The 60538-nt window shown below is 34.5% G+C and overlaps 5 protein-coding genes and 1 pseudogene across 5 annotated transcripts; 4 read left to right on the forward strand and 2 right to left on the reverse strand.

The window, feature by feature from the left end:
- Positions 1–12690: 12690 nt before the first annotated feature.
- On the reverse strand, positions 12691–14870 carry LOC110658405 (60S ribosomal protein L24). The gene is made up of 5 exons (XM_021815994.2): positions 14789–14870; positions 13617–13692; positions 13411–13512; positions 13159–13307; positions 12691–13051 (listed from the first exon to the last, which is right to left on the reverse strand). The coding sequence occupies exons 1-5, from the start codon at positions 14797–14799 to the stop codon at positions 12895–12897; spliced, it is 495 nt and encodes a 164-aa protein (XP_021671686.2). The 5' UTR covers positions 14800–14870; the 3' UTR covers positions 12691–12894.
- A 4726-nt stretch (positions 14871–19596) lies between these two features.
- On the forward strand, positions 19597–24962 carry LOC131171973 (homeobox-leucine zipper protein ANTHOCYANINLESS 2-like). Its single transcript, XM_058132712.1, has 9 exons — positions 19597–20418; positions 20563–20780; positions 20894–21011; positions 21103–21777; positions 22119–22220; positions 22290–22502; positions 23795–23969; positions 24064–24431; positions 24531–24962. Exons 1-9 carry the CDS (start codon positions 20338–20340, stop codon positions 24921–24923), a joined length of 2343 nt encoding a protein of 780 aa, XP_057988695.1. The 5' UTR covers positions 19597–20337; the 3' UTR covers positions 24924–24962.
- A 139-nt stretch (positions 24963–25101) lies between these two features.
- Positions 25102–26745, forward strand: LOC131172225 (homeobox-leucine zipper protein HDG1-like). Its single transcript, XM_058133181.1, has 3 exons — positions 25102–25282; positions 25376–25743; positions 25843–26745. The coding sequence occupies exons 1-3, from the start codon at positions 25102–25104 to the stop codon at positions 26233–26235; spliced, it is 942 nt and encodes a 313-aa protein (XP_057989164.1). The 3' UTR covers positions 26236–26745.
- Positions 26746–34210: 7465 nt separating this feature from the next.
- LOC110658402 (E3 ubiquitin-protein ligase XBAT33) lies at positions 34211–45555 on the forward strand. Its single transcript, XM_021815989.2, has 10 exons — positions 34211–34521; positions 34617–34676; positions 35056–35127; positions 35341–35525; positions 35754–35914; positions 36002–36060; positions 36144–36190; positions 36295–36438; positions 43438–43529; positions 44717–45555. The coding sequence occupies exons 1-10, from the start codon at positions 34345–34347 to the stop codon at positions 45259–45261; spliced, it is 1542 nt and encodes a 513-aa protein (XP_021671681.2). The 5' UTR covers positions 34211–34344; the 3' UTR covers positions 45262–45555.
- An 852-nt stretch (positions 45556–46407) lies between these two features.
- Positions 46408–48521, reverse strand: LOC110658403 (CEN-like protein 1; annotated as a pseudogene).
- Positions 48522–54716: 6195 nt separating this feature from the next.
- On the forward strand, positions 54717–59009 carry LOC110658401 (leucine-rich repeat receptor protein kinase EMS1). Its single transcript, XM_058132713.1, has one exon. The coding sequence runs from the start codon at positions 54871–54873 to the stop codon at positions 58810–58812; it is 3942 nt and encodes a 1313-aa protein (XP_057988696.1). The 5' UTR covers positions 54717–54870; the 3' UTR covers positions 58813–59009.
- Positions 59010–60538: the final 1529 nt, after the last annotated feature.

Below are 60538 nucleotides of genomic sequence, written 5' to 3' on the forward strand. Positions count from 1 at the left end.
ATATGATTGAACGTTGATATATGGATTGTGAATATAGAAGTGCGTTTTTAGCCCTATTGCAGTTGGGTAGGTCCTAGGTATAGGGAGACTCACGATTTTCGCACGACTTAGGACGTAATTGGTCTTTTCTTTGTTTGTATTGAGTCGATTGTATTAAATAAATGTAATATGATTGTCGTGTGAGCAGATACCTTCTTCCTCCGCCACCGCCACAATGATTGTCGTCAAGTCCTGAGTAGAATATTAATTTTAATTATAATTTCGATATTATTATATGTTCAGCATGCCCATGCATCACTTATATGCATATATTTATGTAGTTAAACTCTAGGCACGATTTTTGATGCATTGATAAATGTTAAAGTGCCATGTATGTTGTTGTGGTAATTTGGAGCAGTGTGCGTGCGTTGGCGTGCGTGTGATGTGGTGTGGACTATGGATAGGACGGGTAGACACGGCTTGAGTTCTTCGCTGGGACCCGGTCCTTCGGGGTAGACACGGCTTGAGTTCTTCGCTGGGACCCCGATTTGGTATTTAAGTGGAAGTCCGAGCTGAGTTCTTCGCTGGCACCAGGTTGGATTTAAGAGAGCTGTATAGGGGATCAGCTCCCATATATTATGATTGATGTTACAGGGTGCGTGAGTGCTCCAAATTACCTTTTTGATGTTATGATGTGAAAATGATGTGGATGTTGCATTTCACTCTACAGGGTGCATTAGATTTAGATAGTTATAGAGATTATGGTTAAAATTGATATTTTACTCTCTGAGTCGAACGCTCACTCCTGTTCAATATTTTTTCAGGTTACAGGAGGATTTTATTTTGGTTAACCTGCTTTTCTCCCTCGCAGGTTGTTTATCAATGTTTGTGTAATTTTATTAACTCCTAGAATTTCCGCATGTGTTAGAAGTATTTATTTGATTATGGTCTGTAATATTATTATCATGTTGGACCTGTAAACGTATAATGATATGCATGTTTGATGGATTGGATGAGGGAGCTGAGCTCCCATTTATTATTATGTTGATGAGTATGTGGAGGGTGAGCTGAGCTCCCCAATTGACTATATATTGTGTTTACAGGTCGGGTGAGTCGAAAACTCCCCGTTGGAAAGTCCATTTTATGGCCGGACTCTGTCCGTTTGTTTTCTTGATATTGGGCCCAAATGGGCCTTAGAGTTGGGTTAATGAACAGTTAGGCTTACTACGGGCCTCGGGGGCTTTAAGTCGCCTGTGTCCTAGTCTTGGGTCCGGCCCATAGGTTGGGTCGTGACAAATGTGGTATCAGAGCTTAGGCTCCAGATTCTTAGGGAATGTTGTCTAAAGTGTTGGGAAAAGTCCAATAGGAGTCACATGCGGAAATATAGGGTCCACATTCGTCTTGCATTGTCATCTTTGCTTCTAGTTTCTGCTTCATATATTGTGTGTAAATATGAGTCTATAGAGCTGTGCAATGTGCAGTTTTGAATTTTGTGGGCTAATGCTGCTGAATTTCAGGAAAATGCGTAGAAGCAGGAGAGCTGCCACTGCACCAGAACCAGATGTGCCTGACGAGGTGTCGGCACAGGATGAGGCGCCTGCCCCGAGGAGGCGGGGTAGGAGGCCTAGAGCTGCTCAAGTAGAAGAGCAGCTACCCACAGTTCAGGAACAGTCTTTCATGGCACAGGGTCCCATGGACCCCATGGCAGCTACTCTAGCTGGTTTGCAGAGGACCATCGATATGATGGCGCAGTATATGGTCCACCCTCCACAGCAGCAGCAGTCCACCGCACCAAGAGGAGAACCTTACAAACAGATCATAAATTTTAAGAAGTTGGTGCCTGGTACTTATGATGTGTCAGACGATGCATATCGGTTTTTGGATTCCTGCAGACAGGCAGGAACAGAATTACAGTTGACTGATGGTAGACTGATAGAATGTATGCAGCACGTCATGGGGCCTATGCCTAGACAATGGATGAATGACTACGTGTTACCCCGGATGGAGGGTTTGACATGGGCTCAGTTTGTGGAACTATTCATCAATCGGTTTGTGCCAGAAAGCTTCAGAGATCAGAAACAGTGGGCTTTTGAGGCCCTAAGACAGAATGGCAGGTCTGTAGATGAATATGCTACAGAATTTCTGGAATTGAGCAGATATGCCCCTACAGCAGTAGCTACAGAGACTATGAAGGTGAAGAGGTTCCTAAAGGGGCTTGACAGGAGGTATGCGAACCTGGCCATGATGTCGGATCAGTCTTTTGATGTGGTGGTTGATCGAGCCAGACAGATTGAGATTAGCTATACTGCGGATGACAGTGGGAGAGCAAAGAAAAACAGAGCAGAGGGTTCGTCAGGTGTTCCCCACATGGGTACTACGGATAGTGGTGGCCAAACTACTTACAGAGGAAGAAGCAGGAATAAGAGGAGTGGTTTTAGACACAAATCGAGGGGTTCACTGTGGTACGGATCCAAAGATGGTAATTCGAGAATGCAGCGATTCGCTGGTTCAGGATCCTCTTTGGCACCGTGTGCACAGTGTGGAAGAGCACATTCAGGACCTTGTTTGATGGGGTCAGGAGTATGCTTCAGGTGTGGCCAACCAGGTCACTTTGCTAGAGAATGCCCCGTTTTCAGTGAGCCACAGATGGGGTCACAGGGTTCTGTTGCTAATGTTCCTCGCCAGTTGTATCCGGGTACTTCCAACATGGCAGCGATCGATCATGCCAACAGGCTGAGGACAAGGGAGACGTGGATTTGGAGGCGATCGAGGTAGAAGTCGATGTCGTGGTTCCGCCATTGGGGTAGGGGTCAAGCTCGGGTTTTCACCGACCCACCAGATGCTCAAAGCTTCCAATGCGCTTGTGGCGGTATTCTTCCGTCCGTTTCTTATGAGGCTCGTGTTTTGATAGATCCGGGTGCTACGCACTCATTTGTCTCCCCTGTGTTTGCCATGAGGTTAGGTAGAAACCCCACAACTTTAGAGTGCCATTTGTCAGTAGCTACCCCACTTAGTGACAACATAGATGTAGATATGGTTTTTCCGGGTAGCCCAGTGGTAGTGGATGGAAAGATCCTCCCAGCAGACTTGGTTCCTCTACCAGTAATGGATTTCGATGTAATCCTGGGGATGGATTGGTTGGCAACTCATTATGCCACCTTAGACTGCAGGAACAAAAAGGTGTATTTCCACATACCTGGTGTGGAAGAATTTAGCTTTGATGGTGACAGGAGCGTGGCTCCATATAATTTGGTGTCAGCAATTAGTGCTAGAAAAATGTTGAGGCGTGGATGCCAAGGGTATTTGGCATTGGTGAGAGATACATCTGTAGAAGGTGTCAGCATGGAAAACGTTCCTGTTGTCAGAGAATTCATGGATGTCTTCCCTGAGGAGCTTCCAGGGTTGCCACGTGAAGGAAATAGAGTTTTGCATTGATGTTGTGCCGTACAAACCCCATATCGATGCCACCTTACGGGATGGCACCAGCAGAATTGAAAGAGTCAAGGAACAACTACAGGAGCTTTTGGACAAGGGTTTTATACGCCCAAGCACTTCACCTTGGGGCGCTCTGTTTTATTTGTGAGAAAGAAGGATGGGTCATTGAGGTTGTGTATCGACTACGCATACCGAACAAGGTGATGAAGAACAAGTATCCACTTCCTCGGATCGATGATCTGCTTGATCACCTCAAGGAGCTAGATTCTTTCCAAGGTAGACTTGCGATCGGCTACCATCGGTTGAGAATCAGAATGAGGACGTGTCCAAAACGGCTTTCGTGACAAGATATGGTCATTATGAGTTCTTGGTGATGTCTTTTGGACTCACTAATGCACCAAAGACCTTCATGGACTTGATGAACAGGTGTTCAAGCCATTTTTGGACCGCTTTGTCATCGTATTCATAGACGACATTACGGTATACTCTCGGACCGAGGAAGAACACGTGTGGCACTTGAGGATGGTGTTGCAGACGTTGAGGGAGCACCAGCTATATGCCAAATTTTCAAAATGTGAATTTTGGCTAGAAAGCATCTCATTCTTGGGACACGTGGTTTCTAGTGACGGCATTCAAGTGGATCCCAAGAAAATTGAAGTCAGAATCGATTGGCTTAGGCCTACAAATCACCGAGGTGCGAAGTTTTCTGGGTTTAGCTGGCTACTATAGGCGTTTTGTACAAGATTTCTCCAGGATAGCGGCTCCCCTAACTAAGTTGACCAGGAAGAATGTTCCATTCATTTGGACAGATGACTGTGAGGTGAGTTTCCAGAAGCTTAAGGAGTGTCTAACCACTGCCCCTGTGTTGACACTACCTGTGAGTGGTGAAGGATACACCGTGTATTGTGACGCCTCCAGAGTTGGCCTAGGGTGTGTTTTGATGCAGAGTGGGAAGGTAGTGGCTTATGCTTCAAGGCACCAAGAGGCATGAGCAGAACTACCCCACCCATGATTTGGAAATGGCGGCTGTAATCTTTGCACTTAAAATCTGGAGACACTACCTGTATGGTGAAGTGTGCGAGATATACACCGACCACAAGAGTTTAAAGTACATCTTCCAACAGAGGGATTTAAACTTGAGACAGAGGAGATGGATGGAGCTTACGAAGACTATGATTGCACCATCCAAGACCACCTGGGAAGGCGAATTTTGTGGCTTATGCTTTGATCAGAAACTCTTCTGGTAGTTTGGCGCACTTTTCAGCAGATAAGAGACCGTCGATTCAGGAAGTACATGAGTTGATTGATCAAGGTTTAATCGTAGTTCTGTAAGATGAGGGGGTATTGTTGGCTCACTTTTCAGGTGAGGCGGACTTGAGGGACAGAGTTAGAGTTTCCCAAAGACAGAGACCAACAATTGATGAAGATCATAGAAAGAGTACAGCAAGGCGAAGGTGGTGAGTTTGGATTTGCCAATGATGGCACCCTAGTGCAAGGTTCTAGGATATGTGTGCTCGATGTGGACAATCTCAGAAATGAAATCATGCAAGAGGCACACTACACACTGTACAGTGTCCCTCCATGTTCCACCAAGATGTACCATGATGTGAAAGATAGCTATTGGTGGAATGGCAAGAAGAGAGACATCGCAGACTTTGTGTCCAAGTGCTTGACTTGTCGGAAGGTGAAGTTTGAACACTGAGACCGCCGTGGAAGCTGCAAGAGCTCCCTATCCCGAATGGAAGTGGGAAATGATCACTATGGATTTTGTGGATAGGTTGCCTCGTACCACGCGAGGATATGATTCGATATGGGTAATTGTAGACCACTTGACCAAATCACTCACTTCTTACCGTAAGGACTACATACTGCGGGCACAAGATGCCCTCTACATTCGAGAAATAGTCGATTGCATGGAGTTCCTGCTTCCATAATATCCGATGTAGGGCCCCAGATTCACTTCGGTTTTGGAGAAAGTTGCAGGAGGCACTTGGCACACGCTGAACTTCAGACGGCTTTCCACCCTCGCATGCACTGACAGTCGAAAGGACAATCCAAACATCGAAGACATGCTTCGCATGAGTGTCTTGGATTTTGGAGGTCAATGGGATGAGCAATAGCTTTGGTGGAGTTCGCCTATAACAACAAGCATTACCACTCCAAAGATAGGGATGGCACCCTATGAGGCATTATATGGAAGAAAGTGTAGGTCTCCTCTGTGTTGGACAGAAATGGGGGAAGCGAAGGTGCATGATGTAGACCTAGTGCAGTACACTTCAGAGGTAGTTCCTTTAATCAGGGAACGACTGAAGACAGCTTCCAGTAGACAGAAGAGTTATGTAGACCCCAGACGGAGGGATGTGGAGTTTGCAGTGGGCGACTATGTATTCCTGAAGGTTTCTCCAATGAAGGGAGTCATGAGATTTGGAAAGAAGGGCAAGTTAGCACCTCGGTATATTGGACCTTTTGAGGTCACGGATAGAGTTGGAGCAGTTGCTTACCGGTTGGAGCTACCACCCAACCTTTCTCACGTTCATCCCGTGTTTCACATCTCCATGCTCAGGAAATACATTCCTGATCCTTCTCATGTACTGCAGCCGGATGTGATAGAGCTAAAAGAGAACTTGACATTTGAGGAGCAGCCTGTAGCCATAGTGGACTACCAAGTGAGACAGCTGAGATCAAAACAGATCCCTATGGTTAAGGTTTTGTGGAGGAGTCAGTGGAAGAATGCACCTGGGAGTCAGAACGGGACATGCGTAGCAAGTACCCTTATCTGTTCAATGTATAATCATGTGCTTTATTCTGCCTTGTGTAAAAATTCGAGGACGAATTTTCTGTAAGGGGGGAAGAATGTAACACCCCAAGATTTTAAATTTTATTATTTATGAGTATTTTTGGTATTTTAATTTTATTTAAATTTTAGGAATTTTTTTGAGATTTTTCGGATTTTAAAAATCGGGTTCGATTTTCCGAAAATATAAACTTTGATGATTTTTAAAAAATTAATTTAAAGACCACGTGGCAAAACTAAAAATATATTTGGAGTCTACGTATTTTTCTGAGTTTTATGGAATTTTTTCGGAATTTTTGGACCTCGTTTTCGGACCCGAGGCAGAGTAAAAATTCAAAATTTTGTATTTCGAATCGAACCGGCCTAATCGAATCGGATCGGTCGAATCGGACCGGTCTCTTCTCTTTTTCTTCCTCCCGCGCGCGACGTTCCCTCCCCTCTTTCTCTCTGCTTTCTCTCCTCCCTCCGCCACGGCCACCGCTCAGCCCAACCAGCGCCGCCACACCCACACTACCAGCCGCCGACGGCCAAGAAAACGCGCGCGAAACGCCTCGCGCGGCCGCTCCGGCTTCCCGGCCAAATCCGCCGATCCGCCACCAATTGGACCGGGTCTTGTGTCCAAAATCATCTACTCGGCGAGCTTTCCATAGACACCAAGAACGCCAAATCCATCGAGGATTGTCCGATTTTTGCTCGGGAAGATTTTAGCCCATTTCGACTTTTGGGCTAGATTTCTCAAAACCGTGAATCCCACGAGAAAACCGAGGCCACCAGACGCTCCATTCGTCGAGCTTCGCAACGACATAAATTTTGAATTTTTCCGACACCGCTTTTCGGTGGGTCCCACGAACTTCGCAGGTGTATTTTCGAGCATTAAATGAGCTTAGAAAATTCTGAAAAATTTATGTACTAACCCCGTGTTATGGGCTTCGTAGGTATCCTCGATTCGCGAAATTCGGCAGCTGACCGGTTCGCAAATTTCGCCGCATGCACTGCATCGAAAAGTCCCTGAATTGGATCGAGGTTTTGGCTAGCCCCCCATTGTCAGACGTCCCGAGCGCGTTCCCGAAGTCGGAATCGGCAAAGGTAAACCCGAACCTTGCTTTTTCGTAATTTTCTAGTGTTTAAATAGGATTAAAAATCCATAAAATATTCGTGGTAGCTTAGAAAATTACGATTCTTTTTGCAATAGCTTAGTAATATTGCTAAGGACCGCGGGGCAAAGTTTTATAATTTTTAGAGCTTGTTTGGGCAATTTTTGCAAAAATGATCAATAATAAGGACTAAATTGAAATTTTGCGTATTGTGATGGGTGATTGATTTGATGGGCCCAGGAGGGGCTGTGTGATATGATTGAACTGTTGATATATGGATTGTGAATATATAACTGCAATTTTAGCCCTTTGCAGTTGGGTAGGTCCTAGGTATAGGAGACTCACGGATTTTCGCACGACTTAGGACGTAATTGGTCTTTTCTTTGTTTGTATTGAGTCGATTGTATTAAATAAATGTAATATGATTGTCGTGAGCGATGCCTTCTTCCTCCGCCCAGCCGCCACAGTGATCGTCAAGTCTGTGAGTAGAATATTAATTTTAATTGTAATTTCGATATTATTATATGTTCAGCATGCCCATGCATCACTTATATGCATATATTTATGTAGTTAAACTCTAGGCACGATTTTTGATGCATTGATAAATGTTAAAGTGCCATGTATGTTGTTGTGGTAATTTGGAGCAGCAGCGTGCGTTGACGCGTGCGTGTGATGTGGTGTGGACTATGGATAGGACGGTAGACACGGCTTGAGTTCTTCGGGACCCGGCCTTCGGGTAGACACGGCTTGAGTTCTTCACTGGGACCCCGATTTGGTATTTAAGTGGAAGTCCGAAATGAGTTCTTCACGCACGAGTTGGATTTAAGAGAGTCAGATAGGGATCACCCATATATTATGATTGATGTTACAGGGTGCGTGAGTGCTCCAAATTACCTTTGTGATGTTATGATGTGAAAATGATGTGGATGTTGCATTTCACTCTACAGGGTGCATTAGATTTAGATAGTTATAGAGATTATGGTTAAAATTGATATTTTACTCTCTGAGTCGAACGCTCACTCCTGTTCAATATTTTTTTCAGGTTACAGGAGGATTTTATTTTGGTTAACCTGCTTTTCTCCCTCGCAGGTTGTTTATCAATGTTTGTGTAATTTTATTAACTCCTAGAATTTCCGCATGTGTTAGAAGTATTTATTTGATTATGGTCTGTAATATTATTATCATGTTGGACCTGTAAACGTATAATGATATGCATGTTTGATGGATTGGATGAGGGAGCTGAGCTCCCATTTATTATTATGTTGATGAGTATGTGGAGGGTGAGCTGAGCTCCCCAATTGACTATATATTGTGTTTACAGGTCGGGTGAGTCGAAAACTCCCCGTTGGAAAGTCCATTTTATGGCTGGACTCTGTCCGTTTGTTTTCTTGATATTGGGCCCAAATGGGCCTTAGAGTTGGGTTAATGAACAGTTAGGCTTACTACGGGCCTCGGGGGCTTTAAGCTGGCCCAGGTCCTGGTGCCAGTCCGGCCCATAGGTTGGGTCATGACATAGAAAATCAAATTATACAAATCAATCAAAATCCACGAAAAAATTCCAGATAAAAAATGATAATTGATAGTGCAATTCTAACAGTTTATTTCAATAATTTCAGAGAATCAATAAGATCAAATCAATCTCAAATAAATTCAGTGTAATATATCGATAAATTTTATATTCAGATATCAATTAATATAAAGACATTAAAGGCCTGTTCCCGGAATCCTAATTGCTCTAATGCTGAGATAATTGATAAAATTAATTATTTAATCAAAATTGGAATAAAATTTAATAATAAAATAAAACTCTAAAAAATCACATGTAAAATAATTATGAAAATATTGATTTAAAATTTTATTTAATAACAATTTTAATGCTAAGAAATTTTAAAAGGGACTAAAACGGTATCATATACTATAATTATCACTCACCTGGAACCTCCAAGATAATGGTTATTTTCAATGGACGAGAGACAATTTCAACTGATAGATTGAATATTCGAATCTCTTACACACCCAAAATAAAGAAGAAAAATATCAAATAACAATAAAATAAAATGATTTTAATATATATATATACACACACACGCAACAATCTAGACGAAGAAACCCAGCTCTCCTTTTTTTTTTGTTACATATATATATATCTCTAAATTTTAGTTTATTATCACATAGTAATTATGATCAATCCAATTCAATACTAATAGTCAAAGAGAAGAAAAATAAATTTTTAGAGTAGTTGTAATGATTTAAGGAGAGAAAATAAAATCAGGCTCACCCATTATTGAACAAAGAATGAAAATTTTTAAATTGAAACAGAATCGAAGGTGATGAATAGAGAAGTAAAAATTTAGGGATTCTCTGCGCACATCAGATTATAAATCGTAAATTTTTATATATATATATATATATATAACAATAAATAAAAGATGATGAAAAATACCTGTTGAGAGTATGTGATACACAAGGAGATGATAAACAGGCTTTGAGAGCAAAGTTTAGCAGAAAGAGATGATTAGGGTATATATATTTCAAGAGTTTTATTATGTGTAAAATGGGTTAAGAGTTATTATTGAACTGGGTTATTCAGATTATAGATATATATTTAATTTTAAAAATAATATATATATATATATATATAAGCAGGTCATCTAATAAAATATATATTTTTTTATAAACATAATAAATTATTATTAGCTACTTAAAACAAGTAAATAATTAAATAGATAAAATATTGGGCTTCCATAAATATAAATGTAATTTTTTATTTAGTTAAATAGTTAATGTTTTAATAATAATTTTATAATTATATTAATTAAATAATTAATTTATAATAATAATTTTATAATTATGTTAAAGATATTTTTGTGATTTTTTTGTTTATCCTATTTTTTTTTCCTCTTTCCATATATATATAATTAAAATAAATTTTATTTATTTTATATTATAAATTTGTAAATATTTAAAATAATTAATAAAATAAAGTAATAGAAGTAAGATTTGGTGTTTAAAGTTTTTATTAATTTATTATAATAAATAAATATGATTAAAATTATGAAATTATTATATTAAAAATTACAATAGAATTTTTTATAAAAGTAGGAATATAATTAAAACTTTAACTTATATTAAATATAATAATATTTGTCAAATCCAATATTCCCTTCCGATTATAAATTTGAATTTTTAATTTGTTTACTATATAATGTATGTACACAAAAAGCTGATGTTTATTGATATTTTAAATGGGAGAAAATTAAGTGTGTGCGTGTGTTCGGGAGAAGGATTAATTGCCACCATTATTTTCATTTTATTAATTCCACTGTAAAAGAAAGCAACTTTAAAAAGAAAACACGCTTTCCTTTTTTTTTTTTTTTAATGAGAAAACGCGCTTTCCTTGTCTTTATCTTATATTTATTTTCTCATTGAATATCCAATATGATCTTTATTTTATTTTTAAATCAATTAATGGAAAAAAGAGTTCTATCACTTATCATCATGAGGTTGATGAGTTGTTTTCTTAAAAAAAATATATATTTTAAAAAAATCCCTAAAATATGTGAAAAGTTTTTTTATTCTAATAATATGGTGATATTATAGGTTAATTTTGGTAAATTATATTATATTTAGATTTATAATTTTATATAAAAAAAAACTATCCTTATGATGTGAAATTTTGTTTTTAATGCGATGAAATTATTATTATTATTATTATTTTCCATTAATAAAGGCAGCCTTTGGAAGAAAATTAGTGAAAGAGGATAGAATAACCTTTGAATCAAACTTTTATAGCCATTCATTCTAGCTTGTAACCTGTTACTCCCAATTCTTTGACAAGAACCACTCATCTTCGTCTTTTTGTGATTGGGTTGATTAATAATACAGTCATGAAGATTTGTAAAGTTGGTAAACCTTTATTCACGTGTGAAGAAATTTATGTTTATTTAAACATAAGAAATATTAGAAAATACATCAATAATTTTAATTTACTAATGTATTCTTATTTAATGTATATTATAGGCTCCTTTTTTATATTAAATGGTAATTTATTTATTAATTTATTAATATTTAATATATATATATATATTAACAAATTAAATTTCATTAATTTAAAAATTATTTAACGATGAGATATTTAATTTTTAATAAAATAATATAAATTAAACAAATATTAAATAAAATTTATTACTTTAAATATATGAAATTATATTTTATTAAATTATATAAAAATCGAAGTAAGTTTATCTTTAAATGCGTGTTTTCCATATTCACATACATATAAAATCTCTCACAAAGTTATATAAATGTGCATATTATAATTTTTCTGTAGCCATTTGGACTTGTGGAGACCATGGAGCATCTAAAACTATGGTTTTGGTGTGACAGAGGAAATGGGGAACGAATAAAGTGGAAGGAATCGAAACATGTAGAAATCATTCTCTCTCCGCGTTGAGGTGGCCTGCCTCTGTTGCTTCCAAGCTACTCCTTTATCTGCCTGCATGGCTATCATCACTGCTTCTTGCCTATATCAAGGTTAGTTCCCACGGTCCCACCATTTTGGTACAATAGTTTCCTGCCTCCTGTACAAAAATAGTTTCCGGTGATTCTTCCATTCGGATAATGACAAATAATGGTTGCTCTTATTCCTTTTCATGGGACAACGACGTCCATGTTAATGTGTTATACCTGAACTTATCTCTTTACATTCATCCACTAACATCGATTCTATAAGCTTCCCAAAAAAAAATCTTCTGTAAGACCAACCTAAAAACGGAAAACTGAACAAACCCAGCTGCGCCTACATTGTTCGATGGCAATGAACCGTCATTTATGACGAGCCAACGGCATAGTGCCCTCAATAACTGTGATTTGTAGATTTTAAGACCCGACCCATTTCTCACTTCTACACAAACATCATCTCGGTGACCCCCTAACATAAATGTCAGTGGATATCCCTTGGACATGCCAGCAGGACCATATTTACTGTCTGTGATTCAATGCTACCTATCAAAGACCATAGTTTCATGCCTACCGCTCTCTCAGCGTTGAAATCAGTCCCCCTGTCCCACATATATTAACTCTTTTAAACACGTACACAGATCCCAAATACTAAAGCCTATAGAAGCAAATATTCCCATTTAGTTGACTGCAAAAATCGTATATCCCACTGTAAATGAGGTACTGCCCTATGATTCCGTAAGTTTAACTTTGCTTGTGATAACGTGAGGTCCATCTCAGCCTTGAAAGGGGCAAAAAATAGTATGGGATACAACAGTCAAAACAGAGGTATTACATGCTCAAGAGACCACTTCCCTAGTTTCATTTTGGATAATGATACAGCGTGCACAGCAGTCTGATGCATTTAATCATATTTTACTTTTGATCCAATAGCTGATAACTCTCATTCCAGTTCATTCATCCAGGCAGAATTGCAATTGATAAATCATCATTCAATTTATACAGTCAAATCCAAGAAAAAACAAAATTCGCTGAACTCTTAGAAGACAAAAATCTAAGAAAAACTGATTGATGCAAGTAAGATCTCTAATCCAAAACTTTTTTATCAACTAATATTATGAGGACATAAGGATCTCAGCGCTTCCCTCCACCACCCCCAAGCTTGGGGCCCTTTGGTGCAGCACCTTTGGGCAAGCTACCTTTGCTCTGGGTCTTTTGTGTCTTTGCCATTACCTCAGCCTTCTTGGCCTTCTTTTCATCCTTCGTTTTCTTAATTCTCTCCTTAATTTCACAGCACAAAGGATCACACAATTCAACAAATGAAAACATAAAATCAAAGTGCCAACAGTAACAAAATAATCTACACATATTGATCCTCATAACAACAAGAAAGCATACCGGAGTGCAGCCTCTCTTGCAGCATCACGTACTTCAGGCTTCTCAGTTCGCCTCTTCTGTATGACTTCCAAAGTAGCACCAACTATAGACCTAGAGTAAGGCATTTTTGTAGCGCGACGTCTCTTCTTAACGGTTTCAGCAGCAATATCCTGTGAACGTTAACATGCAATGCATTATTTGTTCCTTTATAAACAGAAATATATCCCTGATATAAAAATAACAACCAGAAAAAGCAAGGAAAAGAAAAATCACCTTCTTATGTTGCTTCCTGTACATGGCTGTCCAAGTTAGCTTTGAGGGCTTCAATCGGTTGTGGAAGTACCTCTTGCATTTTGAATTGGCAAAGAGGAATACCTTAATTGATCATAATCACAGAGATTATTAAGTTTTGTCAACTAAAAAAAAGGAACGTATGCCAGATAAAACAATCTACATTCAACAACAACACTGACAATTACCTGGGAATCTGAGCGAACAAATCTGATGCCCTTACCAGGGTATATCTTTGCCCCGCTAAAGCGACAAAGTTCAGTCCTGAAATTACGAATATTAGCAATTACTCCAAGATTCACATCTTAAATGCATTCACTTCATAGGAGACATGCTATTCAACTTTCTCTCAAAAGATTAGAAGTTATAATCCCAGAAAGAAACAGATAAAAAGCCACAAGGTGACAATCTATCATCAATAGGGATATCCCAAAACAGAACATGCATGTTCGACCGCTATCATGATAACGAATCTAAGACCACCAATGACCACATTGTCATGATTATGATAGATCCTGGTTCACAAAGTCCAAAAAACCTCCAAATGGTACCCAATAATTACCTATATTCTCTGATGCTATTTCATAAACTAACAGTAACAAATTCTACAAACTTTCAATTTAATTAATCTTAAAGACACGTTAATGTTTTTGCACCATCTTGAATCAAACCCGGGAAAAAAAACAAAGCATAATAGGACAAGTATAAAAGATTTCCAGGTGTCGCATACAATACGCTACAAACAGAATTACTTAGGAGATGATGATCATCAGAGTATAACTACATAGGACTATGGAATTTTTCGGTTGAAATCCTGTTATCTATTGACTACAAGAAATTTAATTCCTACTTACAATATCAAAATTTCTGTTGTCATCTTAACATATTAACAACAGTTTTACTGGGAACACCTATTAGCATCAAACATTCTACAAACATATATATATATATATATATATATATATATATATATATATATATATATATATATATATATATATAATTCCTTCAGCCACAAACAAGAAATTTCACATAGCAATGCCATTTCCTTGTAACAAAACCGTGATTTCTCAAATTATCCTAAATCCTAAACCAGAAAGAAAATTCCTTTGCCAACAATAAGAAAGCCAACCAAAAGCTATTTGCAGCTATCGCTAACCCAAAAATTTAGAAAATCGCATACACAGGTCAGGGATAAGAAAATGCACAAACCCACAATTTCTATAGTTTGGTTAATCACTAGGAGAGTGAAAAATGAAGGGAATAAAATTTTCGTTTCTTCTCCATTTATGCATCTTACAGGCACTGAAATGCAATCAACGGTAACTGAAATTTCTTTTGGGAGAAAAGAAAAACGTACTTGAGAACCATGGCAGCGGCAGCAGCAAATGTACCTGAGACACAGAATTCGGCTGAAGAGAAATAATAAAATAAAATAAAATAAAAAAACCTAAAATAAGTAAGTCAGGCCCACGAGTCATGACATTTTGGGCTTGAGAGGGCGCTGTATGGCCGCCTGGCAAGCTTGTGCAGTTGTGTGAGCTTCGTGTTTGGAAATAGAGACTCCGAAATCAAATGCAAATTAAACCTCAAATTTACCGTTTAGGTCATTAATGGTAAAGCATTGGGTGCACCCAGTAGTAAATAAATCAATTGTTTCTTGAATTCTATTAATTAACTTTTATATTATATTAAATTTATTTTTCAATCTAAGCAAAATTATAATACGAGAATATTAAATTTGTAAAAAAAATTGTTTTTCGTAATTTGATTTTAAATTTTGAATTTTTAATATTTATAATTAAAATTATTTGTAAATTAATTTTTACACACTCAAATTTTATTTATTTTTAAATAATTTTAAAAACACAATTTCCTAAATAACATTAGCTAAGTGAGTTAATTCATGCGCTACTGTGGAAAGCTAATTCACTCGTTATCTAATTAGCTCTTGAACTGATGTGAGCAAAGTTAGTAAGCGATTTGGAGTAGGGGAGGTGTAGGCCTTCCCATCGGTCAGATCCAAATTGATTTGACGCTGGAATCGATTTGTTTAAGACTTTATTGGAATGAATTATATTTATTCATGGTTATGGTTAATTTTGATTTAAACTCAGTTTCAATTTTGAAATTTTGATATTTTTATTTTGATTTGAAAATGATATCGTATGGCATTGTTTAAAATTAACGGTGAAAATTAAGGGTGTGGTGGGTTGACTTTTTGGTTTAGGTTTAGATTTGACCTGTTGTGCTCAATTTTTTGTTGAAATTTTAATAAAAATTATTACTATTTAAAAAAATTGCCTTTTTGTTTTAAAAAAAAATCTAATTTAGGCTCTGTTTATTTAAAGAAATATATATTTTTTAAATATTTTTATATTTTCTAATATTTAAGGGTGTTTAAGAAATTTGATAAAAAAAATAAGTTATTTGTCAAAGTAAAATAACATAAAAATAAGAAAAAATGACTTTTCATTTTTAAAGTCAAAAGTCATTTTCTTAATTCAACTCTGCCAACTTTCATAATACTTTACTTAATAAATTTTGTGAATAATAATATAAAATACTAAACATTGGTCAAATAACAAAAAAATATTTGTATGTAAAATATATTTTAAAAAATAATTTATTAAAATTATTTTTTACATATAAATTATTTTCTGTGAAATATACAAAAACTTGAATGCAATTAAAATCTTTAAATAGATGATTTTAATCTAATTATGGTTCAAGATTTAAAAAATAGGGAAAACTCAATCTATCCCCTCACAGCTAATTCGATTTTAATTTAAGCCCTTAAATTATTTAGTTCAATTGATTACGAATTTGATTTTAATCTGAACCAGTCTCTGGTTGAGTCTATATGGTAGGACTTTAAATTAATTAGTAGTTGGGCTGGAGTTATGGGCCCCTGAAATTTTAGTTCTACCAACCGATAACTGCTCAATTGATGGCTTTAAGTTTAGGGAATGTTTGATTTAACTATTTAATATAATTAATAATTATTAATTAATAATTGATAGTAAATGATAATTAATTTATATTAAGTGTTTAATAAAATTATGTTTAATTTTTATTATTAATATGTAAAATGACTAATAAAAGGTATATATTATATAATTTATTTTATTATTGAAATAAATATAATATTATAAATTTATTTTATTATATTATTATTAAATTAAATATATATTAATTAATTTATTATATTATATCATTTATTTTATAATTAAATTATTTAAAAAATAATTAAATAACTTCAAATACTTATAATTAATTTTAAGTTTTTAAATATAAAAAACATATCTTTATAATAAATAAATATTTTATATTATTAATAAAAAAATATTTTAACAAAGTTATAATATGTTAATGAAGATGTTAAATTATAAATGAAAAAGATGAAAACAGTAATGATATTAATTTTTGAGTTAATTGAAAAATGATAATATGGTATAAATAAAAAATAAAATAAAATCAGTTATCAGCTAAGAAACAGTTCTAAAAATAGAATTGATATGAATTACAGTCGATAGATATTATATTAATTACCCATTAGTTATTAGCTTTACTTTTTTAAATTTATTAAAAACTCTAGTTCATCTGTTTGAGTGTCTATCAACTATCAATTGTATTCAATAGCTGAATCAAATACCTCTTTAGTTCACATTTAGGCGTAGTTGTATTTCAGTTTTCCATTTTCTTCCCCCATTTTAATGGTTTTTTTTTTTTTTTAAAAATGGATTGTTTGATCCACTTTTTGAGTACAATTAATAATTAATAGACACTTAAATAGATAAATTAAAGTGTTTGATAACTTTTAAAAAATAGAGCTGATAACTGATAAGTAACTGATATAATATTTATCAGTTGTAGTTTGTATTAACTTTATTCTAATAGTTATTTTTTATTTGTTGATAACTGATTTTATTTTATTTTTTATTCAAACTATATTATATTTTTTCATGTAACTCAAAATTTAATATTATTAATGTTATTTGATTTTATCTTTTTTATTTACAAGCTTAACACTTTAATTAGGAGATTGCAATTTTATTAAAATATTTTCTATTAATAAAATAAAATATAAAATACTTATTTATTATAAAAATAAATTTTTTTCTAAAAACTTAAAATTATTAGATTTTATTCTTTTATCAATAATAATAATAATTACTTTATTATTTTATAACCAAAATTTTAAAATTATTGAATTGTTTTCTTTTTAAAATGATATAATTATTTTCTTATTTCAATTATAAAATAAATAATATGATATAATATATCAATAATTATATTTTTATTTTAATAATATAATAAATGATATACTATATTAAATTAATAAATATGTATTTATTTTAATAATAAAATAAATTATATAATAAATATTATTATTATTATTATTTATTTTATATATTAATAATAATAATTAAATATAATTTTATTAAATACTTAACATAAATTTATTATCATTAATTATCAACTAACAATAAATAGTCATGGGTTAATGTCTAGGATTGCTTGGCATACCCATTATCAAAGTCAATTAATTGATAATTTACTTGAACGCCGAATAATATGGTTTTTAATGAAATTTAAACACTGACGATATCATGTTTTGAGGTTATCAACTTACCATCAATATTGTCAAGACATGACGTAATTAAGTAAAGTCCATACGATAAAATTTAATGCTTTAAGTGCAAGTCATGTTATATGCATGCCCTATCTATTGAAATTGCATCTCATAATTAAGAAATTTAAGATATCAAGTTTATTAATCAAGTTAAAAATAATTTGATTTTCCATTTTAAAATTTTTGAAATTCATAAAGATTATCATTTCCAATAAATATCATACTAAGATGTGTTTCATAATTTTATTTAATACGATTATTTTAGCCGATAAAATTAAAATTTCATTATTCATGTATTATTTTTTTTTACCAGAATGTATTAAGTTAATAAGGAAGAGTGAGCTCTTGACATTTCTTAAAAATAAAATTTAACATTATTACATGAAATTTGATTTAAAAATATTTTATTTTAAATAATAAAAATAAATATAATCAATAATTTCCTCCGATTCATATAAGGAAACAAAGAAAAAAGCTACTATATTATTGCTATTGTGTTATAACAATGTTGCCAATTATAGTTACCAAATCAACATGGATATATAGCTAGTTGATTATATATAAAGTAAAATCAACTTATTATGGAAAATAATATAATTTACCGTAAATTTATAATTCATCTTATAAAATTTTCATAAAATATTATTTTTTAATAAAAAAATTACTTACGAAAAATTTTATTAACTAAAAAAAAAAAGTTTATTCATATAAAAATTTTAAGATATAACTTTTATATGATAAAATTTGTTAAAAAAAAAAAAGAAACAGGTTTTGGGGTTTGTTAAATATTATTTATTAATTTTTTTTTAAAAAATGTTATATATATAATTTTTATGTAAAGAAACTTCAACTTTTTCGTTAAATTAATAAAATTTTAATAATTAATTATTTTATAAAAAAATAAATTTACGAAAACCCCTTGAGATTAGTTATAAATTTAAAGACACCAATCAATCTTATACATAAAAGCATTTGTTAAAATGCATTCTATTAACCACTTAAGTAAGGCACACATGAATTATCATAATGTCAAATAGTGACATAGGTATGTATGCACAATATTATTTCCCTTGCCCCCACGCATAATTTTCCTTTTTAAGTGGAGGGGAAAGTGGGGAGAGAATTGTGCATGGAGAGCGAGGCGAGTGGCCATTGAAACAAGCAGTACAAGAAATTTGATGACCGTTCAGAACTAGGGTTTTGGGGGCTTGATTAAATCAAGTACTTTGCGAGTTTTGGATTAGAAAGTAAACTAAATTCCCATTTGACTAGGCTGATCTCGTTACACTCGTTGTAAGTCGGCTCACACATTCAATTTAAATTTTATTTTATGATACGATTCTATACAATATATAATAATGTATCTGCTCCAGCACTTACGTCATGGTTTTGTCGTTTACCTTTGGACAGATACCAAACAGTACATAGTGAGAGGGACTGAAGTCACTTCAGAGAAAGAAAGAGATAGAGAGAGGATCTGATTATGCATATCTGCTCTGCGTCAGAAACAGGCCTTGGTAACTGTAAAGGTCAACTGGGTCTTGTGTGCCTCTGATTTGGTTGGATACTGATGCATTATCGCATTTTGAAAAGTCTTTGTAAATAGTGTGAATGAGAGAGAGATCGTAATAAGATTTCAACTTTTTTTCTGTTTGGCTTTTGGTTCTTTTTTTTTTTGTTTTTTTCTCTGTCGTCTTTTTGAAACCTTTTCGTTTTACTGACCAACAGTTGGTCAAGCACTGAATGCTGTAGAAGCTGGCGGAAAATTAGGGTTTCTTCTTTTCTTTTTCTCTCATTTGGATGGTGTTTCAGAGATTTTCCCTTTGATAAGTTTGTGTTCTAGGGAGGGAAAAGAAAGGTGTGAACGGTGGATCAGAAAGAAGACTTTTTTTTTTTTTCTTCCCCCTTGTCTTTTCTATTTCTTTAATCCCTTTTTCTTCTCGAGAGGGAGTGCAAATTCATGCATGGGGCGTTGACAATGAAACTTCTTTTTCTTCTCTGATGAAAAATGCTACTGTAATAACCTTTGTTCAACGCTGGAGGTGGCTGGGGCTTTTAGATCAATACTTGATAGACAAGGAAAAAAATCTAAGCACATCCTTGCGAAACTGATAGCTCCTTTCGGATAAACCAAGAATAGAAAAGGGTCATCTTTTTGTTTTCCCATTTGGATGAGTTCTGGGGTTTGAGGATCAGTAATAGTAGCAGTGTTAATAGTGGTGGTGGTGGTGGGGGTTCAAAGATTGTGGCTGATATTGTTACACGGCAATACCATGCATAGTGGTGGCATTGGACATCGGCCACCAGTCGTCACTCCATCTATTCCCAAATCACCCGCCCTCTCTCTCTCTCTTGTATGCCCCATCTTACAACACAACGTTTTTCTTTATTCATTGTGTACATTATTGTTGTTGAGTGTGATTTTGGTTTTATGCTTATTGTTGCTCTTGATAATGACGCTAACTTTTTTCGGTTAATTTATTTGAATGGGAATACAGAAAGGAAATATGGATACTCATGGTGATATGGGTCTACTTGGGGAACATTTGGATCCTATTATAGTGAGGAGGATCAAGGAGGATGGTTACGAGAGCAGGTCTGGCAGTGATAATCTGGAAGGTGCATCTGGGGATGATCAGGAGGCTGGAGAGGATCAACGGTGCCGGAAAAAGAAATACAATAGGCATACTCCTCATCAAATACAAGAGCTTGAAATGTATGGATTTATCTACTTATTTATGGTTAAGGGATCTGCATTTGTGTTTTCTAAACGTTGATTGAGGGATTTTGCTAAGGGGGCTTTTTTGTTGTCTGTTTCTGTGTTAATAGTTTCTTTAAGGAGTGTCCTCATCCTGATGAAAAACAAAGATCGGAACTTAGCAGGAGGCTTGGCTTGGAAAGCAAGCAAATCAAGTTTTGGTTCCAGAATAGGCGAACCCAAATGAAGGTAAATTGCTAAAATGTAGTTTGCCCTTTGATTTTTCCTTCATTTTCCCTTGTGTGTATTGAAGATTTTGCAATTGATCTTTTGAAATCAGAACCAATTGGAACGTCAAGAGAATATCATCCTTAGAGAAGAAAATGAGAAGCTTCGAGCTGAGAATGAGTTATTGAAGCAGAATATGACAGACCCAATTTGCAACAACTGTGGCAGCCCTGTGGTTCCTGGTCCTGTATCTTATGAGCAACAACAATTAAGGATTGAAAATGGTCGACTCAAGGATGAATTAGGTCGTGTTTGTGCTTTAGCCAACAAGTTCTTAGGTAGGCCTCTATCTTCGTCCTTCTGTCCTATCCCTCCCTTTGGTTCAAATTCCAAGTTGGACCTTTCAGTTGGGAGAAGTGGATATGGAGGTATATGCAATGTAGAGACGACATTGCCGTTTGGACTTGATTATGGTGGAGGTATCACAATGCCGTTAATGAAGCCGACGACTAGTCCTATGCTCAATGAAGTTCCTTATGATAGATCTATGTTTATAGATCTTGCATTAGCAGCCATGGATGAATTGATTAAGATAGCTCAGATTGATAGTCCTCTTTGGATCAAAAGCTTGGAAGGAGGAAAGGATGCCCTGAACTATGAGGAGTATATGAGGACGTTTTCCCCTTGTATTGGTGTGAAACCCAGCAGCTTTGTGACTGAGGCGACTAGAGAGACTGGTATAGTAATCATCAACAGCTTGGCTCTCGTTGAGACTTTGATGGATGTGGTATGTTACTCTTTATGCCATTTTGAAGCTTGTAATGATTTTATTTTAACTATAAACTACTAGGCTTTGATATCTGTAATTTGTTTTTACTTTTGTCTTTGTAAAACATTGTAGGCATGCTTGCTTTGTTAATATATAATCTTGCCATCTTATCCTTGTTGGTTTCTTTGCATTGGCTGAATCAATTTACTTATTCAGTAGTATAGCTATACATTTCTCAATAATAATAATAATAATAATAATAATAATAATAATAATAATAATTTTCTTCATAGTTACTTGTGCTAATGCTACACTTCTAGTGTTTGAATAGCTACTTTTAACTGTTTTTGTGAAAGTAGAACCGGTGGGTAGAAGCATTTCCTGGTCTGATTGCTAGAGCCTCCACAATTGATGTGATCTCGAGTGGCATGGGTGGAACTAAAAATGGTGCCTTGCAAGTGGTATGCTAATTTGCTACCTGTTTTTAGTCTTTAGCAGTAAAGCTGGCGCTAATGCAGGTTCTATTCCAGATGCAGGCAGAGTTTCAAGTGGTTTCACCTTTTGTCCCTGTGCGTCAAGTGAGGTTCCTTAGGTTCTGTAAGCAGCACGCAGAGGGTTTCGGGGCTGTGGTTGATGTTTCCATTGATGCAAACCAAGAAAGTTCCATTTCATTCCCATTCGCTGCTTGCAGGAGATTTCCTTCTGGCTGTATCATGCAAGATATGCCCAATGGTTGCTCCAAGGTAACTGCTTATGTAGATTTCTTTTATTTGTATGGCATATGTTTACATCCAATCTTTACTAGTCATTGTTATAGGTACATAATGAGGATATTGTGATAACTACATGATATAATCTTTTCTACTTTTGAGTTCAGTTTAGATTTCGTCTTTTGAAATTTGGGCAATTGGACGTGTTTCATTGACCCATGTTTTTTGGAATTGTTATTACTATCTAACATTGTGCACTATTTGATGACATTACCCTTAATGAAATATCATTAATTTATCTAATAATTTGACCTTTTATTATAATTTGACTAAGGAAAGATGCTCCCTTTATTTAAATAAATTGATTCTTCAATTCCAATGCTAAGATTGCTTATTGTTTGCACTCAGTCAATTTCTACTTCTGAAGTTGAGGAAATCAAGGGTGCTTTAATTCAATATGATTACACACAATGAGGGACTTTTAAATTTAATGTCATTATATGATTCCTTCATCTTTAATTTAGTATTTTCATAATCTTTTTGTCCTGTTAGCCCTTGGAATTTACAATCTTTGATCTATAAAGTATGCATTTGATGCTTCTATTCCTATCTCTTCTGCTGTATTACTGGTTTTTTTATTTTTTATTTTTTTATTTTTTTTATTCGTCCACGAGGTGATATGACCTGGATCTAATCTTTATATAGTAATCTTATATCCTTAGTTCCTGTAAATTTCCCTTTTAACTTGTAAGGGAGGCCTCTATTTGATAATTGTTTGGGAACTCTCTCTTTCATCTCGTGAACACTTCCCTTATAGATTTCACTTTGTTCATCCATTTTTTCCTGACCTCCTATGTGGCCATATAATATTAGTACATGAAAATCTTCAAGCTATTTTATAGGTTGTTGCTTTTGACATTGGTTACATAGTTGAAACATGTGGGTTTTCACCATCTTTCTGCATTATGGAAAATATGTTAGTTTTGAAGCATCGATAAAATCTCCTGCACAACATATGCTGTGATAGACATCACTGGCTAATGCTGTCTCTCTCTTATTCCCAAACATTACTGGAGATGGTAAACTTTCCCTGCCTCCATGGTGTAATAATAAATGAGTTAAATGGATCCTAAAAATCTTCTTGAAGTCACTCAAGTATTGGTAAATTGAGCTTCTCAATTCCAAGTTTGTTCCTAGCTAGGTCAATAAGTTCTGCTGCATGCTTAGAGTTGGTAGATATACATATATCATATACGCATACATAATATACCCACATGTATAACTTGCATGCGTATGCAAGAATGTTGATTTATAGTCAAATGCAGGTTACCTGGGTGGAACACTCACAGTATGATGAGAGTGCAGTTCATCAACTTTATCGGTCAGTACTTAGTTCTGGCAGGGGCTTTGGTGCTCATAGGTGGCTTGCCACCCTACAGAGGTACTGCGAGTGTACGTCAGTCCTTATGTCTCCGACCATTTCTGGTGATGATCAGACAGGTCTTGCAACTTCACTTTTTTTTTTTTAATATATATATGTATAAAATTTTGTGACAAAGGTGGTTAGTCTAATACACTTACTGTCATGCTACAGTGATAAGTATAAGTGGTAAGAAAAGCATGGCAAAGCTAGCACAGCGCATGGTGGATAACTTTTGTTCTGGAGTTTGTGCTTCATCTTTGCACAAGTGGGATAAGCTTCTAGTTGGAAATGTGAGTGAAGATATTAGGATTTTGACCCGAAAGAATATTAATGAACCTGGCAAACCACCTGGTATCGTTTTGAGTGCTGCAACTTCTGTCTGGTTGCCAGTTATGCGGGAAAGGTTATTTGATTTCTTGCGTGATGAACGATCAAGAAGTGAATGGGACATTTTATCCCATGGTGGGATGATGCAGGAGATGGTCCACATTTCCAAGGGCCACTGTCGCGGGAATTGTGTTTCTCTCTTGCGGTCAAGTGTGAGTTAATTATTATAATTTATGTTCTAATAGACAAAAAATCAATTTTCTTAGACTTTGCCAATTGTAAATCTCATGTTGATGTGCCTTAATTTGCAGGCTGTTTGTCCTAACGCAAATGAGAGCAGCATGATAATATTGCAAGAAACATGGAATGATGCCTCAAGTTCTCTGGTAGTATATGCACCAATTGACATAGCATCAATGGCTCTGGTGAAGAATGGTGGGGATTCCAACTATGTGGCTCTCTTGCCATCAGGATTTGTGATTCTTTCAGATGATCCAATCAGTCAAGGTGGTGCAAATTTCTGTAACGGGACCCTGATCAAAAGGGATAGTGATGGGGGTGATGGAGGAGGATCTCTCCTTACAGTTGGATTCCAAATTTTGGTGAATAACCTTCCTACAGCTAAGCTCACATTGGAGTCAGTGGAGACGGTGAATAGTCTGATATCGCGCACAATTCAAAGGATCAAACAGTGCTTCGACTAACATAGCTGAAAGAGATATGGAATTGTTCTAGCTGCCAGATTAATTGATATGGAATTGTTCTAGCTGCCAGATTAATTAGCGTAGTTACCTTTTTTGGGTTTTGGTTTTGAGCATACTTTTACATTTACATATGTATTATAGAGAAAGTATAGCAGACAGAATGTTGATTTATATTCAAATGCAGGTTACCTGGGTGGAACACTCACAGTATGATGAGAGTGCAGTTCATCAACTTTATCGGTCAGTACTTAGTTCTGGCAGGGGCTTTGGTGCTCATAGGTGGCTTGCCACCCTACAGAGGTACTGCGAGTGTACGTCAGTCCTTATGTCTCCGACCATTTCTGGTGATGATCAGACAGGTCTTGCAACTTCACTTTTTTTTTTTAATATATATATGTATAAAATTTTGTGACAAAGGTGGTTAGTCTAATACACTTACTGTCATGCTACAGTGATAAGTATAAGTGGTAAGAAAAGCATGGCAAAGCTAGCACAGCGCATGGTGGATAACTTTTGTTCTGGAGTTTGTGCTTCATCTTTGCACAAGTGGGATAAGCTTCTAGTTGGAAATGTGAGTGAAGATATTAGGATTTTGACCCGAAAGAATATTAATGAACCTGGCAAACCACCTGGTATCGTTTTGAGTGCTGCAACTTCTGTCTGGTTGCCAGTTATGCGGGAAAGGTTATTTGATTTCTTGCGTGATGAACGATCAAGAAGTGAATGGGACATTTTATCCCATGGTGGGATGATGCAGGAGATGGTCCACATTTCCAAGGGCCACTGTCGCGGGAATTGTGTTTCTCTCTTGCGGTCAAGTGTGAGTTAATTATTATAATTTATGTTCTAATAGACAAAAAATCAATTTTCTTAGACTTTACCAATTGTAAATCTCATGTTGATGTGCCTTAATTTGCAGACTGTTTGTCCTTACGCAAATGAGAGCAGCATGATAATATTGCAAGAAACATGGAATGATGCGTCAAGTTCTCTGGTAGTATATGCACCAATTGACATAGCATCAATGACTCTGGTGATGAATGGTGGGGATTCCAACTATGTGGCTCTCTTGCCATCAGGATTTGTGATTCTTTCAGATGATCCAATCAGTCAAGGTGGTGCAAATTTCTGTAACGGGACCCTGATCAAAAGGGATAGTGATGGGGGTGATGGAGGAGGATCTCTCCTTACAGTTGGATTCCAAATTTTGGTGAATAACCTTCCTACAGCTAAGCTCACATTGGAGTCAGTGGAGACGGTGAATAGTCTGATATCGCGCACAATTCAAAGGATCAAACAGTGCTTCAACTAACATAGCTGAAAGAGATATGGAATTGTTCTAGCTGCCAGATTAATTGATATGGAATTGTTCTAGCTGCCAGATTAATTAGCGTAGTTACCTTTTTTGGGTTTTGGTTTTTGAGCATACTTTTACATTTACATATGTATTATAGAGAAAGTATAGCAGACAGAATGTGAAATGAAATGGAGGGATCCAGAGATGATAACTCGCATGAGAAAGGGGGTTTCTAGTCAAGAACGAACCGCAAGTGGATAGTTTTAAAGCTGGGCTGTTAAACGGACTGTGGATGGCTTGTTTGAAACCGTGGCAACAGGTTGCGGGTCAGTGGTTCGGGCATTGACTTAGTCGGACCCGTCTTTTGTTTAACCTTACATAGAAAAACAAAGAATAGGCAAACTTCCTTTTAACTGTTAGGTTGTCATTTTGTCTAATATTTTGGTTGGAATGTGCCTTCTGGCTTTTTCATTTCTGCATTGGGCAACCTTTAATTGTTGTCGTATAATAATTGAGTTTTATTTATTTATTTTTTTTGAAAGGGGAGAATGTACTAATCAATTAAAAAAAATGTGAAAATTAGGGTAATGTAAAGGAGACAAAGAAAGGCCCCCCCAGATCACAATTGTTGGGTCTAGCCCTAGGCCTGTGTTTTTCATTTCTCTTTTGTGCAGGCCTAGCCATCTGTAAGTGCGCATTTGGTGGTCTTCACCGCTCGATGCGCAAATTTCTTTTTTTTTTTTTTGTATAAATTTTTTTATAATCTATTAAAAATCAGGAAAAGATTAAAATTAACTCGATCACCCATCATGGCAGCATTTGCTCAGTTTCCCCTCTCCAAAACCCTAAACCCTGAACGCCACTGGTGCCAAAATGCTTCGTTTCTTTCAATCTCGTCAAATTTAATACCGAAATGCTAAAACCTATCCTATCTCCCTTCAAGAAGTCAGTGTCCCAGTCTGATACAATATAAAATGTACAAGGCCTTGAATGAAAGATATATGTACACTCGCAAAGGAGCCGGGACTTTCCTACAGTATAAATAAATAGTCCTTGCATAAATGACGCGTGTGTACTTGGAAAAAATCGAATATTTTTTAGTCACAACAGTGTGAAAATTTTGTTCCATGGTGCAACCGTACCAGAACTAGCCTTATATTAAAATCTTGTTACAATTAACCTTCACGTTGAAAATAGTCATATAGGCCGCGCAATGAAAATGGTGGAACTCATCAGTTTATTTCCTAGAGAATCATATTTATAACACTCATTGACACCAAAAGGACAAGCTCTTTGAATACTCTTAGGACAGAGTGCTTGGTACCATATAAAGCAATACAAATGTAGAAGATAAAACCCTTTAGCAAGGCCATTGAATTCATTAAGTGTCCTAGTTATGGATAGAGAGAATATAGTTTAGAGCAACTAAATTACTCTTGCATATATTTATATTTCTCTCAATGCAGTTTAAGTCGAAGTGTCCTCAATATATAAGTAGGCAAGCCCGCTTGCTCCAAACCAACTACTTGAATGAGTCGATTATTACATGAATTTGATTAGTTGTCACCTTTCACTATTATGTGTTAGGACTATCATTATCATGATTATATCCTCAAATAGATTTTATTTATTAAAACTGTAGGCCCCGTAAGCTATAATGAACTTGGTTTTGATGATAATAATACTTAATGAAATATACATTAACCCTTTGTGCATAAATACTTGAAGTGATTTTATAGGTCATGATATGAAAGACGAATAGAATAGTCCTTCCATCAATGTCTTGTATAACACAAGACGAATCAAAGTCTATAAAGAATTAGAATAAAAATTAAGTTCTTAGGTCCATTGTACAAGATTGGAGAGATTATGCCATTTAAGACCTAAAATCAATTTTATTTTTAAATTCAAGAGTTTAGAAAGTGCTTTTATATCATTTCTAAGGTTTTTGAATGGTCAAAATAATTTTTACAACTTTCCTTTCAAAACTCAAAATTTTAAAATTTAAATTAGAGAGTAGCGAAATTAGTTAATTCGTTGCGAAAATTAGTTAACTAGTTTTGTCGTCTAAAATTTTATATCTTACGAAACTAGTTAACAAGTGAAAATTTTAGTTAACTATTTTTATGCTCTGAGCTGACACAACTCTGCTGTACGACTTTCAAAGAAATAACGGCTAGTTTTTTGAAAATTAAACAGTCGTTAGACACACTCTCTAGCAGACGTTTTTAGCAATGAAAATCACCTATAAAAAGTATAATTTACTACAATTTTACCTAATTAAAGTGTTTCTATTCATTGATAATTTATTGTGCAATTTTTAAGACTTTCGTTCAAATACTCTTGAGCTTGAGTGACAAATCTTCTCTCTCAATCTTTTAGCATTAAATTATGTATCTAAGAGTTATTGAGAGTGATTTCATCTACTCCAAAATCTATTTAAGGTTGTGTAAGTGTGAGGACACACTTGTGGAAGGTTTTCAAGCACCTTGTGAAGCTTGTGATCTTTTGTGGGAACTAAAGACATTGTAAAGGTTTTCAAGCACCTGGGAAGCTTGCTGAGATTGTAAAGACTTTGAATCTTGCCTGTTGAAAAAAGATCAAATAGTGGAGTGACTCTCAAAGTGGGACTTTGAGAAAAGTGGATGTAGTCTAAGAGAGCCGAACCACTATAAACATTGTGTTTGATTCTTTTCTTCCCTCAACTCTTTAATTTTCAGCACTTTGATTCTCTAATTATATATATTGAATGTGTTGAGAATTTATTTTATTGAGTTAATACTGACCTTGAACAATTAAACCTATAAACTCTGATTTTTATGTGAGAAGATACACTTGATATTAAATAATTATTTTGTGTATGAGTTGCTATTTATGCATAACTTGTTTGATCACTTAAATTACATCTTAAGAACAAAGTTATACACATATATAGAAGTGTAAAATCATAATTTTTCATTAAGTCTTAAGTAAAAATTAAAAAATTACTTAAAGTGTCTAATTCACCCCTCTTGATCACTTTCTTCCACTCTTGTAAAGCATTGTAATCATTCAAAAATTTTATGTCCCAACGACATTACTGGGCTGAAGAATGAATCTTGCTTGATTGTATTGGTGACAAAAAAGAAAGACCTCCTATGGAATTCTTTTATTAAAGAAGTCTTAATTGTTCACAGGAAGACTTTTGGTGCTCGGAGTGGCTCTTCTAGATTCTTTAGAGTGGAAGAGAACTGCAACTTCCTTAACATAATGTTTTGTTAGCTGTCGAAGGAGTTGAAATCTAAGCTTGATATTCTAAGTTATCAAAGCAGGCTGTTCATAGAATCATGTCGGTCAACCTAGACATGTGTTGATTTATTTGTAACATTCTGATATGAAAAATAAACTACTGATACTGTACATGTATATGTTTGATCAGTTTGAAGATGATATACAGCAGTTTCATTAAATTATTGCTTTATTTGATCATCTGCCTCTTATGAATTTCTCACTTAGATATGATATATGGATTATTAACCCTAGTAATCAAATAGGTGTGTTATGCGTGATGGATTCCTTCTACAATTCTGTCTGCTAGGAATTTCAAATTTTCTGCATGTGATTTGTAGCTACTTAGCTACTTTGCCAGCAAGTTTGTGAAATAATCTAGCTCCTTGTGATACATTTGATATGATGTGATGCCATCTTTAATTACTGTTTGAAATTTTCTCTGCCTGATGCCCAATAGGAGCAATTGCATGGGGACCTCTAATGGCTGCAAGCTGTTATCTTTTCCTTCTTCCTTTTTTTATTTTTTATTCTTTTTTAATGCCCTCATGTCCTGTTGATTTCAGCTTCTGCATCCAAAACCAATAAATCCTTTTTATTATTTTCTTGACTTCCTAACCTCATCAACTTTGTATTGGTCTAAATCTCACCTTTTTTTTTGGGTAGTTAGTCATGGTTGGAATGGAGTTTATGAAATCTCTATATTTTTTTTTAGGTTTTCCCTAATTGAATGAAATCTACCAAATTAAGATTAAATACATCTGCTGAATGCTTTTTTTTTTTTTTTTTTTGCCTTAGCCCTTTATTTGGATGTGTGGAAAATAAAGAGATATAAGCATTTTTTCTTGATTGGAAAAGAGAAAAAAAAATAAAAAGAAGAAAGAAAATAAATGTTATTTTTCTCTTATTATTTACTCTTAAAAAAGAAAAAAAATGTATAAAAAAATTACTTTTCACTAAAAAATTATACAATTATACTTTTCATATGAATTCTTTTTAAAAATATGTAAGATAAAATTATAATTAATAAATTCATCACAATTTTGTTTCATTGATTTTATTTTATTATTATTTTTTTATCCTTCTATCTTTATTTTTCTTTCCCCACTAAAAAGTTTTCCAAACATGTTGTGGGTGGCCTAGGAGCATCTGCATGGGGACAATTGGACGGGCCTCTCTTGTTCAGTCATTTTGGGCCCGATGGTTCTGATTTGGTTGCAGATGAGGCTGCATGGAGATGAAAGAGACCCGTTATTAATTTGACTTGTGGCCACAGGTAGATGTAACCCATTAATATAGTGCAATGGCCAATGGAAGGTCTAGCTTCGGCCTTTTACTGGTGCAAAACATTGGTAGCTTCGTTCACAAAATAAATAAATTATTTTCAATATCAAGCTTAGGTTTGATTGCATCACTAACAACCACTTCATCTTTTTTCAAATAAAAACTACCAAGTCGAAAGATAGAAATAAATCTAAAATATTGTGTTGGATTTAGGTTGCATGGCAAGAGCGGGCCCGCCTGGTCAACGGCCACATCTCATCTAACTTCACCTAATCCACGATGCGTGGAGCCCGAGGTAAAATTGACGAGACTAATCTTATGTCTGTATTTGCACGTGAAACCTTCCAGATCACCTTAATCACCAACCCTTCATTTATAACGCAACGCCTACTTCCTATGCCCCACGTGTACCACCTTCAGATACATGTAATTATTGTTAAGAAAAAAATTGAAATTGCAATATATATTGGTAGAATTTAGGTGGCGATCTCCAATTGGCAGCCTAATGCTGAATATATATAAATAAGAAGATATTCTCAATAAAATAATATACAACACTTTTTACTAAAAATTTATCACATGTAATTTTTTTTAAATATATTTTTTTATATTAATTATTATTTAATTTTTTATTTATTTTTTAATTATTATTATTATTACATATAATACTATTTTAATATTTATAATTTAAAAAATTATTTTTTAAAAAATAAATTTTTAAAAAATAAGACATTCTATTATTAAATATAATATTTAAAAATTATTTATATTAATTTTTTATAAATTTATTTATATAAAATATTATTTATCATATGTTACCCTCAATAATAATAATAATAAATTATTAATGACCATTAATTAAAAAAAATCTGATTATTAATTTGTGATTTTATAATCAATTGTCATATAATTTAATTAATATTAAATTACTTTTTATATTTAATAAATATTTTTATTATATTGTTATATTTTTTATTATTTTGTTATAAAACTTTTATTAAAAAATTTGAGAGACAAAAAATGTAATTTATATAAAAAGTTATAAAAATAAAATATACAAATTTAATTTATTTATAATTAATATTTTTTATATTAATAATTTAATATTCTTTTTATTTCACTTTTTTTAAATTAATTAATATTTATTATTATTATCATTATGGTCAACTTACGATGATTTAATGAAATGACCAAGTCAATAAAAAACGTGTTACCGTTATAAAAATTAAATTTGAATGTTTGTTACTCTTTTTCAATTAAATAGTATTTAATTATAAATTAATTTTTTTATTAAAATAGTTTTTATTTGTTTGTCAATGTATAGTATATCATATAAAATATTTAATACAAATTAAGTACTCTATTCTCACTAAATATTTTTATTTTACCTAAATATTCTTAATTTTTTTTATTTACACTTTTGTATTATTTTTTTTAAAAATTATTAATTATCAATCTCAAAATTTATTTAATTAAATATATTAAATTAATATTTATTTAATTATTAATTTTTAAAAAATTTTTTATTTAATATTTTCTAAACTTTTAAATATTTTATTTCATTATAATTATATATCAAATGCAATGATAACCAATATTTTGATTATCTATATTTTATTATCATTAAATTTTAGTAGAATTATTTTTAAATTTTAATTAAATACTTATATTTTTATATATGAATTATCTCTCAATTATATTTATATATATACATAATTTCAAAAATAAATTATAAATATGATTATATCAAAAATTTAGTTATAAATAAAAATAATTAAAAATAATTAAAGTTACAGTATTAAAATTATAGAATTTATTTTTTAAAAAATGATATGTATTTTTAATATTTATTATATTAATAACAAACAATAAAATTTTAAAATTTTAATTTTTATGAAATATATTTATTTTATATTATAAATTTATGTAAAGTGATAACTATTTTTATCAAAGAATTATTTTATAAAAAATATATTAAATAAACCAAAAAAAAAATTTACACTTACATATGGTATTTTAAAAAATAATATAATAAAATATTTTTTTAATTAATAATAATATTATATAATTTTATTATTATTAAAATTAAATAATTCAATTCATTATTAATAATTTAATTTTTTTATTATATTAATAAAAAATATTATATTTATATATTTTTAAAAATAATATTTTTTTTCATTAATTTAATATATTTTTTATAATTTATAAAAAATAAATATTTATTTACTTAAATTATAAAATAAAATATAAAAATTTTATAAAGTTTTTATTATTTTTAAATAAAATATTTTTATTACATTTTAAATGAAATAATTATAAAAATTACTAGTAATATATCTATATAAAAAGAATTAAATAAATATTTTAATTAATTATATTATAAATAATTAAAATTTTATTATTATAATTAATTAAAATTTATTTAAATTAAATTAAATAAAAAAATTAATTTAATAATAATAATAATAATTTATTTTATTTAAAATATAATTAAAAGTTAAATTAAAAAATATAAATTATAAATTACTCCCTACATAGCATGGATGTCGTGCTAGTTAATGGTAAAGAAAAGGCCCAGCTTCACCTTAAGAGCAAGTAGGATGGATGGAGAGAGGCAGAGTCGGAGACAGTCACAGATAGGGGTGAGCAATCGGTTCAAACCGAACCGAACCGAACCGAATCGAATTAAATTATCAAAATCAAATTGTCAATTTTAAAAATCAAATCGAACCGAAATTAGTGAAAAATCGAATCAAACCGAACCGCTTTAATTCAGTTCGGTTCGGTTTAAACCGATCAGTTTGATTTTTGATTGATTTTTTAATTTAGACTTGATTTTCAAGTTATTTGGTCTAATTTTAACTTTGGTTTGAACCTAATAACCATTAATCAATGAAATTAAATAATTAATATATATAAAATTAAATATAATTCATAAATTTTCCATAAAAATAAATTAATTCAAAAATCGATTCGGTTCGATTTAATTCAATTTGACTATATAAATCACTATTCGGTTCGGTTCGGTTTTTTCTCTTCAAAACCGAACCGAACCGAAATAACCAAAATTTTTATAAATTAAAATCAAACCGAACCGATTAATTTTTAAAATCAAACCGATTGAATCGAATTGAATCGATTTGATTCGATTTTTTGATTTGAACCGTATTGTGCTCAGCCCTAGTCACAGAGAGACAGAAGTGAGCCAGCCGAAACAGTCCCCTACCCCATTATTAATAATAAAATAAGAATACATATGAATTTAATTATTATTACACTAATATAAAATTAAATAAAAAATATATAAATTTATATATAAAAATTTAATTTAAAAAATAAACTGAATTTTGTAAAATAATAAATTAGAGAAAATAACCTGACACGTCACCATCTCCACTGCATTTCCCCTCTGTATAATGTACTCTAATATCCTGTTGATTAATGTGAAGTTACTCCACATTTCTCGTGTGCTTTGTTGAGTTTGTTTCCAAGACGGTTGACCCAATATATTTTCTCAAAAATAAAAAATTCCTAGAAACAGGAGACATCGGGGAAGAGAGAGAAAAGAAAATGGGGAATTCATTTGGATGTTCTGCCTCCGGCGAAAGATTAGTATCGGCGGCCAGAGATGGCGATTTGGTGGAGGCTAAGATGCTTTTGGACTGCAATCCTTGTCTCGCTAAGTATTCCACTTTTGGCGGCCTCAATTCTCCTCTCCATTTCGCCGCCGCTAAAGGTCATAACGAGGTTGCTGCTTTCCTCCCTGGTTTTCTCCCTTCATTTTTTTTTCTAGCAAAATTTCTATAAAATATTTTGTGTATTAATGTGTTTATTTTTGCTAGATTGTCGCGTTGTTGCTTGAGAATGGAGCTGACGTGAATTCAAGGAATTACTGTGGCCAGGTGCCTTTTTCTATGAATTTTCTTTTTTTGGGTGGATTTTTTGTGATTTTTTTTTCCTCCAGATATGTATCATTTGATAGAATTGAAATGTGAATTTTGTCAAATTGTGGTTCTTTTTGAGATTCTGAGATACATACGAATTTGATTTATTTGAGAATTGTATCGATTCGGGGATTTGGAAGGGAGTCATTTGGAATTAAAATGTTTCCATATCACGCAAAGAATCTGATGATCAAATTTGGATTGGGAATTAATTGTCTGTTATTTGGAAATTGGAATCACACATGAATAAGAGATATTACTTCATTAACCACACCCAAAAAAAAAAAAAAAACCAACTCGAACTAACTATTTATCGTACTGTTTGTTCTCTTTGAAGACGGCACTAATGCAAGCTTGTCGCTATGGACACTGGGAAGTTGTACAGACTCTTCAGCTCTTTAGATGCAATGTAAGTTCATCTTCATTTATCTTCAACACCACCTCTTCCCACCCAAAACCCCTCATACTGGCCTTCACTTCCTACTTGATCTTGGGTTGGTAATCATTTGCTATGAGGGCATAAGGGCAAATTATTCTATTATTTATCATAATTTGTTTCAAATTTTTTCTGGAAGTGTTTTCTTGATTTCCATTGATCATCATAGTTATCTTCGTTCCAAAGGTTACACGAGCAGATTACCTCAGTGGAAGGACTGCTCTACATTTTGCAGCTGTAAATGGCCACGCGAGATGTATAAGACTAGTTGTTGCTGACTTTGTTCCTAGTGCTCCTTTCGAAGCTATGCATCCTCAGACAGAAGATGATAATGGGGATGCTTCCAATATGAAGAACAAATTGGACCACAGGTAATAGTTGACTAAGGATTATATAGTATTTCCCGCCTGATAGCTTATTGGTTTTGCCTCTGTAAATTGTTTTTTTTTTTTTTCCTTCTGAAGAATAGTAGTCTAGAATTAGAAGTTCCATCTTCTCATTATATATGTTTCTTAAAGGAGAAGCAGTAATATGTTTAATTTTGTGCTTAATTTAGTGGTCCTAAATTCTATGGAACTCTTAATGTTTTGCTAATGCAGTGCACTGTCCAAGTTTGTCAACAAGGCAGCTGATGGTGGTATCACAGCCCTTCATATGGCTGCATTGAATGGATATTTTGATTGTGTGCAGCTTTTAGTTGATATTCATGCAAATGTGTCGGCCGTGACATTTCATTATGGAACAACAATGGATTTGATTGGTTTGCCTTTCTGCTTGAAGCATTCTAATCTGTTTCATGAGTCTTTGCTTTTGTGATTCATACTTATGACTATAAATATATTTGTAGGAGCTGGAAGCACTCCTTTGCACTATGCTGCTTGTGGGGGGAATTTAAAGTGTTGTCAGGCAAGAATAATACAACTTCAAATTGAACCTAAACTCATCTTCATTTTTTCTGGTGTGAGATAATGGTGTTCCTGATTTTGCAGATCCTTATTGCAAGAGGTGCCAGTCGGATGACATTAAACTGCAATGGGTAGTTGCTTTGGTCTTCCTTTTGCTTTTGTTCTTTATTTTGTTGGTGCATGTTCGCTGGCACCTATGTTTAGAATGGCATATAAAATTCCTGCATCTTTCCAGGTGGTTGCCGGTTGATGTTGCCAGGATGTGGGGGCGTCATTGGCTTGAACCCTTGTTGACGCAAAATTCTGACTCCATCATACCAAGATTTCCTTATTCTAATTACTTATCCTTGCCTCTTTTGAGCGTACTTACCATAGCAAGGTACTTATGCAACATGATATATATGCACATGTGAGCAAGTGTATTCATTTCTTGTGTGTGTAACTAAAGGTGGTGATTTCAATAGGTGAACAAAGCATGAAACTGGCCTTGTTCTCTAAATAATAAGCTGCCGAATGAGGCAGCCTACTACCTATATCAATTTTACAAGTTTCGTATTAGCAAATAGGTCATTTCGTTTGGCTATGAACAGCCTGAGCTTGCTTGGTTTCTCATGGATTAAACCTCAGCTTATACAAGTTTTGCCAGCAAAGTTAGTTCCTAATACAGAGCCTACTTCAACAATAGATGAATATGAGTGCAGGTGTGGGTCTCTTGTAATTTGGTGTAGAGCACAATATGCCTATTTGGCTATTCCATTTCTGCTTTTTCTAGTATGAACTGTATAATCAACCAATAACTTAAAATAATAGTACTGATGATAATAAATAAAACTTATAAGCCCTTTCTACAGCTGACTGATGAATGGTCTAAAACTGAAAGTGGAAACTTTTGTGTTTCTCAATATACTAGAAATTCCTATCACTACTTCTAGGAGGGGGGAAAGTTCATATAAAATACAGAAATATTTGGAATATATTTTGTTGGAAATGTGTACTTCTCATATTTCATGTATTTGTCCATTCATATGCACATATCTATATGTGTGTTTTTGTGAGAGTACACTATTCCTATAACATATGCCCCACAAATAACAAAAGGTCTTGTATGTCATTCATGTGACTCTTTTATTGGTCCATGCATGCAAGATGGATGCAATTTGTTACCATTCCCTGCTAGTTAATTGATGAAATGGATCCTTGTGTATGTTTCAATCTTATGGGGCTGATTTGTTTCAAAATCCTTTTGACAGATGGAGTCTTAAAAGAATGCCTAAATTGGTATCACTTATACCATTTGTTTGTGTTTAATTATGTGAATTAAATTATTTGGCCAGAAAAATTAATTTATGATTGAGGAAAGAAAGAATCATGTGCTTTTTTTATATGCTTCAAATTGTTATGTCTTTGTTTTGTTGATAAATAAAAAATGAGTGAAGATAATGTAGATGAAGCACAGCCCCAGTGTTTTGGTGGTTTTGTTGAGACCTTTGGTTTTTTGAAGGCAAAGGGAGATGGATCTGCATTTTCTATAAACCAGTGAAACTTGGTCTAGGGGACGCCATATGGATCTGCATGCGATCATCTGCTCAAGGAATGGAATTATTCTGCCATATAATGATTCATTACTAACTCTGTATTAAAGGCTTTAACTGCCCATGTGAAAAATTCTCTTGTTATGGTGCTAAAATATCCCTTCTAGTTTTTTTACTGCTCACTGATTAGCCAAACAAATCTAAACCTGTTGACATCTGTTAGGGTTCAACCCTAATTTATCCTCTGAATGCAAGATTGAAAACAGATCAAGAGAATAGAAGTAGATGAGAAGAGAATTTAGATTTAGATGAGAAAAGAAAAGAGTAGAATGAGAGAGAGAAAGTTTGTTATTGATTCATTAATGGAATGCATGAATACAGATGAGGGTCTTTCCTTTTATAGAGCAGTTACACAACTAACTGTGACCAGATTCAGTTCTTCCTTAACTGTGACCAGATTCAGTTCTTCCTTCTAACTTCCTCAACAACATTTCCCTCCAAAACATTCTCTACTAGATTATTCTGCCTAACATTATTATTTCTTTTCTTACTTCTATAATATGTAACAAACCGACACCCCCCCCCCCCCCCCAAGACAATCTTCTTGTCCCCAAGAAGATTTGAAGTCAGGAAATTGGCTTTGGATAAAAGACTGATCTTCCCATGTAGCTTCCTCCTCAGGCAAATGAAGCCATTTAATGAGGCCTTGAAGGACCTGCTGCTGTTGCCTAGTTACAATTCTTGTCTTCAACACCCTCTCAGGAGCTACCACAATCATGTCATCCTGAAAAGTGGGAAAATCTTGGACTACAACATTACCTTCACCTACTTTTCTCTTTAAGAGTGACACGTGAAAAACATGATGAATGGATGCTGTGGGAGGTAACTTCAATTTATAAGCAACAGAACCCACTTTAGCCTCTACCTGGAATGGACCATAGAACCTTGCTGCTAGCTTGAAATTCTTTCTTAGAGCCACTGATGTTTGTTTGTAGGGCTGCAACTTAAGGTAAACCCAGTCCCCCACTTCAAAAGTTCTCTTAGACCTCTTTTTATCTGCATACTGTTTCATCCTATTCTGAGCTATTAGTAGATTGTCCCTAATTAGCTGAGACATGTGCTGCCTATCCTTCACAAAGTCAACAACAGCACCTACAACAGTATTATCCAAAGGCAGAAATGTCAAGGGAGGTGGCTTGTAACCATAGAGAGCCTCAAATGGAGTCATTTTCAAGGAAGAATGATGGCTAGTATTATACCACCACTCGGCCAATGGTAACCACTTGGCCCAAGAATGTGGTTGTTGATAACAATTGCACCTCAAGTACCCTTCCAGACTTTGGTTTAGCCTTTCAGACTGACCATCTGATTGGGAATGGTATGCTAAAGTATAAGCCAATTTGGTTCCCAACAACCTGAATAGTTCTTTCCAAAAAGAACTAGTAAAAATCTTATCTCTATCAGAGATAATAGTAATAGGACAATCATGTAATTTGAAGACAAAATCCAAGAATAATTTGGCAACATCAGAGGCAGAAAAGGGATGCTGAAGTGGTAAAAAATGAGCATACTTAGTAAATTTGCAAATAACCACAAGAATGGTGTCTTTGCCTTTGGACTTTGGCAACTGCTCCACAAAGTCCATAGTGATGTGCTGCCAAGCTTGATGAGGAACAGGCAAGAGTACATGTGACCAGGTGGCACAAGTCTCAACCTTACACCTGGCACAAACATCACAACTTCTTATCCACTCAACTACTGCCTTAAGCATCCCAGGCCAAAAGAAATGCCTGCTAAGTCTCACTGCAGTAGCATTAATTCCTGAGTGTCCTCCTAAGTGTGAATTGTGATAGAGAGCTAATAAATGCTCCCTCAAATGTCCTGTTCTGCCCACATAAAGTCTGTCTTTGTAAAACAACAATCCATCTTTCAAAGAGTACCCAGGATGTGCATTTGCATCAATAGAAAGGTGAGAAATTAAGTCATTAGCTTGCTTATCAGTAGCATAGCTATGAATTAATTGTGACATCCAAGTAGGATGCAGAGAAGAAGAATGCAAGGCCAGTGAAGTAGCTTCCAAAGGTGCAGGTCTCCTAGACAGGGCATCTGCCACCTTATTATCCACCCTCTTACAGATAGGATTACGTATTGCGGACCCAAAGAATTTAGAAACCCCTCGAAGTTGCAAGTTAGTATGCAACCTCTGCTCTAACAAATGTTTGATACTTTCATGATCAATCTTTATGAAAAAGGGTCCCTGTTCCAAGTAATGTCTCCATTTTGACACAGCAAATGTTATAGCCAATAATTCCCTTTCATAAACTGATAAAGACCTTGTCCTAGGACCAAATGCCTTAGAAATGAAGGCAAGTGGATGCCCATCCTGCTGCAAAGACAGCTCCCATACCCATACCACTAGCATCGGTCTCACTATGAAAGGTTTTGTAAAATTTGGCAAGGCTAACACAGGAGCTTGGGACATAGCAGCCCTAAGTTGCTCAAAGGCCTGTTGTGCTTTCTCATCCCATTGAAATGCATCTTTTTTGAGTAAATCAGTAAGGGGCTTGCTAATTATTCCATAATGAGGAACAAATTTCCTATATTAGCCAGTTAATCCCAAGAAACTCCTGAGTTCTTTAACTGATTTGGGAGTAGGCCAAGATATCATGGCTTGTATCTTAGTAGGATCAGTTGCTACACCTTTGCCAGAAATAATGTGTCCCAAATAATCAATCTCATGCTGCCCAAAAGAACACTTGCTAAGCTTATCATACAGCTGCTGTTGTTGCAGGATTTTAAACACTTCTTCTAGGTGCTGCAAATGCTCTTTCCATGAAGAACTATATATCAAAATGTCATCAAAGAATACCAAAACAAACTTCCTCAGCAAAGATTGAAAAATGTGGTTCATAAGAGCTTGAAATGTCGCTGGAGCATTTGTCAACCCAAAAGGCATGACAGTAAAACTCATAGTGCCCATGATGTGTTCTAAAGGTTGTCTTATGAACATCTGAGGGATTCATTCTAATTTGATGGTATCCAGCTTTCAAATCAATCTTAGAAAAGATTGAAGCACCATGAAGCTCATCTAGAAGATCATCTATAATAGGAATTGAAAATTTATCTTTAATGGTGAGATCATTCAATCTTCTGTAATCAACACAAAACCTCCATGAGCCATCTTTTTTCTTGAAAAGCAACACTGGAGAAGTATAAGGGCTGTTACTCGGCTGTATGACTCTACTTCCTAACATTTCTTTCACCAATTTTTCTATTTCAGTCTTTTGGAAGTGTGGATACCTATATGGCCTGATATTAACAGGCTGAGTAGATGGCAGTAAAGGAATTGAGTGATTATGGCTTCTAAAAGGTGGCAACACTTTAGAATCCTCAAATATACAATGGAATTTGTCCAATAATAGTTGCAAATCCATAGGATAAGTAGTAGAGGATGAATTAGTTGCCATGGCAGTACTTTCAGCATTAGACCCCTGCACTGGAGAAATTTGTAGACAGAATAATGGGGTTTGAAAGTCTCCTCCCTTCTTATGAACTAGCTTACCACAGTTCATACAATTCAAAAGTGTTTGCTGTGGAGTAGCATATGTGATTCCTTGTAATGTAATCATTGTACCAGCCCTGTGGAAACTGACTGAGGAACTCTCAAAGTCAAATAAAATTGGATTAAAAGTTTTCAGCCAATCAACTCCAAGTATTATATCAAAGCTCCCCATATCCAGCAACCTGAAGTCAAAACAGAAAGAATAATGATGCATTTTCCAGTTAAAATTAGGACTGATACAAGTGCTGGAAATTCTTCTGCCATCAGCTACTGTTACTGCAAAAGCAGTCACATCTACTACAGGCACCTTCAAATCCCTTGCTACTTTAACATCTAAGAAGCTATGAGTGCTGCCAGAGTCAATTAAAATCAATAACTCCCTGTTCTTATGCTTCCCTAACATCCTTATAGTTTTTATCCCCTGTCTACCCTCAATAGCATGTACAGAAAGGGTTATTTCATCTACTTCTCCACTTCCATTCCCTTCCATAACATCATGCCACACTTCTTCCCCATCTTCCATATCCTGCCCTTGCATTTGAAATGCAGATTCCTCATATTCACAAGATTGAATAGCCATCACAGATTTCTGTTGCTTACATTGATGACCAGGAAAGTACTTATCTCCACATTTAAAGCAGGGCCTTGGTTGTCTAATGTTGTTGGAATTAGGTGCAGTATTAGGATTTGGTCTAGTAGCAGTTTGGTTGACAGAAGCTTGACTGGTTGCAAGTACTGGTTTTTGGGTGGAGATGGGCTGTTTCAGGTTATTATTTTGATCAGAATTGGGTGGTTTGGGTGCATAAGGAAAATTTTGATAAGTTGGGGCAGATTTGTAAGGAAAAGATGATGATGATGGAACAAAGGAAGTTCTGGTACTGTTCTGGTAGGTTCTGGTGAAAGAATTAGGTTTCTTACTACAATTAAGTAGCTGTTCTTGAAATTTTGCAATTTCAAAAGCGTGGGCAAGGCTAGTAGGTCTCATCATTCTCACCATGGGTCTAATGTCATCTCTCAATCCTCCAATGAAACCAGAAAGGAAATAGGCTTCTCCCAAACTAGGCATCACCCTTTCCAACCTTATTCTAATATCCTCAAACTTATCCAAGTATTCTTCAATAGATCTCTCTTGTCTCATCTTCATAAATTCTTCCACAATATCCTCTAGCCCTTCCTCTCTAAATCTTCCACACAATTCCCTTCCAAAATCATCCCAAGCATGAGATCCATCCCCCTTTATCCAATTGTGATACCAGGCATCAGCCCTATCTATTAAAAACAGGCTAGCAATTCCTACCATTTGATCTTTAGGTACTCTATACACCTCAAAGTATTTGATACATTTCCTAACCCAAGCCCTAGGTTCCTTCCCATCAAATGTCACTAATTTGACTTTAGGCAAGATCTTTGACATACCTTCATTGTCTGCTGTAGATCCAGCATTATTATCTTCTTTCTGTTGCTGATTCCCATTCTCGTTTGGTTTGGGCAGAATTCCCTTCCCTCCGAGAGCAGCAGTTACAGATCCAGCTACTTCATTTTCTCCAGAATTATTTCCCTTACTTTTATTCATCATAACAACTGCAAACAAGGATCGCATCTCGTCCAAGATCTTGTCTGCATTTTGCTTAATTTCTCCCCTCAATTCTTCCTTATTCTTCTTCGATACCTCCTGCATAACCCTAATTTGTTCCTCCAATTCAGCTATTTTGGCTGAATTAGTTGAATCCTGAGTAACTACTCCAGATCTGGTCATCATGCGACTGCCAGAATCACAATTGCAGATCTAATCCCGTCGTAACCTTGCTCTGATACCAAATTGTTAGGGTTCAACCCTAATTTATCTTCTGAATGCAAGATTGAAAACAGATCAAGAGAATAGAAGTAGATGAGAAGAGAATTTAGATTTAGATGAGAAAAGAAAAGAGTAGAATGAGAGAGAGAAAGTCTGTTATTGATTCATTAATGGAATGCATGAATACAGATGAGGGTCTTTCCTTTTATAGAGCAGTTACACAACTAACTGTGACCAGATTCAGTTCTTCCTTAACTGTGACCAGATTCAGTTCTTCCTTCCAACTTCCTCAACAACATTTCCCTCCAAAACATTCTCTACTAGATTATTCTGCCTAACATTATTATTTCTTTTCTTCCTTCTATAATATGTAACAACATCCTTGGAGTTTGGCTTAATAAGTGGAAGTTTAGGATCCTTATGCAAATAACTTCAATCCAAAATCATTGCATTACAGTAAATGTGATTTTTCTGAACTGTTGTTTGTAGAGCGTTCGGGATGCAGTGTTCAACAACCTCCTCTGATGACCCTGATATTTGTGCTGTTTGCCTAGAGAGAGCATGTAATGTAGCTGCTGAAGGTTTGTTCTTCATTCCTGGTTTTTATATTTATCTAGGTTTTCCTTTTATATTCTTAGTTACATTGGATCTCGTGATTTGGCGTATCTTACTTATCAAAGCTGGATGCCACCATATTGCCTTCCTCAATAAAGATCACGTGTTTAATAATATAAGCGAAATTCGAAGTCTGCACCAACCAATGAAGAGCTCTTATTTAATGCCTTGTAATTGATATTGTTTCTATTGTAGTTAATGCTTTTTCCTTATCACTAGGTTCTAATTATTTACTTAATAATTTTTCAATGCTCTAAAGGGATATAAATTGAATAATTTCATTTATAGGAATGCTGGTCATATGTTAATCCTTTTGTTTTGGACACCTCGTCCACAATAATGAACTTTTGCCATCAAATTACTAGATTCTCTAGATAACACTTCCGAGTTTGACTGAAACTTTTAAGCCACACTCTACTGTAGTTAAGCAACATAAAACCACAGTTACATCCACACATTCCTGAAGAGTAAAGGATGTAAGGGCTCAAAGAAAATGCTACGTTGCCCTCATTCTCATCTAATATATGTCTTTTCATGTCTACCTTTGATTTACTTCATCATCTTACCAGGGATATTCTTATATGTGACCTTAGTGAACAGATCATGTCATTCTAATAACCAATATGAGTTTTCAAATGAAGCCTATGAGTGGTCCTCTTCAAATTGTTGTTTAACAGGTTTTTGGTCAATCTCTTTGGTTGAAGAGGATTAATATCTTGTGTTTGCGCATTTTTCCCTTAGTTAACAAGAAGGTGCGTATATGGAGAGCAAATTGGAAATTTCATGTACCACTACATCCTTCTTTGATGTAATCTGTGAAGGACAAATTTTCTGCTCCTTTTTCATGTTGGTCATGAACACTAACATGAATTTATCTCTTTGATTTGTGCTCTTTTTCTTTTTTTTTTTTTACCTATATTGTCATTGATAGAAATATGAACTGAGCAATCCTTGATAAAATAGTACACAATCTTAAATGTTGAAACAGTGAGAACTGCACTGTTTGTTTTTGCTGTCACTATGTATAATTCATGAATAAACTCTCGGAATGATATATTGTGTGATCAGTTTCATATTTCATGAATAAATTCTCGGAATGATATATTGTGTAATTAGTTTCATGTTGTTGATGGGCATTTCTTCTTGTATTCAGGGTGTGGGCATGAGCTTTGTGTAAGATGTGCTCTGTATCTTTGCTCAACAAGCAACATTTCTTCTGAAAAGGTGGACCCACCTGGCTCCATTCCATGCCCTCTTTGCAGGCATGGCATTGTATCTTTTGTTAAGTTGCCTGGTTCCCCAGCAAAAGAAATGAAACTTCCTTTGTCCCTTGGCCTCTGTAACCCATGCATGCTTCACTCTCGTGCTACAGAAGGGCAGTCTCCAGCATGTGTACCAGAGATCAGAATGAATCGTGTGGCTTCAGTTTCTTCTGATTTTATCTGCCCAGTTACCTGTAGCCCATTTCCTTCCGTTGCAATCCCTTTATGCACCTGCAATGATGGCCCATGTCCATCTTTTGAACCTCGAACTGTAGAAACTCAAGGTGAATCACCTCGTCGTTCTCAAACAACATCTGTAGATCAGGATAAAATTGAAGGGCCGAGACTAGAGAAAACAACCTGTTCAGGGATGATGTTTTGGGGCAGAAGAAGCTGCAGCAGAGAGCATCAGTGCAATTCAGAAATTAATGCATGATTATGTCTTTGAGGTTTGGATAATGTAAGACTGAATATTTCATTGACATTTGTGTCCAAGGCGGTGATATTGGTCATACTGTTTTCAAACACTCAAATTTTTGAAAATCCATGTTTGCTTCCAGTTTTTGTTTTGGCCAGCTACATGGTAATGGATTTGGGATTCAAACACGCTAGGGTTTAGATGTCTTTTTAAAATATTTGGTGGGGGTTGTATAAATTGTATTGGGGGGTGGGTTCTTTAGATTGATTGTAATTGAATGTTATCAAGGATCAAGACATTTTGTTCTCTTTATTCTGCCGTTTGCAAGCAATCGCACTGATTTTGTTTGGTGATTTATGTTTTGCTTATGCTGCTTAGATACTTAGGTCCGTCCATTTGAGCATATGGTTCATGATAAGAGATTCTAAACACAAAAATTTAAGAGGACTAAGAGGAAGATGACAATCAAAAAGGAAGCAAAGACTGGGAGCTCTATCTCCCTTGTAAATGAGAGAACACCCTCTCTTTCTTGGTGGCCATTCCCCAGCCCTTATGGGTTGGAGATTGCTCTTTCCCAATCGAGAAGATGATATTCCTCCTCCCCTTCCTGGATTTGGGTGCGCGTAGTTTTGGAATGTCTGTTTGATGCGAGTTTGGAGATCTAGTGCGCTTTTTTTATGCAGATCTAATCAAGGTGAAGTTTCAGTAGTTGTTCTTTGGGTCTTTTTGTTTGGTTGATACTCTCAAAGGAAGAACTGTATGAGTCTTCAACTTCATTTGGGCTATATGAGAATGAGATGTCGAGTTTTGCTATGCCTATTTCTGGTTTGTCTGGCATTTCCTTGGTCCGTAATTACTTTGGTTGAAGTGGCAGCTACTAGGGTTTTTCTGGTTTCTCTGTTTGGGGGCTTGGTTCTTTTTGACAGGATGGTTTGCATGCCACTTTTTTGCGGATCTCACCCATTTTCTAGTTCTATGTCTTTGTCTTGTGTTTAAGGCCTTTCGCTTCTTTTTGGACTTATGGGCTAAATAGTGCAATCGTATCGTGGAGACTATAACTGTGGTTTTATCTTCAATGATATTTCCTTTTGTTAAAAGAAGAAGAAGAAGAAGAAGAAGAGAGAGAGGCAGCTTTGAATTATTTGTAGTGGTGATATTAGATTGACAGTGTACGGAGGTAATGGCCAACCTCCCATTATTCTATTCTATGACGGATCCAGAGACTGGGGACTTGCTCAGGGCAAATTTCAATCGAGATTTTCTCATAGCTGGCTACGCTTTCACGATAGGAAAAATAGCTTTACAAGCCAACGCTCGTAGCATCCCACAGTGGCAGATAGAGATCCTCCTGAAAAGGGCGGGGCCCACAGTAGCAGATAGAAACAGTTTCCTACCTACGTACATAAAGCTGAGCGCCGCACCAGTTCACAGTACTACTTCCCTAGAAAGTTGACGGAGAGGAACGCTCACATTCCTAACCAAGATGATAGCAATTAGCTAGCAAACCATAACATGTGGAGATAATGCTGACAGATGAATCTACAACTATCTTTATTCTCATGAAAGAAAGGAAATCTGGAAAAGATGTTCAGGATCATCTTCTTCTTGTAGCAGTTTCTCTCTGTGCATTGAAATACACTGCAGCCAACGGCGGGCCCAATCCGTTCTCTTCTAAGAACCTCCTGGTGTTGAAATAGTCTCTTGATGCCGGTGGCTTTACCGTTTGTCTTCCTTTCTGCTTAAACAAGATGAACACGTATCGATGAAGACCCACAACTGGTTTTGGAGTCTCATAGCTCACAACTTCTCTTCCTGCAGTTTGGATTAATCAAAACCCTTTTAAGTAATCTTTATTTTAATTAAGCTGTATGTTTCCGGTGTTGCCTGAAACTAGCTACAATACAAACTCACCAAAGGAAGCATCAGTTGTACCAGGAACGTCAGTTACCATCCTGAAATAGAAATATAAGCAAGCTCGCTCGTATTTCAAACTCTATGAGAGGACAATGTGTAAAATAAAATAGGCTTTTGCGTTTATAATTATATATATATATGAGTAGGTTCATTAATACAAAACAGTGGAGATGCTCTCTTAAGTGCGGATCACTGTGGCCTGGAGCATCAGGGTCTGTCATGATTTTCAGACAATAGAAAAAATATTTATATAGTACTGTGGCCTGGAGCATCAGGGTCTGTCATGATTTTCAGACGATAGAAAAAATATTTATGCAGTACAATGTTTTCGTAAATATTGTGTAAAATCCAAAGAAAATGCAAACACTTGCGAGCAGAGGCGGAGCTGCACTTGTCGAAAGGGCCATGAGCCCGTTTTTGAAATTTTTTAAGGATATAATAGTAATTTTCTAAGATATTAGTATTTTTTAATTATCATTATATAAATTTTATGAAGTAGTAGATCTCATAAAATTTTAATAAATATTTTAAAATTTTTTAGAGTTATAATATAATAGTAATTTCTTTTTTAAAAGTATTATTAATTTTATAAAAAATAAAGCTCTAAATTTTAATTGAATGATATTAATAATAAAATGTAAATTTTTTTAAAAAAATTAAAAATATCATTATTTATTAACTTATTCTTTATCATCAATTTTATTTTACTGTAATCACTAATTTTTTTCTTTAAAATTTAAATTATTAGATAAATTATCAAATGAAATTTTAGTACATTTGTTTTATCATTTTTTTTCATTAATTTAAAATTTTAGTGATTTTTTTTTCATAATCTTATTGTTATTATTGAGAATTTTTTCTTACTATAATTTTCTTAGACTCAAATTAAAAAAAAAATCTTTTATAAATTAAAGCTATATCATTTATTTTATTTAATTTATAATTTCAGTTAAATTTGTATTTTGCGATTACTATGAAAAAAATAATAAATTCAAGATAAATTAGACAAATTTTTTAATTTTAAGCCATTAATATATTGTAAGAACAATAATTCTTAATATTAAATATTTATTATTTTTTTAATTAACAATAACTTTCATTTAATTTTTAACAAGTAGATTTTATTTTTAAAAAATTTTCTTGTGAATTTATATTATTTTTACGAATTATATTTTTTTTTAATTGAGTCCCCTAAATGGATTTTTTTGGCTCTTTAACTGCTTGCGAGCTTATAAGAAGTCCTCATGGCCATTGGCCACTTGCTTATTGGAATTATACGTGATAATCATTCTCACACTAGTGAATATATCCGCCACTTCTCCTATAAGTATCCCTACAGCAAGTGGCTCCATGACCCTTGACATGAATGCCGTTAATTTGAAAAAGAAAATTGCAACAAGTGGGAGATCGTTCGTAGCTAGGGAACAAGGAGATGTGCTGTGTTGAGGTTTTGGTGTCTTAGAGAGCGATATTATAAGAGCTTTTATAGACAGAAAGGAGTAGTCAAGGGCAGAAAGGGACTAGTAATTACACTATAAGCTCAGGATTTGTGTTTATTTATAATTAACTATAGTCTTGTCTATGAAAAAGTTTTGAGAGGAGCCACTAAAGACGGTTTCCTTTGTATGTTCTCAGAGATCCCTCTTAAAAATCTTAAAGCTAGCTTTTAAGATGCTCCTTATACATATGCTTTGTTACATAATTTAGAGAAAGATTTCATCACCATCATCAACAAGAAGCTTAGGAACATGTAATTCAATGAAAAAGGCATACATGGCAACAATAATTAAACTTCTCTTCATTATCTATTAGTGTTGTGCTGTAAATGGTGTGTGCACTGCAAAAATGCATGTAATTGAACTTATTTGAGGTTGCAAGAACAAAATATCCTTGGAAAATGCGTGCAAGAATTTGTTTTAGCCTTCTGCTCTATGTTTCCTTGACTGACATTACCCAGCTCGCTCAATTATCAGCAAAAATTAAGGGCTCATGGCTTTTATTTTTTTGTTCTTTTTTTTTTTTTTTTAATTTTCATTTGACAAGCCACCTCTTTGCTTTAGAGCTTAAAATAGACCCCAATGAGCGGGTTTAGAATCCGGCTCCAACTGAAATCAGATTCATTAAACTTAGATTGGAGACATTGATCCATTTATGATTTCGAATCAACTCAAAATTAAGACCATAAAAAATTTATCTTAATTTTTCTCAAATTTTAACTCTGAATTTTTTTTTTCAAAATGTTGCATGAATCAACATGTGCGCGTTATATAGCACAACTATCGTCCTCATGGCTGTTCATTCTTTTTTACTACTTACACTCTGTTACATTTCTCGATTCTCAGCCCTGGAAACGGTAATAATTGACATCCAAAAATTCCAGGTAACTTTAAATTTCAGGCCATTTCACCTATTGGGCCACTCTCATACAACTTCACCTCCGCAAGGGGACTTTCTCGGGTCACAAACTCACATGGGTCCCTCCATTTTCAAGCCTAATTACAACCCTCCACATATATCCTCCGCGTTACTATCTCTATTCTTTTTTTATTTTAAGTATGCGATTTTTAAGTTTGAACTGTAGTGAAATTTAGGTAAAAATCTCTTAATAATAAGTACTCTAAAATTTAAATTCTAATCTTATAAATAAAATTTGTTTGAGAATCACCTTACGCATCAATGATCTAACTAATTTTTTATTACCATCTGTATTCTTTAATAATTTCTTTTTAAAATTTTTATATTTAAATTTTTTTTAAACTGTGCTTCGAGGAGGAAATAATAATAATAATAATAATAATAAGAAGAAGAAGAAGAAGAAGAAGAAGAAATATGACATAAGTAGCAATAATGGGAGATTATTACCTTCTAAAATTAAAATCTTAAACCTTGTTTTATTTAATGGCCATGTCTTCATGTCGCGCTATATCTGTGTCCTATATCATTGCACTATATCCCGGAAATAACATTCTAATTTCTACACAATTTCCTTATAATACTGTTACACCCTTCCCTCTCCCTACTTCAAAAACCCTAACCCTAATCCATCGCCATGAGACCTCAATCATCATCTCTGCCTTTAGAAATCACTGCCATTTCCATTGACGGCCTGCGCCTCGGCTTTTGTCCATTCAAGAGGAAGATCTTCGTCATCTTCCTCTCTGTACCCAACAAATACTACACCCCAAAGATCGACTACAAAAAGGGTATTTATCCATCATGGGACAAGAAAAATCAATCTTGAGCTGCCGATTCACGCCCATAGCATTTTTGTGCAGATTAAAGTTAAAAAACTTTTTCGGAAATGTAACAGTGAGCATGGCAGAAATCCCAATTTCTGATCTTATATATAAATGATCATAAGCAAGCAAATGAGGTGAACTTGTTGAGTTACTTGTTAACAAATCGCTACGGCCGACGTAATAGTGTAATCAATCTCGCTACTCGAGTTAGTCATGGAAATGGACATTATACTCTATAGGTTAGTTTACTGTATGGATGATTGCAATTGTGTATATAATTATGTTTTATTGAAATTTTTTCATTTGGGTTTACTAGTTATTAGATTTGAAGGCTACCCTTCAATATATATATATATTGACCAAGAATTGAAACCAGTTGGAAACATAACCAACTAGTTTGATTTCAATTATCTTTTGGTCAGACTCTAACTTGCTAGCTTGGAATCAAACCAATGACCTAGCCTATATTCATAGATCTTGAATGTACTGGAAAATTTAGATAATGAATAACAATCCATATCATTAATTTATTTGTGATATAATAAGGTAGCAGCACCTTGCCCTGGAAGATCAAAAGTTTGAATGTATCACTTCAATTTTGGATTATCAATGTATCTCATTAGATTTGTGCAGATCATCGTTATATTAAATAGCTAGTTTATAGACTTGGTTACTGATTTTTCTATTAAAAAAGTCATAGGAAGAAGAGAAATTATTAATATTATTATGGTTGTTGAGATTAAAAATCTAAACAGTCCATTATAATGATTGATCAGTCGCTTTCTATACAAGCAAAAGCATGCAAATTAAATTTGCACAATTGGAAAGAAAGTAGATAGCCGGCTTTTTTAGTGAGTCATTGCAAACTTGCTTAGATCACACCAACTCATATCAGTCTAAAGAAAAAAAAAAAATCTAATTTTAGGGTTTACTTAAAGATTCAAGAACTCAAAATAAAGCAGATTTTCCAGATTTGCATCAGTGGAAATTTTACCATTTCTAAAGTTGTAAGCGTGTACGCATGCTTATGGCTCTCAATTCCAAAAGCAACCCTTTCACTTCAGTTAATGCTTTGTTTGCTGAGTTAAGAAAGCTCCAGTCCAGCTCTCTCTTGAAAACTGGATTCACTTTTCAAGCAATTGATTTGATGGACTCATTAACATCCCAACTCTCTCTTTATAATTTGCATTACAGGGTTTCTGTACTTCTGTTAGCTGCAACTGTAAATTCTCCCATTATGGGTCATGCATCAGCAAGGTCTAAGTTTTTTTTTTAAAGGAAAAAAAAATAAACTTTCATTAAACACCCACTAATGTTATAAAAATAAATGCAGAAGACTAAATAATATTTTTATTGAATGATATGAAATTTTGTGTACAACTCTGTTAACTCAAAATACTGATTGATTATGTTATTTATAAAGCACTAAAATCTAATAAAATAAAATAAAATCTCAAATAAATCTCAATCACTTAATCAATATTAAAATATTATCTTAAAAATTGAAATGCAAAAATCTTAAAAGCTATCAAAACCATTGTAAATATTCTTTTATTAGAGATAAACAATCCTTAGTAATGGCACCAAAATAAGAAGCATCTAAAGCTTGGTTCCTGAGGGCTTACAGGTGAGTTCGAGCATGGTGAAGTCTAATTTCATGAATAAGTATAATTTCAACTGCATGAACAAGTCTAATTTGAAATTGAATGGTAAGTTCTCTTATTTTGTGAAAAAATTTTAGAAATAATAGAGCAACGTCTAGTCAAGTTGGATTTAATGGGATAGGTTTAATCATATATCTATAGTTGATTGAAATTTAATATATGTAGGCATCATCAATTAAGGCCGGTGGCATAGCATTAATTCTCCTCATATTTAACGTTGCCAATCTCTCTCTCTCTCTATATATATATGGTCAAGCGAAAGGCAAAAGGAAAGCTAAATAATGCTGCATATGATAATCTAGGACTAAGGCCTTAGGTTGGATAGCTAAGCTAACCCCATTTGTCTGCCACGTATGAACATTTAAATTACAAATTGCATTATATAAGATAAAGTGAGATGATTAGAATAAAAGAAGAAGAAGATAACCTCAAATATTTCATAAAGGAATCTCTGATCTTTTGGCGTTTTCACCATTGCCGAATCACTATTGGTCAGTGTTTCAGTGGAAAACGTAATGATAGGCCATCTACTTATAAGAGAAAGAGGACAAATTTCTTAATTAGAAAAAGTTGGCTCCCAACAGCATAATAATAATAATAATAATAATAATAATAATAATAATAATAATAATAATAATAATAATATAATCAAACTTTATTTTTATTAGAAAATATTTTTAGAATTATTTAAAAATTTTAAATATATTAAATTGATGTTAGAGAGCATATATTTAAAATTATTTGAAAAATAAAATATAATTTTAATATATATAAATAAAAAAAAGAGTGAAAATTAAGATTTTATGTTGAGCGTATGGGATTATTGAATTTTTTTTAGAAAGTGATTATTGAACTTGGGTGTTTATAAAAAGGTCAACTCATTTCGGGGGGAAAAAAATTCTGAAAACCACTGGCAGAGACTGTAGAGCACTTAATTGTACTGTAACGAGAGAATTAAAAGCTTCTAACCAATTTTTGTTGGATATTTAAAAATATATTTTTCTGAAGATCAACTCTATAATTAATATCAACATGTATCCTTAGAAAAATATTTCTTTAAAATAATTTTTTAATTTCTCATTTATAATTCCAAACAAAGCCTAAATATATGCATTTTATTGTTATGTTGCTTGTCTACCTCTTTAGCCTTTGGGTTGATTTGGGGGTATTTATTTCACTTATGGGCAATTTTTTTAAATCAAAATTTCTCCACTTTTTTTTTTCTTTTTAATCAATGAGCAAATTTGTGGTAAGACAAACATAAAATTTGATCAAAATTTTAATTTATTTTATTTATAAACTGAAATTCAAATATCAATGGCAAGACTCAAGAGTCAGAAAAGCACATGAAACGAAAAGAAAAGTACGCAAACGCAATTGCAAAGATAAAGAATATCAGGGAGAATATATGCAAAATCAAAATCACCAAAAAAATAAAAATCTGATTCTTGGTTTGCTTCCTCTGAGGAGACTGCTCATTTGCAGGCCGTTGCCCTCTCTCTCACTTGTTTCTGACGTCTCATCAAATATCAAATCAATATACTCTTGAATCATCGCTAAAACACACCAGTTTTTTTGCTAAACCTAATTACAAGACAAAATATGTCTCAACTGTATGCCGACAACACACTCAGACTGTTATATAAATAACCCCATAAACAAACAAAACAACCAAATCCCATTCTTTAGGGGCCCTTCTTCAATTCATTATCTTTTAAGGACTTCTGAATGAAAATTCTGGGATTCTCTGCATTAGAAAAGCATGCTTACATGAATATGCATGCTTGATTATAGCTTCGAAAAATGAGTACCAGTTCTATCTTTGTTTCTGTTCATTAATGAAAGAAAAGTTTGATAGATCAAGAACAAGACCTAATTACCATAGCCTGTGCGTTGTTTGTTTCTTTCTCATTCTGTGGCAAGTACACAGGTCACTCACACAACTCACGTTTGGTGCCCTTGTGATCAGAAAGCTTCAGTCGTCTAGTACTTTTTTTTGGCTACGCATCCCCAATTCTTTTTTATTTGTATTTGTGTCCAATAACTCTGCAGATTTTGTATGAAGAAGCACAACTAATACATAATTCAAGAATTACATATATCAGAAAGAAGACAAAAGAAAAAGGAATAAAGAAAATATATTTATTATGGAGGAGTTCCAGGTCATCAAAAATGCTTTTGAGATGCTTATTGACCAACTGTAAGGCTGAGCCTTTAGGATATTATTGTGAGGTGTTAGGTGGTGTTATATTATAATCACCATGCTCATGGTTGGGCAGGAAATTAACAGCAGATTCACAGAGGTGGTACAGCCTATTAATAGAGGGGTGGAAGGCATCTCTTTCCTCAACATGCAATGACAATCATAGGTAGCGCGAAAATCCAAAGAAAAAGAAGTCAGATAGAAGGAAAAATATAATGGATAGAGACAAAAGCCGGATTCCCAGAAGTAAAGAGGTTCCATTGCACTTTATTAAATGGTATTTGGGGCCCAAAGATAATTTCCAAAAGAGATTCTCAAGTCCTTTAGGGGTGTCTTTGCAAATAAAAAAGTATTGCCGTTACTGAAAGCTCGAATCACGTGAGTTGCGTGCCACCCTCTGACACTTACTTCTTTTGGCATTCGCCACTCTCCGAGTCTCCCTCCCAAAGACATAAAATATCACCATGCCTAAGCTTCTTCCTCATCTTCACTCCATTTTCTGTTTTAGCCTCATCTCTCTCCCTCTCAAAATGGGTTTTGCTTTTAACATTATCTCTCTCAGTTTTCTTATGTAAAAAACTTCTCTTTTTTCTGTGTGTGTGTGATCATGGACATGGCGCTTAAGCATTTGTTTCTTTCCCTCTTCGTGTTAGCGCAACCCTTCATTTCGCTCTCCAACTCCATCACAGTGCAAGACAAGCAGAACCCAGATAGGGAAAGCCTTATTTCCTTCAAAGCCGTCCTTAAAAACCCGCATCTTCTTTCTTCATGGAACCAGTCAGCCCACCACTGCAACTGGGTTGGTGTTGCTTGCCAACAGGGTCGAGTTACCTCTCTTACCCTCCCAGATATGCTACTGGACGGACCTATCCCCCATTCACTTTTCTCTGTCGCCAGCCTCACCATCCTCGACTTGTCATCAAATCTTTTCTTTGGTGACATTCCTCTACAAATTTCCTCTCTAAAAAGCTTAAAACAGCTTTGTCTTGGTGATAATCAGTTATCAGGAGAAATCCCGAGTCAAATCAGTGAGTTGACTCAACTCAAAACCCTCAAACTCGGTCCCAACTCATTCACCGGAAAAATCCCACCAGAGCTTGGAAAATTAACGCAACTCCATACGCTCGATTTGTCTGGTAACGCACTTGTTGGAACAGTGCCGAGTCAACTCGGCGAGCTGACCCGATTGCAATTCCTGGACCTAGGGAGCAACCTTTTGTCAGGTTCTTTCCCTGCAACTCTCTTCGATAATCTTCCATCTCTAACATCTCTGGATATATCAAACAACTCATTCTCAGGAGAAATCCCTCCAGAAATAGGTAACCTCAAAAACCTCACTGATCTTTACATTGGCATTAATTCATTTTCTGGTCATTTACCACCGGAAATCGGTTACCTTTCCCGGCTGGAAAACTTCTTTTCACCTTCCTGTTCAATCACAGGCCCATTGCCTGAAGAAATATCTAACCTAAAGTCTCTGAGTAAACTTGACCTTTCCAATAACCCATTGAAGTGTTCAATCCCCAAGTCCATAGGGAAGTTGCAAAATTTGAGTATACTGAATCTTGTGTACTCTGAGCTTAATGGATCTATACCGGCTGAGCTTGGAAACTGCAAGAATTTGAAGACTTTGATGCTCTCTTTCAATTCGCTTTCCGGGTCTTTGCCAGAGGAGCTTTCTGAGCTGCCATTGTTGACGTTTTCTGCTGAGAAGAATCAGCTTTCTGGGCCGTTGCCATCCTGGCTTGGGAGATGGAATCAAATGGAGTCGCTTTTGCTTTCTAGTAATGGGTTTCGGGGGGAAATACCGCCTGAAATTGGGAATTGTTCGACATTGAAGCATATCAGTTTAAGCAACAACCTGTTGACTGGGGAGATACCAAGAGAGCTTTGTAACGCCGTGTCGCTTCTGGAGATTGATCTTGATGGAAACTTCTTGTCGGGTAGTATTGAGGATGCGTTTTTGAAGTGTACTAACTTGACCCAGTTGGTTTTGGTTGATAATCAAATTAATGGCTCGATACCAGAGTATTTGGCAGAACTTCCTTTGATGGTTCTCGACCTTGATTCCAACAATTTCACGGGTGCTATACCTGTAAGTCTATGGAAGTCCAGCAGCTTGATGGAATTCTCTGCTGCAAATAATTTGTTGGAGGGCTCTCTGCCTATGGAGATTGGCAATGCAGTCCAATTGGAGAGGCTGGTGCTTAGCAGCAATCAGTTGAAAGGAGCTATACCTAAGGAGATTGGCAATCTCACAGCTCTCTCCGTTCTTAACTTGAACTCTAATCTGCTGGAAGGGAATATTCCGATAGAGCTTGGAGATTGCATTGCACTAACCACTTTGGACCTGGGAAATAATTGGCTTAACGGTTCAATTCCGGAGAAACTTGCAGATTTGGTTCAACTACAATGCTTGGTTCTTTCTCACAATAATTTATCTGGTCCCATTCCTTCGAAGCCTTCTTTATATTTTCGTGAGGCTAATATACCTGATTTGAGCTTTATTCAACACCACGGAGTGTTTGATTTGTCACATAATATGTTGTCTGGTTTGATACCTGGGGAATTGGGGAACCTTGTGGTGGTGGTTGATCTGCTAATTAACAATAATCAGCTCTCTGGTGAAATTCCAGGATCACTTTCCAGGTTAACCAATCTTACAACCTTGGATTTATCTGGAAATTTGTTGAGTGGTTCCATTCCACCAGAATTTGGTCACTCTTCTAAGCTTCAGGGTTTATATTTGGGGAATAATCAGCTCTCAGGTACTATCCCCGGAACATTAGGTCGTTTGGGTAGTTTAGTGAAACTGAATTTGACAGGTAACAAGTTATATGGATCTGTTCCTCTTCGTTTCGGCAACTTGAAAGAGCTTACCCACTTGGATTTAAGCAATAATGAGCTTGGTGGTCAGCTTCCTTCATCATTGTCGCAAATGCTGAATCTTGTGGGGCTTTACGTTCAGCAGAATAGGCTTTCTGGGCCTATAGATGAGCTGTTGTCCAATTCCATTTCTTGGAGGATAGAAACTATGAATTTGAGCAATAATTTATTTGATGGATTCTTGCCACAATCTTTGGGCAATCTTTCGTACTTGACATGCTTGGATCTTCATGAAAATAAGTTTTCAGGAGAGATTCCTCCGGAGCTTGGGAACATGATGCAACTTGAATACGTTGATATTTCAGGTAATAGGTTATCTGGGCGGATTCCAGACAAAATATGTACCCTTGTTAATCTATTCTACCTGAATCTGGCAGAAAACAGTTTGGAAGGGCCTGTACCCAGAAGTGGGGTTTGCCTAAGCCTGTCAAAAGTTTCACTCTCTGGCAACAAAAATCTGTGCGGAAGAGTTATAGGTTCAGATTGTAGGATTGGAAGCTTTGACAGGTCATCTTTGCTAAGTGCCTGGGGAATTGCAGGGGTTGCTGTTGGCTGCATGATTATCATTCTTACTATAGCCTTTGCTCTAAGAAGATGGATTACTAGAGCTAGCGAACAGGGTGATCCTGAGGAAATTGAAGAAAGCAAATTAAACAGTTTTATTGATCAAAATCTTTACTTCTTAAGTAGCAGCAGATCGAAGGAACCTTTGAGCATCAATGTAGCTATGTTTGAGCAGCCCCTTCTGAAAATAACCTTAGTTGATATCCTTGAAGCTACTAATAACTTTTGCAAGACAAACATCATTGGAGATGGAGGTTTTGGTACAGTGTACAGGGCCACACTGCCTGATGGGAAAACGGTTGCTGTTAAGAAGCTAAGCCAAGCCAAAACACAGGGTAACCGAGAATTCATAGCTGAAATGGAAACTTTGGGCAAGGTGAAGCACCAGAATCTAGTCCCTTTACTTGGATACTGCTCTTTTGATGAGGAAAAGCTTCTTGTTTATGAATATATGGTGAATGGGAGTTTAGATCTTTGGCTAAGAAATCGGACTGGGGCTCTTGAAATCCTTGATTGGGCCAAACGCTTCAAAATTGCTATTGGTGCTGCACGTGGGCTAGCATTTCTCCACCATGGATTCATCCCTCACATCATCCACAGGGATATCAAGGCCAGCAATATCTTACTAAATGAAGATTTTGAGCCAAAAGTTGCTGACTTTGGGTTGGCGAGATTGATCAGTGCTTGTGAGACTCATGTTAGCACTGAGATTGCTGGAACTTTTGGATACATTCCACCAGAGTATGGACAGAGTGGGAGGTCGACCACAAGAGGAGATGTGTACAGCTTTGGTGTAATTCTGCTTGAATTGGTGACTGGGAAAGAGCCAACTGGACCAGATTTCAAAGAGGTCGAAGGCGGGAATTTGGTTGGTTGGGTGTTTCAAAAGATTAAAAAGGGGCAGGCTGCTGATGTTCTTGATCCAACTGTTCTACGCGCAGATTCAAAGCAGATGATGCTTCGAGTGCTGAAGATTGCTTCGAGTTGCCTGTCTGATAATCCTGCTGATAGGCCTGCTATGCTTGAAGTGTTGAAGTTATTGAAGGGGATTAAAGACGAGCAGATGTCAGTGAGCACAAAAAGTTCGTTGTTGTATTAACACCCTAAAGTATTTAGGAAGAAATGTTGAAATCTTAAGTTGTAAGATTTTCTGTTTGCTAATCTAATCTAATCTGATGATGACAATTTAGAGTTTAAAGAGAACTTGTGTCTGCTTTCTGTGCTAGTATTCTACTGATCAATGGCTGTAATAAAATGCCTTTCCTTCAAAGGTCAAGTAAAAGTATTATTTTTCCATTTTTGTCAGAATCTTAGGGAGGCCTCAACAACCAGACAACTCTTTACATATAAAGAGAGAAAACACTAGTCTGGTCATCTAATACTTAGGGGATTTTTGGTTCAACTTTTGAATCCAAACAGCTGAATCAGCTACCTAGTGATAGAGGTACGTTTTATTTCTGCTTTCCTTCTGCTATTTTTGTGTAGCTATTCTTATTTGTTGGTTACAAATTCTGGTTTACCCATTTTTCTACTTGCTGTAGCTTTCTAATAAACACAAAATCTAGTGTAAAGAACCAGCCTTGCAAGTTGTCCTACAAAACTTACGAATATTTCATTGAAAAGTAATTAATCGAAAAGGATGCTAGTCATTTACATTGTCTCTATATGCTTGAAATCTCATTTACATGCCGTAGGTTCAAACAATTTGTTCCTGTGTGTTTTGAGAGAGAAAGGCTTGTTCTTCATGTAATCTAGCATTCTAGATTTGAATAAGCTGTATGCTTGCTCATCTCCTATGCTGTTGACTTTTGAATCTTCAATGGTTGGATTAAGGATGAGGCAATCTGCACCGCCGCATCTACATGCAGCAATTTTCTCTTTTCCTTTTTTTTTTTTACCCTCTTTTTTCTCTGTGAAGATCATACAGATTTGAGCCCTATAGATAACATTTCTAGAACTTTGTGTCACATTTTACATTAATCATTTATCAATAATTTGGGTTGCAAGAATTGACCAGTCGGTTTTCATGGAATTTTTTTTTTAAGCAGGATACAGCTATGATCTAATGTTGGGTGACATTAGTTTTGAAAAATTATTGCCTTGATTCTAGATTGCTCCAAGTAGGTAAACTTACCCCTTTTAACTGCTTTTGCAAATCTTTTTTTAATACGTGTAAAAAAATTGTTGAGAAGTATATGGGAAATGTAAGAAATAGACTGTCTTCTATTATTTTTATTGAATTAAATTTTATTATATATTTAACCATTATTAATAAATAAAATTTATTTGTCATTCCATATCAGTTTAAGATAAGTTGTTTATACTAAATTTAAAATTAGAACAAATTTTTGAAGTAGGATTAGACTTAATTTATTTTCTCTATATTTTATTAAAAAAATAAAATTATAATAGAAACATAATTTTTTTAAAAAAATTATGATAGAAATTTAATAATAATAATAGGGGACAAAAAAATACATTGGAAATAAAAAGATACTATTAATTTAAAAATTTATTAATTAAATCAAATCAAAATTTATAATTATTGATTATAGGTACTTTAATTTATAATCTACTGATGCACGTTGAGTTCAATTTAGTTATTATAAATTGAATTTGGCTTGTTAAACTAATTGAAAAATTAATTGGATTAGAATGTTTAAATATGGAGACAAGAAAGCAATCAATATTTTTTTTAATTAACTGAATTATTTTAATTAAGTCATAATTGGAGATATGCAACAATTTTGAATAAATAAGCGCTAAACAACTAATATAAACGTAAGTTAAAAATTAGGGTAATTAATTTTATTATATTTGATAAA

The sequence above is a fragment of the Hevea brasiliensis genome, chromosome 13 (assembly GCF_030052815.1).
Source record: "Hevea brasiliensis isolate MT/VB/25A 57/8 chromosome 13, ASM3005281v1, whole genome shotgun sequence".
NCBI lineage: Eukaryota > Viridiplantae > Streptophyta > Magnoliopsida > Malpighiales > Euphorbiaceae > Hevea > Hevea brasiliensis.

Excerpts from the sequence above, each read along its gene's own strand:
- LOC131171973 (XM_058132712.1), top strand. The coding sequence starts at position 20,338 with ATGCATAGTGGTGGCATTGGACATCGGCCACCAGTCGTCACTCCATCT. Across the intron at positions 21,012-21,102 it reads ATAGGCGAACCCAAATGAAG|AACCAATTGGAACGTCAAGA; the intron begins GTAAATTGCTAA and ends TTTTGAAATCAG. Across the intron at positions 23,970-24,063 it reads TTCTGGTGATGATCAGACAG|TGATAAGTATAAGTGGTAAG; the intron begins GTCTTGCAACTT and ends GTCATGCTACAG.
- LOC110658405 (XM_021815994.2), bottom strand. Across the intron at positions 13,513-13,616 it reads TTGTTCGCTCAGATTCCCAG|GTATTCCTCTTTGCCAATTC; the intron begins GTAATTGTCAGT and ends TGATCAATTAAG. Across the intron at positions 13,052-13,158 it reads GCAAGAGAGGCTGCACTCCG|TGAAATTAAGGAGAGAATTA; the intron begins GTATGCTTTCTT and ends TCCTTTGTGCTG.
- LOC131172225 (XM_058133181.1), top strand. The coding sequence starts at position 25,102 with ATGCAGGTTACCTGGGTGGAACACTCACAGTATGATGAGAGTGCAGTT. Across the intron at positions 25,283-25,375 it reads TTCTGGTGATGATCAGACAG|TGATAAGTATAAGTGGTAAG; the intron begins GTCTTGCAACTT and ends GTCATGCTACAG. Across the intron at positions 25,744-25,842 it reads TTTCTCTCTTGCGGTCAAGT|ACTGTTTGTCCTTACGCAAA; the intron begins GTGAGTTAATTA and ends CTTAATTTGCAG.
- LOC110658402 (XM_021815989.2), top strand. The coding sequence starts at position 34,345 with ATGGGGAATTCATTTGGATGTTCTGCCTCCGGCGAAAGATTAGTATCG. Across the intron at positions 34,522-34,616 it reads CCGCTAAAGGTCATAACGAG|ATTGTCGCGTTGTTGCTTGA; the intron begins GTTGCTGCTTTC and ends TATTTTTGCTAG. Across the intron at positions 36,061-36,143 it reads GGAATTTAAAGTGTTGTCAG|ATCCTTATTGCAAGAGGTGC; the intron begins GCAAGAATAATA and ends CTGATTTTGCAG.
- LOC110658401 (XM_058132713.1), top strand. The coding sequence starts at position 54,871 with ATGGACATGGCGCTTAAGCATTTGTTTCTTTCCCTCTTCGTGTTAGCG.